Genomic DNA, 72,089 nt, shown 5'->3' on the forward strand with positions numbered 1-72,089 from the left:
CTAGTCTCAGGCTAGATCATGAATTAAAGCACTTAAATAGGCAAGATTAACTCAAGTAATATAGCTAAAGCATAGTATATGTCTAAGTCTACCCAGACGTCTCAAAACCTAGCATATGCACGTACATTCATCACCTCATTCGTGCATAGCTACCATAACACATAGAACATAGCAAATAAAATGCTTACAAGGATGATTTTCCTGTTACAAGACTAGACAATAGGCTTACCTAGCTCGAAAATAGGATAACCGGCTCCAACACTGCTCTAACACCTCAAACAAATACTAAACAATCTGAAACTAGCCCAAAGAACGTGTGAACTAGTCAGAACATACTCAAGAACCCATTATTTATCAATTAGAAGCAAATTCCCAATCCCGCATGAAAAGTCAATAATAGTCAACCCGGGCCCACATGGACAGATTCTCAAATTGGTTATCGAATACATTTATCCATACTTGTATAGTCTATATCCAGAAAATCATCCAATTTCACCCATAAATTGACCTTCAATTCAAGGATTTACTATTTCTAAATTTTGGGGCTCAAAGCCCCAATTTCTACAATCCAAACACGGACAAAAAATAATATAATCATGGGAAAAATCCAAATAAAGGGTAGATACTTACCCCCTTTTGAAAACGAGAAGAACTCCATAAAAATCACCTCAAACCGAGCTCTAAGAGTCAAAATATGCTTAAAATACTAAAAGTGTTCGATCTGTCAATTTAAAATACTACCCATGTGATTTTTATTCATCGCTTATGTGGGACATCTTCGCCTTCGCGAAGAGAATTTTTTTGCATTGAATGGTCAACTCAAAATTACTTCTTCGCGTTAGCAGAACTCTCCTCGTTTTTAGAAAGAATAAAAGTTTGCACCAGAAACTAGCAATCACTTAAATGGGTATAACTCTCCTATACGACCTTATAATTCAATGATTCTTGTTGCTATGATTCTAAAATCAAGGTATGGATCTAATGATTCAATCAAAACATAATTTAGAACTCATTTGGTCAATATGATACCCTTTATTGCCCAAACAATGGCGTCATAGCATCAAATAAGAGCGCAACACAACTCAAACCCAACTGAAACTCATCAGAATCTAACAAGATTAGTGAATAAGTCCAAAAGCATTATACAAATATATTAATTGTTAAATCATGAATCCAAACTCGTTAAGTCCAATATTTAACCATGGTCAACTCAAATTTTTAAACTTAACTAGTATGCAACTCAAATGTCCGAATAATTCTTACACACCTCGGAATGAAACCAAATTTTATACACAAGTCCAATATGACAATATGCACCTATCTGCAGGATCAGATACTAAGCGATCACAAAAGTCCACTCCAAGTCAAACATAGCAAATTCAAAAACCTTCAAATATAGAGTCTCAATAGGTAGTATTGGAGTAAATATTTGACCTTAAAATACTAGTCTTAATTAAATTAATGTACTTAGACTAAAAACATACTCATGCTAATGAGGACCTTTCCACAGAACCGAAGCTAAAAAATCTTATGGATTTAAGATTCTAGTCCTTTAAGTTATTGAGTTTCAAATTAATAATTAAATAATTTTTTTAGGATATATATTGTAATGACCCGATTGATTGTTTTGAGCATCCACACTTTACTTGGTAGTTGGAAGGCATGAGTAGCTTTGTATGATGTCTTATGACTTGTTTGAATCGTCGGTTTTGGTTTTCAAGTTATTCAGAATCAATTTGGAAGAATGAATTTCATGATTTAAGCTTTAAGTTGGAAGAGTTGACCAAGTTTAACTTTCATGAATTTGATCCCGAAATTGAGTTTCGATGGTTCTGTTAGGTCCGGATGGTGATATTGAACTGGGGAGTATGCCCGAATTTGCATTTGGATATTCATAGAAGGTTTCAGCGCTAATTGCAGAAGTTGGAAATTGGGAGGTTTGGAAAGTTCATAAGTTTAACCGAGAGTTTACCTTTATAATATCGAGTTCGGATTGTGGTTCCAGGAATTGGAATAACTTCGTTATGTCATTTGGGACTTTTGTGCAAAATTGAGTCCATTCCAAGTTGATTTGATATGTTTCGTTGCGAGTTTCAAAAGTTGAAAGTTTATTTAAGTTTGATTTGAGGTACGATTCATTGTTTCGATATTGTTATGCATGATTTGAGGCTTCGAGTAGGTCTATGTTATGTTACGAGACTTGTTGGAATGTTTGGACATGGTCCCGAGGGGCTCTGACATGTTTTAGATTGAGTTTGAACCATTTTTCTACATGTTTTCAATGCTGGTGTGTTCTTGTTTCTGGTGCCTCGATTGGTCTTTCCGATCGCGAAGATTTGTGTAAGGTCTTATAGAGGAAATCTATAGCGAGGCATTTTCTTCATCGTGGTCGCAACTGGATAGCCGCGTTCGCGTAGAGTTGGGATGGTCTTCATCGCGTTGGCGTCTGCATCTACGTGTTCGCGTAGTGTTTGGGACTGATCTGGGCTGAATGTTGGTTATGTCTTAGCTTTTGCGAGGTTTCTTCCTCGAACGCCTAATTCTGTTAGTCATCTGTACTGTGATCGCATAGGGAATTTTTAAGGAGCAATGTTTTTTCTTCTTCACGATCGCGAGGGTATTTCCGCGATCGCGATTCATTAATTCACCCAGTGGTTATAAAATAGTCTATTTTGGAGGTTTCAATCATTATAGCATATTTGGAGCTATGGAGCTCGGATTGAAGCGTGTTTTGAGGTGATTTTCACCATGTGGATTGAAGTAAGTGTTCTCTACTCGATTTTGGTTATATTTCATGAATCTATTCTCATTTTTGGCATTTGGTTGGTGATTTCAAAAGAGAAAAAATTGGGGTTTTTTACTATAGTCTCATTGAGCGAATTCTTGAGTTTGGATAACGATTCGAGGTCATATTTGAGTGAAACTAGTATGGTTGGACTCGTAATTGAATGTGTTGTTGCACTTTTATGATTAATATTGAGGTGATGCGCATGCTAGGTGATGGGTGTGTGAGCGTGCACCGTAGTAATTGTGATTTTTTCGATTCCATGAAACTGCGTAACCATCTTATCTGAATATTTTTACTATACTCTATGTGTTAGAGAACTTGAACTGTGATTCATGCTAGAAATCATGTTTAGGCTATTTGCTGGTACTACTAGGACCCACCGTGGTCATTCTTTGCTATTGAGATATTTGCTTAATTGCAGTTATTTGCTTAGTCACATTCAACTTTATGTATCATATCTCATTCTCTGTTATCATATATTGTCACATCTTGTATCACTGATTAGGGCTGCTTAGCATGAGTGTTGTGTGACTGAAAGACTGGAGAGATTGATGCCTGAATGAGGCCGAGGGCCTATTGTGAGAGATATTTATGGGATCAGGCTGCACACTGCAATGACTTTATTAATTCATGCCAGGATTTGGCTTATTATTGCGCTTGGGCAGGATCGACCACTTCGAAGTCTGCACATCCATCGTGGGCACAGGCTATGGATTTTTGGGCTGGATCTACCTTGGATTCATTTGCATTGGGCTGGATTATAAAGCCCCAGAAAATTTTGCTAAGTAATTTAAGATTTCGTGGTGCCAAGGTAGGCTAATTATTTTATTTTGTGTGCAAATGAGTATGTTAATAAGCGTATAAGTCATATTGTAAGTGATTTGGGGTATAAGAAGAGGTCTAAGTCTAAGCCATGTCGGAAAATTTCATAATAGACTAAAGTTGTAAATGAGTACGCATAAGACCTCACTTTGGACAAGCATATATCCATTTATATAAGGTTTTGTGCGATAAAAAACCTATCAAGGTAATGTTTTTGGAGTATTTTGAGTTGATTACTATTCTTAAACACTTATATTAACAAGGATTGATCTTGAAAATCCATAGATTCCCATTCAAATCCCTAAATTGATCAAGAACATTACAAGTGGGGATTCTCATGATTCTTACTACAAGAGGTATGTATATCATCTCTAACTACTATATGGTGATTATTTATGTATGATATATAAGTTAGAACTCATGGGATGGTGCTTGGAAGCCATAGGTGCCTAACCTAGGTTGTGTTGGTGTTGTAGAGAATGTGAGATAGGTTATTAAGGTATGATTCTTGGGTGTAATAGTATTATGTATACATGCATGTACAAATTAGATTTGTGGGAAGATTGTTGAACATAATTAAGTAAAGATTGGGTTGGGGAATGAAGTAAATCTTGTAAAAGAGATTTAAAATCAAGATGCTCAACTAGTATTTGATAAAAAGCTCAAATGAGCTGAAACCATGAATACCTTCCTAATTTGTGTTCAATTTTGTTATGTCTCAAGTAGATTGGGATTGCTAGAATTTTTGGAACGTCGTAGTAACTTAAGGAAATCTTAAACAAGGTATGTATGGCTAAAACCCCCTCCTTTTATAAATTGAGCCTCCATCGTGCCCGCGCAAATGTTGTAAGCCCAGAATTCGATTGATGCGGTACTTGTTATGTCAAATAAATTGATGTTGTGAAAATGTATGTGGAAGATGCTTATCCATATGTTTATTATGTTATTCTTTGTAAATTAAGGATGTGTGGAAAACATGAGGTATGTGCTAAATGTCTAAATGTCAAGTCAAGGTTACATCGTGATTAATATGCCGAACTAGATGAATTTCTCTCTATGTTTATAACTTAAATTACTTTTGTATGTGCCTATGATCCTAAATGGCAAGATAAATGTTGAAAATGGGAATAATACGAAATGTGAGTTATGAAATGTGGTAATTGTTGCCCCAAGTGCCGAGAAACTAATTTATGTGAATCCAAAGATTGAAGTGAGATGATTAACGGAAAAGGGTAACGTCTTGGTAAGATGGCTTAGCCGATCGGGCCGTGATCGGACGCCATGTTATACACACATGGTGGTAATGTATTGATAATTGAAACTGAAAAGTGAGAATGAAATAAGAGTAACGTCTTGGTAAGACGACTTAGCCGGTCGGGCCGTAATCAGACTCCGCTCAAGGAAGCGGTGGTAATGTGGATGATGATGCAACGATAAGGAATGCCCCAACCAAAAATTTCAGAAATTATGTTAAAACTATGTGAACCTCTTATATTGTCGACGTGGTGCATATTTGAAGCTTTGTGTTTCTTATGATTTATTTGTACTCTTGTATGGTTATTCTTTCTAACTGGATGGTGTTTAGTTATACATATTAGTACTATTTCATGGTACTAACGTCCTTTTTGCCGGGGGCACTACATTTTTAAATGAATGTAGGTGGATCCATAGCGGATAGTGCCAATCATGCGTAGCGGAACTTTCTCCTCTCAAAGTCTTGGTGAGCCCCTTTCTCCTTCAAGGGTTATGTTTTACATCCTTTGTTATAGATATCCACTTTTGAGGTATATCCGGGGCCTTGTTGCCGGCGTTGTCATTATTGTCTTTTGCATCCTTAAAGGCCCGGTAGACATTTGTGTGGGTAAGGTAAGGGTGTTGGATGAGTCAATGAACTATGTTGTAACTTTGTACTCTAGTTCTTCTAAACTATAACCGTATAAAATCTTGAAACTTAACCATGGTTTTTTCTTGTGACATGAAAATGGACTAATATTGTGAAAGTTCAATTTTTCTATTGTCTAAATAAAAGAAAGCATGGTTCCCTTAATCGTAGTGAGTTGGGTAGAAATGTATGAATAAGGCTTGCTTAGTTGGGGTTTACTCGATTAAGCGCCGGTCGCGCCTCCTGAGGTTGGGGCGTGACAGACTTGGTATCAGAGCCTAAGGTTTAAAAGTGTCCTAGGATGTCTCAGAGCCGTGTCTAGTAGAGTCATTCTTATTGGTGTGTTGTCGACCACATCTATAAGTTGGAGGCTATATAGACATTTAGGAATGTTACCCTTCTTCAACACTCCAGATCGTGCGATAAAGCTTGACTATAAGATTGTCTTCTAACTCATGCGTTGAGATTCAAGGTAAGTTTAAACACTCTTTCATCTATTTCAAGTAATGTTGTCATATGACATGACCAATTGGGAAAGGCATGAATATTAAGGAGATGGCACATGTATCTTGTTGAACGAATGGTATGGGCATATAGGATAAGTACATTGTACCATGAGCATGATTTATTCGAGAAAAGTGTTAAAAATGATTACCACCTCCAAAGAAACATTGAATTGACAAGTGATATGTAAGCTTGAATAGACATGTGGGTAGTGTGAGAAGTATGTAAATGATCCTAAGGTGTGAAAGAAAATTGGTTATATAAGCACGCGATATATGAGAGATATGACCAGGAGATTAATGATGAGAGTGAAAGTCTCTCCTAGGAGACAAGAAGTTATGAAAGGAGAGTCAATTGGACCTACGATGAGGAGACCCATGTACAACGAACTTTATAAAAATCCAGAAGTGCACGAAGTGATATTACACTCCTAAAGGATATTGACACGAGGAATTGGAATCCCAAGCCCGGGTGGCTGGATAAGAGCAGAGAACTTATGAGGTTAATACCATGGTGACTTAAATCTCCCTAATAGTCGAACATATATATGAGGGATAGAGGCATGGGGCATATGTCCCTGAAGTTGCTAAATTTAAGACTTGTGTCAAAATCCGGGATATTCGCCCCAAGTGGGGGAGGAAGGCCACAGTGAGGCCACTTAAATACAACGAAACAAGAGTAAGACCATGTAGCTATGATGTTTGAATATTTTGTTGAAGACATGCGTAGTCTAGAAAAGTGATAATGGATAACATGATTATCTGAAAGGATATGCTAATGTTAGACCACTAGTAGCCCCAAAAAGGTGGAAGGTTAAGGAAGGTAAATTCTTCGTACATGGCAATGTGAATGATAGGGTCACGATCCTAGAAACTAAGAGTATGTTTGTAAAGGGATTTTATACTTGTTAGAGGGTCAAGAACAATGGAACCTAAGGAAGTACTATAGGTAAAATATGGAAGGTTGTGAGTTTTTAGAATGGGTTAATCATAGATTTGCGATTTAACCAAAGTTTCAAGACGTTAAGAAAGGCAGAACGAGTGGGAGAAATAAATGTGATGCTATAATAACCTAAGAGGGTATTTGGGCGAGATGGAGAGCTTCTAAAAAATCTTACAAGCAAAGAAATGTTAAGTGATATGCAGATGAACATACTTTCCCACGGATATCCTAACAAGAGTTAAGAGGTAAGCAGGATGAAATAACTAAGCGAAAAGACCACGTAACATATGGAAGAGTGCATGGCTATTCACTAGCTAGGAAGGATGAGGTGAGAAGAAATGGGGAGAAAACCTATAAATTGAGATGGTCATGGTTATCATAAAATATCTTGTATCAGAATGGTGTACTCTCTTAGAGCATAAGTGTTAATAAAAGTTATAAAGGACTAACCGTAATGCAACCGAATTGGCTGACACCGAATATCAAATAAAGGATCTAGATATAGATCATGTCTACATACAATGGAAAGTGAGACTACTGGTGGTGAAGTTGTGGTATGATAAACTCATTAAACCAGGCACAATGATATTACAAGTACACGGGAGGTAGACAAGTGTGTGGCACAATAAGTCTATCAATTATGCACTATTAGCAAAATAGAATCTGAATGAATGTTTCAGTTAGAAAGAAAAGATGGTACCAGTATATTGTCCCGGCCAAAGGGCGATCAAAAAGGGAAAGACAACAGAATCTACCCAAAGGGCAAATGAAAGGTTCAAAATAGATTGAAAGAGGATGAACACTTGTCACGGACAAGAAATGTTTAACATGGTAACTTTTAAGCCGCAATATTAGGGAACTCTATTGGTAGCTACAATACGGGGAATGAGGTGAGTTACTCATCGAGGATAGAATCACGTGGACTAAGTCTTACACTTAAGAAAAGAAAAAACTAAAGTCGGTGGACTAAGTCTTACACTTAAGAGAAGAAAAAACAAAAGTCGTTGTTGAAGAATTGAGGAGGATCTCAAGTTTCAGAGAATGCCCTACTCGGGCTAGTGACTCTTCCTAAATTGTATATATATAAAGGGTGTTGATGTGTGGTTTGGGCGGTGTTTAACCATAAAGAGGGATCGTGAGAATATTCACAGGGGAAGTAGTACGGTTTCTTAAATTCTATAAGGCACATAAGGAGAGAAGAGGTTGGCTAAGAAAAGTTGGAGCACAATGTTACCTTACATTTGATGAAATGTCCTGCAATTTGATGCTATCAGGGTATGTGCGCCAGTTAGTAGGTGTTATTCATTTGAGACAGAAGGTCCTATGAAAAAAAAACTCATTCAGTAATGTCTTTTGTTGAGAATTTAGAAGAGTTAGTTGCAAGTATTCATAGGAGATTGTAACCATATCAGAGAAATTATTGTAGAACTCGATTTGTGGGAGATCTTATGTAAGAGAAATGTGATAAAGATGTTCCACTAATGATGCAACATGTTAAGATGATAGTTTATGCCTCTAGGCAACTCAAGAATCATGGAAAAAACTATGAAGCACATGACTTAGAGCTTGCGGCAGTGGTGTTTGCACTTAAGATTTGACGACATTATTTGTATGGGGTCCACATGGATGTATTTACGAACCACAAGAGCTTTCAATATATTTTCAAACAAAAAGAGTTGAATCTAAGACAGAGAAGATGACTCGAGTTACTCATGGACTATGATATCGATATTCTCTATCACCCGGGAAAAGCCAATGTTGTGGCGGATGCTCTTAGCCAAAAATCAATGGGAAGTTTGGCTCACTTGAAGGTATATCAAATGATGTTAGCCAGGGAGGCTCACCAGTTGGCTAGTATGGGAGTTCATCTTGCGGACTTTAGTGAAGGGGGAGTAATTGTGCAGAATAAGGTTGAATCGTCGCTTGTAGTGGAGGTCAAAGAAAAGCATTACAAAGATCCATTGTTAGCGCAACTGAAGGAGGGAATTCATAAACACAAGACCACAACTTTTTCTTTTGTCATTGATGATGGTACCCTACGATGCCAAGTACGCCTATGTGTTCCAGATATTGATAGTCTTCGGGAAAGGATTTTGGCAGAAGCTCACACTTCTAGGTATTCCGTACACCTAGGTTCTAAAAAATGTATCATCATCTCAAAGAAGTTTATTGATGGAATAACATAAAAAGGGATGTGGCGGACTTTGTGGCAAAATGTCCGAGCTATCAGCAAGTGAAGGCTGAACATCAAAGGCCAAGAGGATTGTTACAAAGCATAGAAATTCCAATGTGGAAATGGGAAATGATCAATATGGATTTTGTGGTAGGATTACCGCGCACTACGCGTAAGTTCGACTCAATTTGGGTAATCGTGGATCAACTCACGAAATCATCTCACTTCTTGCCAGTCAAATCTACTAACAAAGCGGAACAATATGCTCAACTGTATATCAAAGAAATATTTAGGTTGCATGTCACTCCACTCTCAATCATTTCAGATCGAGGGGCTCAATTCATGGCAAACTTTTGGAAGAAATTTCAACAAGGTTTGGGTACTCAAGTAAATCTCAGCACAACTTTCCATCCTCAAACCGATGGGCAAGTAGAGCAGACTATTCAGACGCTTGAGGACATGTTGCGTGCTTGTACTCTTGATTTCAAAGATAGTTGGGATGACCATTTTCCACTCATAGAATTTGCTTACAACAACAACTTCCATGCTAGTATCCAAATGGCACCATTCGAGGCACTGTATGGTAGGAGATGTAGGTCTCCCATTGGGTGGTTTGAGGTTGGAGAAGCAAAATTGATAGGGCCGAACCTCGTACATCAGGCCATGGAGATAGTCAAGATTATTAAGTAGAGGTTGAAAACTGCTCAGAGTCACCAAAAGTCTTATTCGGACATTCATCGCAGAGATTTGGAGTTCAAAGAAGATGATTGGGTATTTTTGAAGGTTTCCCCCATGAAGGGTATCATGCGATTTGGGAAGAAAGGAAAATTAAGTCCGAGGTATGTCGGACCGTACAGAATCATTCAAAGGATTGGTCAGGTGGCATACAAGCTCGAGCTGCCACCCGAGATGTTGTTGGTACATCCGGTCTTCCATGTGTCTATGTTGAAGAAGGTAGTGGGAGATCCGTCCGCTATTGTGCCAATTAAAGCTATTGAGGTTAATGAAGAACTATCTTATGAAGAAATTCCAGTTGTCATTCTTGATAGGCAAGTCCGGAAATTGAGAAATAAGAAAATTGCCTCCGTAAAAGTGTTATGGCGAAACCAGTAGGTTGAGGAAGCCACTTGGGAAGCCGAGGAAGAAATGAGAAAGAAGTACCCACATTTGTTTGAATAGTCATGTAACAACTTTTATGCATTTGCTTCTTATGAACTCTTATCTTTTGATTTGATCTATGTTAATATTCCATTTTGGTTATATATGTTGCCTATGCGGCCATGGTTGGTGTTGTACAAGTTATGTTATGTCTATGGAACATGTATATGTTGTTAGGATATGTATTTGGGGCCCTCTGACATGTGGATAGGCCTAGTTACAAAGGAAACTCTGGCAAAATTTTCGGAAATTTAAGGAGTTAGCCAAATTCGGGGCTATTGATATATTTCATGATGTGAAAAAGCTGAAGTTACGTAAGGATGACTAATGAATGAACCTTGATCCTCATTCGAGAACGAATGATCTTAAGCGGGGGAGAATGTAAAGCCCCAGAAAATTTTGCTAAGTAATTTAAGATTTCGTGGTGCCAAGGTAGGCTAATTATTTTATCTTGCATGCAAATGAGGATTCATGATATAATGTATATCAATTAGATATATTAATAAGCGTATAAGTCATATTATAAATGATTTGGGGTCTAAGGAGAGGCCTAAGTCTAAACCAAGTTGGAAAATTTCATAATAGACTAAAGTTGTAAATGAGGACGCACAAGACCTCACTTTGGACAATCATATCTCCATTTATATAGGGTGTTGTGCGATGAACAACCTATCAAATCAAATCCCTTTGATTCTAGTTTCTAACGCATCAAACCGTTTGTCATTTTGAGGTGTATACAAAAAGTTATGACCATTTTACCGGACCTGTGTCAGATGCGCGTCCGCGGGAAAACTGAAAATTTCTGCCTCCGCACGCAGCGCGAGCACGTTTTGACCACGGTCACGTGCCTAGCAGCCCTATAAATACCCGAAGACCGGGTATAGAAAATCTCAAGTCATTTTTTTGAGTTAGGGCTTGCTCTATCAAGGGGAATCCATCCCATCTTCCCTCCTATGATCCAATGTAATATTTTTGGAGTATTTTGAGTTGATTACTACTCCTAAACACTTATATTAATAAGGATTGATCTTGAAAATTCATAGATTCCCATTAAAATCCCTAAATTGATCAATAACACTACAAGTGGAGATTCTCAAGATTCTTACTACAAGAGGTATGTCTATCATCTCTAACTACTCTATGGTGATTATTTATGTATGATATATACGTTAGAACTCATGGGATGGTGATTGGAAGTCATAGGTGCCTAACCTAGGTTGTGTTGGTGTTGTAGAGATTTTGAGATGGGTTATTGAGGTATGATTCTTGGGTGTAATAGTATTGTGTATACATGCATGTACAAATTAGGTTTGTGGGAAGATTGTTGAACATAAATAAGTAAAGATTGGGTTGGGGAATGAAGGAAATCTTGTAAAAGAGATTTGAAATCAAGATGCTCAACTAGTATTTGATAAAATGCTCAAATGATCTGAAACCATGAATGCCTTCCTAATTTGTGTTCAATTTTGTTAAGTCTCAAGTAGATTGAGATTGCTAGAATTTTTGGAATGTCGTAGTAACTTAAGAAAAGCTTAAACAAGGTATGTATGGCTAAAATCCCCTCCTTTTAGAAATTGAGCCTCCATGGTGCCCGCGCAAATGTTGTAAGCCCAGAATTCGATTGATGTGGTACTTGTTATGTCAAATAAATTGATGTTGTGAAAATGTATGTGGAAGATGCTTCTCCATGTGTTTAATGTGTTATTCTTTGTAAATTGAGGATGTGTGGAAAAACATGAGCTTTGTGCTAAATGCCTAAATGTCAAGTCAAGGTTATATTGATATTAATATGCCGAACTAAATGAATTTCTCTCTATGTTTATAACTTAAATTGCTTTTGTATGTGCCTATTATCCTAAATGGCAAGATAAATGTTGAAAATGGGAATGATACGAAATATGAGTTATGGAATGTGGTAATTGTGGCCCCAAGTGCCGAGAAACTAATTCATGTAAATCTAAAGATTGAAGTGAGATGATTAACGGAAAAGGGTAACGTCTTCTTAAGACGACTTAGCCGATCGGGCTGTGATCGGACGCCATGTTATACACACATGGTGGTAATGTATTGATAATTGAAACTGAAAAGTGAGAATAAAATAAGAGTTACGTTTTGTTAAGACGACTTAGCCGATCGGGCCGTGATCGGACTCCGCTCAAGGAAGCGGTGGTAATGTGGATGATGATGCAACGATAAGGAATTCCCCAACCAAAAATTTCAGAAATTATGTTAAAACTATGTGAACCTCTTATATTGTCGACGTGGTGCATATTTGAAGCTTTGTGTTTCTTATGATTTATTTGTACTTCTGTATGGTTATTCTTTCTAACTGGATGGTGTTTAGTTATACATATTAGTACTATTTCGTGGTACTAACGTCCCTCTTGCCGGGGGCGCTACATTTTTAAATGAATGTAGGTGGCTCCATAGGGGATAGTGCCAATCGTGCGTAGCGGAGCTTTCTCCTCTCAAAGTCTTGGTGAGCCCCTTTCTCCTTTAAGGGGTTATGTTTTACATCCTTTGTTATAGATATCCATTTTTGAGGTATAGCCGGAGCCTTGTTGCCGGTGTTGTCATTATTGTCTTTTGTATCCTTATAGGCTCCGTATACGTTTGTATGGGTAAGGTAAGAGTGTTGGATGGGTCAATGAACTATGTTGTAACTTTGTACTCTAGTTCTTCTAAACTATAACCCTATAAAATCTTGAAACTTAACCATGGTTTCTAGTTTGTGACATGAAAATGGACTAATATTGTGAAAGTTCGATTTTGCTATTGTCTAAATAAAAGAAAGCATGGTTCCCTTAACCGTAGTGAGTTGGGTAGAAATGTATGAATAAGGCTTGCTCAGTTGGGGTTTACTCGATTGAGCGCCGGTCGCGCCTCCCGAGGTTGGGGCATGACATGGATCTACCCTGAATTTATTTAGTATTGGGCTGGATCTGCCCTGGATTTATTTATGTTTGGGCTGGATCTGCCCTATACAGTACTGAGTGACTGAGTGTGTTGATTATTGAGAATGATGAGTGAGAATACGAGACAGTGAGATTGAGTACTCTGAAAGTGTGAGTACATGAGTTCATCACTGAGATGCATTGCGTTTGTCATGCGTACTTGAGATACATGCATAGAGATGCATTTTCTCACGCTACCCGATTTTGGTGACATTCATGATTTCACTTGCATATTGACCTGTAGGTATAAATATACATTTTCCTATTTCTTTCTGAAAATGAAAGATCTTAACTATTGTTGAAAGATTTTTTACGAAAACTTACAGTTTTCACACTTACTCATATCTTTGGTGATTTGGTGAAAAGAACTGAGTTTTACTAGCATCTTTGAAAAACATGCCTATTTTCCCCTAACTGTGAATGAGTTGAGCATCATACCTCTGAGCTATTTCTTGTACCATTTTTTATGTCCTTATGAACTATTGTTGGTTATTAGAGTTGGACCCTGACCCTTGTCCCAATTCATCACTAATTTTAACGTTAGGTTATGTTTGTTACTTATTGAGTACATGGGGTTGGTTGTACTCATACTACACTTCTGTACCATGCGTAGAAATTTTGGATGCTGATGTTGCTGAGTACGGCGGGAGCTGAATTTGAAGATGTACCTATGTTCCAGTTATGGCTATCACTTGTCCTTGGTAGCATTATATTCAAATTATGTTCATTTACATTTCAAATAGATATTGTACTTATTTCAAATTCAGTTTTGTAAATATCTAAATCTTAGAAGTTCATAATTTTTACTACGAGTCCTTGGGAAATTCTTTGTATAAAAGCAGTTGTATTATTATTTCTTCTCTTAATAAGTCTCATTAAATTGGATAATTATTAACTGGCTTACCTAGCGGGTTGGGTTAGGTGCCATCACGACTAGTTGAATTTTTTGGTCATGACAAGTTGGCATCAGAGCTTTAGGTTTATAAATTCTACAAGCCATGAGAAAGTGTCTGTTAGAGTCTTGCGGATTGGTATGATGACATCCATAGCTATCTTCGAGAGGCTATAGGGCATTTAGGATAAACTTCCTATCTTTCTTTCCTTATCGTGTGGCATTGATTCAGCTCGAAGCGTAACTCTTTGAATTCCTTCCATGCATTCGCAGCGCATGTGAGCTCTCGGTATCAACTGTACATTGACGGTTTGTGATTCCATGGATGAGGTGTGAGATATGATTTTTGTGTGCTGATGATGGGCCAGTCTAAAGAACTTCAGGTTAGGCTTTTACTGTAGCTTGAGCACGGGGATTTCAGTTGTGTGAGCACATGCTTTTGGACTTATAAGTCCAATAGTGTCCCTATTAGTGGAATTTGTGGCTCGATGAGTGGCCGGATGGCTATATGATGAGTAGGATGTGACTATGGGATGCGTTCAGATGGATTGAATGTGACGAGAAGAGTTTGTTGAGATGTAAAAAGGATAACTGGGTGACTGAATTCTGTCTTGATGTGATGTACAATCTCGATTTATGAGTGTATTGAAGGATCTTTTCATGTTGTTTAATTGTGGAACGAAGTATATTTTCATGTCTTGTTGATTGATTCAGACTTAGGAAGATTAAGTGATGGCGCAGCAGTTGTGGCTGTGAAATGGTATAGATAAATGTCAGTTTGAGGCTAAGTTGGTGGGTTATAACCTGCAGGGTAATTTACGGGTGTGTGATCCTTATAATGTTGGGTGGAGGCTTTCTTTCCTACTAGTGGGTTATATTTGTGCGATTTGAGTTTGGATTGGTTGTAATGGTTGACCTGACCATCACGAGGAGGAATGGGAGTTTAGTAGAGGATTTAAGGTATTATATGGTTTGTGTTACATGAGCTTATGAAGTACTTAGTCAAATCTCATTGCGGTATCATGACAGTAATAGAGTATGGGTATTATGATTTATCGAGTTCTTTGTTCTATGACTTCGAGCCAAGTGGGGGAGTCTGTTATCTACGATTTAATTATGTGGTTATGTGTTGTACTGGTTTCGATTTGAGGCATACTTGTAAATCAGTTATGACTTGCGGAGATTAAGATCGAGGATGACTCGAGTAAAGGAATTTACTGAATACGAGTTATGTTACACTTTATGGGTATATGGGGATCATGGAATAATTGAGTTGTTAATGTGGAAGATGTAGTGCGCATGGAGTAGAACTTTGCTCGGTTATGTTAAGGCGGGGTTACTTCTTTAGGTGTTCTAATGGGACACATGTCGTTTGACCTATTTGATAGGTGCAATTAAGATTTGAGCTGAGTGGATGACTCTCGAGAAGGTTCTAATGGATACAAGATTTATACGTAGCAATTGAGAATTTTCCGTATTTGTATATGGCTAAGATCTGGGATTTGAATCAGATGGTGTCGGGACTCGCAGTGTGTCTATATTACTATAGATTCTACATTTTGGTACCAAAAGGGTGAAGGAAACGTCTTTAGATTCACAGAAGGTCTCTTTAGAGTGGATGTCCCGGTTGTGATTCTTTGGGGTGCTTAAGAGGGAATTCAACAACTCATGGGCCTTAGGTAGGTGTGGTTCTATTCTAGGATCTCGTGGGATGAGTTTTGGTTAAGGATCATGGGTTTCTAGCAAGGAGAAGTGTTAACTTGAGGGTAATTAGTAAGGAACTCGGAGAAATAGGACATCGTGATGGTAGGTTGGATCAACATAGTAATGGATATGATCGGTTCTTTGGGTACTTATGTTGTGGTGAGTTTCTATAGGTGTTTTGTGGCGATAATATTGGGTTAGGTGACCTGTGTGGCTTGGTTGAGTTAGAGATATTCAGTTTTGATGGCTTGGTTATGTGCAAATTGGTTTCGAAGAGTTCTCGATGGTTACTACCACGGTTTGACATAGATATTTCCTACCGGCATAAGGAGCATGTTATGTTTTATGATTTTCTCCTGGATGGGATTGTTGATACCCAATTTTTCCTTGTATATATTTATATGCAAAATACTTTCAAAATAGCATGCATATGCATATGTAAGTATGTCCCAAGGTTTTAATAGTTTTCTCTTAATTTTTAAGGATTTTTAAATCAATTTATTGCCCTATTTTAGGAAGAAAAACCCAATAATTATTCCCAAAATTATCATTTTAGTGATTCATTTATTGGATTCTCATATTTATATTAAAATATAGCTAACATAAATTTTTGCATATTTTTTACAAATTTATTTGTCATTTTTAAATATAAATTGCATATAATTTCAATATTGGCCTCTTTTAAGATTTAATTGTATTTATATTTATAAAATTAACTTGAGCATTTTTAATGTGATAGTTATATATTATTAATCATTTTAGTGCTTTTAATTTATTTCTGGAAATTATTTTACTAGTTTTTATAAAATAAATAAGGGAAAATGACTATTTAAATGATAACCCATTTGTATTTCAATTTTAGCCAGATTTGAACCCCTAATTGAACCCAATCTCAAACCCAATTACCCAGCCCAAATCCTAAATCTACCCGACCCACAACCCATTTGAATAACCCGCTCGGATCCTCATTCAATCCAGGCCGTTGATCAAAATGATCAACGACCACCATTTAACCTTTCCTAAATTAATCCCGACCTACCCCCCAAACCCTAGTCATTTGCACCTGTAGCCGCCTTCAAACTCCCTCCTCTCTCAGTTCTCTCTCAACTCCCCTCTCAAACCTTAGCCGCCTCCCTATGCTTCCACCCTAAAATCGCCGGAATCCATGGCTTCCAAGGCCATTAAAGCCATATACCGGCCTCCTATAACTCCTACACGCCCGGTCACTATAGTTTCAAGGCCTGACCATGAAGAAGCTTGGTCCAGACCTCAGATGCTTTCAGTGCTATGGCTATCTCCGACCATTTTCGACCCTGTTCCGGCCAACTATGGTTATTCGAGCTTGATCTCGACCTCTCCTACTTAGATCGATGATTTTCAAGCCTCTCTCACCCTCTGGGTTTCTTCCGAAACCCTAACTTTCAAGGTTTTTCTGATTCTTTTAGATCTATTGTAGATTTGTGCTTACCCTAAGCTTTCAAACATTTTCTCAAAGTTTCGTTCAAAACTCTGCTTTCAAAACTTTTATCTTTTCCGATCTAAGGTTTTGTTGAGTTGTTTAGAAGTTTCTCTGATCTTTAGCATGTTCTACTATGCTTCTTATGTTGATTCTTCTACCATGTTTCTTATGTTGCTTCCCTACTGTGTTTCTTATGTTCTTCTGTGTTTCTTATACTGTGTTTCTTATGTTGATTCTTCTACCATGTTTCTTATGTTGCTTCCCTACTGTGTTTCTTTATTTTTAACCTAAGGTTAAGTTTGTTACTTATTGAGTACGTAGGATCGGTTGTACTCATACTACACTCCACATGTTAGATGTTGATGTTGCTATGTACGGCGGGAGGTGAATTTAAAGATGTACCTGCGTTCCAGTTATGGCTATCACTTGTCCTTGGTAGCATTATATTCGAATTCTGTTCATTTACATTTCAAACAGATGTTGTACTTATTTCAATTTCAGTTTTGTAAAAATCTGAATCTTAAAAGCTCATGATTTGTAAACTAGTGCTGGGGAAATTCTTTGTTAAAAGTAGTTGTATTATTATTTCTTCTCTTAATAATTCTCATTAAATTGGATAATTATTAATTGGTTTACCTAACGGGTTGGATTATGTGTCATCACGACTAGTTGGATTTTGGGTCGTGACATATATATTATATAAATTAACAAAAACTATTGAGTTTGACCTAAAGTGGTTTCTAAAGAATTTTAAGCGCTTGTACTGCTTTGCCTCGTTGTAGAGAAGTGTCGTAGAGCCGAGGGGGTTCAACGCCATGGTATGACGAGTATAGTGGTGGTGAAAGTGAACAAGGCGACAACTGGAGCGTATTCATGTGGTTCTTGGATTAATTTCCTTTGGAGTGGAAAGTGAACATGTGCAAGCTATTATCACAAGTTTTAGATTTCTCCCTTGTTCTTTTTCACTTTCTTGCTTATAATAGCTGAGTTGTATAGTCAATTTCTTTTATATGATTTGTATTAAAAATATTGTAAATAAATAATCTTACTTTTCTTGATTTAAAAAATCTGATAACTTTTTGATCATTAAAATGGCAAATATTTAAAAATTTGAAGGAAAAATTGTGGTTTTGAAGCCTCCAGTAACAGAAAACTTCATGAGTATCAGATGGGTGATGATCTTCTAGAAAGATTTGATGCACATAACAATGGCCTCAATGAGTGTATGTGAGAAAATAGTAGACGGGGCAGAGAAAAATTATTATTGCAGTGAGGGTGACATAGGTTTGTCTTGGTAGTTAGAGAAATTAAAAGAATGTTTGGTAAGGGGTTGGTGGTTGCATTTGAGAGTTTTCTGGGGATTTTGAAGCAAGAGTTTGAGGAGTCTCTACATAGCCTTTTGTTGAAGGTTGAGGGGAGAGCCGTTAAGTTTGACATATTTTTGTGGAAGAGCCGTTAGTTTTAGGTTTTAGGACCAAAGTTGCTAACATTTTGCAAATATTAAGGACTATTTCTGTCACCCGGTATACAGAGGCGGATCCAGAATTTTAAGCTTATGGGTTCCTATAATAATCTCAAGTTAATTTACATGATAACTGGACCAACGAACTGGGTTCCAAGCTAAATATTCTTATACTTTTAATGAATTTATAGTACAAATACAGGATCTATGCAAAAATTACTGAGTTCACGGAAACCCGTATCCTTTGCTCTAGATCCGCCCTTGCCCGTATATACAAAGGACCAAGATAGTCCAACACCCATACATTAAGGACCATTATGATCATTAATTATCCGGACAATCATCACCTGCTTGTTTTCCACTGTTTTCACTATGTGTTATTCTCTAATTCATTGTTATTGCCCTCTCCTCCTTTCTCTTTTCTTTATTCAAATATTTTCTTTTTTAATTCTTTGAAATTTATCTCCTTTGATTAGGAGGAAGAGTGGTTGATTGTCTCTTAAGAAATTTTCAACAAAAGAACCACACTAATAAAAGAGCCAATTGGAAGATACATAATTTTTTTGAATCCAAATATTGACATAGACTATTATTCTTGCATGTTATTATGAATAAAGACATTATGAGAATAAGTTAAGACACTTCATGTATCACAAACTAAGCGGAAGGCTAAGAAGACTTTACTTTTTTCTCGTTCACACCTAATGTATACGATCAAACACTCACCATTTATTTTCATCAAACTTAAAATGAGAAATGATTTTATTAGTTGTAATGTGTAAGGTAGAAATAATATGCCGCACCCGAAGAATAGTGATTGTGGGTTTTTCTTGTAATTTTTAAAACAAAAATAATAAACCTACCTTTTTCGCAGTCTTCCTTCTAGCATGAGTTGAGATTGATTTGGTTTGGTAGGCCAAGTCGACGCTTTTCACTTGCCAGTTGCCAAGTGGCACTATTAGAAATTCGGAAAAAAGCGATCAAAGTTGGTCGCTTACAAGTCACAAAGCGACCAAAAAGCGTCCAAACTAGCTTGGTCGCTATTTTGCTGGTCCCTTTACTTTAAAGACCAAAGTTGGTCGCTTTAATATTTTAATAATATAAATTTAGCGATAAAAGTTTGTCTCTATATTTAAATAACGTTTTATTATTTATTATTATTCAAAATATAGCGACTAACCTTGGTCTGTAAACCAAATATTATATTTTAAAATATGAAAAATAGCGACCAAAGTTGGTCGCTTTTTTTTTAAATTTTTTTTAATTATTTTTAAACATAAGCGACCAAAATTGGTCGTTAATTTTTAGATTCTTTTAATAGAATAACGGCCAAAGTTGGTCGTTTTTTAGGAAATCTGGGTTAATTAGCGACCAACCTTGGTCGCTATTGCCCAGAAAATATTTTTTTAAATAGACAAGCGACCAAAGTTGGTCGCTTTTCTGGGTATAATTTTGGCAGAAACTGTCTGTTTTGGCAGCTACACCACCTGCCAGCATACCAAATTCCCTAAATAATAATATAATTCAATTTATAAACTACAATTTCAATACCAAAATCTCCATAACAACCCAACAACAACACCACCACCACCACCACAACAACAACAACGCAATTCAAAAAACACATTAAAACCAACAAATTAAAGATCAATAGAACTAACAAATTAAACTAAGTTAATGCTTATTGCACCTAGTTCAGAACCGATTCTATTTGTCTAGTTCAAAGTATATAAAAGCCAAGGAGTATTTTGTACAACATCATTATCATCACCGTCTGATGAACTATCATTAACAAGACGGTATACAAAAGGGTCTACTTGTCGAGGACGGGAAGAACAGTCACGGAGAGGACGGAAGGAACGCTCACATTCAAGTCGAGCCTCTGGCGATGACTCATGAGACCGGGGAATTGGAAAAGCTCCAGAAGCTAGGAGAGATTTGAGCTGCTCTTGCATGCCCTGGTACTGAGCTTGCATGCCAATGTATTGAGCATCTCTAAGCTTTTCTCTTTCCTTAGCCGCTTCTAGCTCGGATGTGAGCTTTGTCACAGTCTCCCGCATAGCGGAGAGGCTCTCCCCATCAAGTTGCTCGCCTTGCAAGGAAGTCCCTATTCCTTGCATTCCACACTTATAGCGATGGAATTTCTTAGTAGGAAGCCCGCATACCTTCCCCCATTTTTGACCGACAGTAGCCTCCGTCCACATTCTTTCAGCATCCTCGTCCGAAGGTTGGATTGACTCGCCCGACTCATTAGGTGGCTGACTGCATATGAATTCCTCCATGTCAGTTGTGAAGCGACCCTATAAGAAAAATTACATTGAATTAGTATTTCAAAATTTATATAAAAGCAAATCAAAATACTAAATGAAAAGTGAAAACTTACATGTACAGTCGAGGCTCGGCCCTTGACCCACCTTTCTTGATCCGTCTCTTTCTTCTTCTTTACAATATGTGTCTCATTGAATAGCTCATCTTGGTTCATTGGACGCGCCAACTTCTTTTCCTAAGAACTCATAAATTTTAGTTAATAAACAAAATAGATATACTTTGAAAATTAAAATAAATTAAGCAATTATGTACCAATATTCTTTTTATTGTCCCTAGGCTGATTCACCTCCAGTGTGCAAGGATCCTCCCTTCTCAGATGCGCGAGCTTTTTTTCCTTTTTCGCACTTCTCTAAGAACTTTGCGGTAAGCCATTTCCTTTGCAAATCCTCCTATAAATTCTGAAGCAACCAGTCAGGCTTCTAGTTCAACTTTCTAGCTTTGGAGAAACTATGCGACAACCGCTTGCGATCTTTGTGATGAAAATTCGCAGCCACTTTCGCGCTATAGCGGTGTTCCCATACACACTTGCTCTGTATTTCAAAAGTTAAATATTATATGAAAATATCATAAATATAAATAATTATACTGCTTAAAAGAACATTTATACCTTAAATTGATTGAAAATTTTCTCCTTCAGCGAAAATGGGAATCCACTCCAAGTCGCATAAATGCCATCATAAAGCTTTCTGGTGGCTTTGGTGATTATCCTCGTAGTAAAATTACTCGGTATGAACCTGCAGTTTAATAAAAAAATACATTAATATCTTAGTACAAACTGTACAAAACAATAAACGTAAAAATAATAAATAACTCTTACCCATCACCCTCAGGGACTATGATAATCCTGCCATATTGATTATAATGCACCTCCTCGTCATCATTAGCATCACCATCCAAAGCATGTATATTAGAGGCATGTGTGGAAGGTGTAGGGGGGTCAGAGTTACTATCTCGCAGGCGAATGCCAGAAATAGATGAAGTCGCTGATGAAAATGGTTGCGATCCCTGTGACTGCGACGTAGCTTGATGGACCGCAAGTGGTTGTGAAACTTATGTCTTTGAACCAAGTGGCTATGACACGGATGGATGTGATCCATGTGGATGTGACATGGATGGATGCGATCCATTCGATGTAGATGGTTGCGATCCACGTGGTCGTAAGGCAGCTGGATTGTATGCCGGACGTATAGTCCTATGGCCCTGTGATGAAAGACCTAGTGTCTGCACGAAGGTGTAGGGATCGTGATACTGTGACAGCTCAGAATAGCCCTGGGGTGGAGGATAAGACCTAGGCATAGGCATAGGCATCTCTGAAGAGGGTGGAAAAGATGCAGTATTATCTTCTACCCTCCTATTTGGCTTCCTAGCCTTTTCTCGACCCCGAGAACCAGTAGAGTCATTGTTACCTTGACCCTTACCTATCATCTGCATAATATAATATATATTTAGATTGAAACATATAAGAAACTAGCTATAAAACGAGAGTTATTAAAGAAACCAACCTTTTAAAGCTCATTGACGTATTGTTCCTCGTCCGAGAATTCTTCTTCCTCACTAGTTTGAGCTTCATCAGTGGATTCTTCTTCCTCATTTTCTATAATTCTTACTTCATTTATATCAATTTCTTCCAATATTTGTTCAGGATGTTCCAAATCATTTTTTAAAAGTTCGTCCACTATTTGGTGAACACTGGAGATATCGTTTTGATATGCAACATCTAACACATTCTCGACTTCCACCCTACCTACAGGCTTAGTTTTTATTACAACCCACCAATCAGACTTATTCCGCCGTAATGGATAAGGATCATAATACACTTGCCTAACATTATGTGCAATTATGAAAGGATCATAGCGATCATACTCCCTCGTATGATTAACCTCAATTATGTTGTATTGATTGTGTACTCTTGTACCTCTTGTTGGATTTGGGTCAAACCACTTGCATCTAAAGAGTATCAATTTCTTAAATGGCCAACCTGTATATTCTAGTTCTATTATTTCTTTGAGCACACCATAATAATCAATATCTCCAACTTGGTTTCCATCACCACCTTGAACCCACACCCGGCTGTTGTTGCTATTTTTATTTTTAGAGCAATCCTCTATATGAAACTTATAACAATTCACAACGTACTTAGACATTGTTATGACCTGAAGCCTAGCTCCCCAAGATATATCTTTCAAAAATTGATTTATACCATTATTTGAATAAGGATAAACTACATATTGTTAAAAAAAATCATAAGTTAGCATAACTTCCAAACATTGTTTACCTACATAGTGTTAGAATATTATAAGGATAAACTTACAAATTGTTTGAACCACGTATCAAATCTCGTATATACAGCATCATAGCCAAATTAACCCACGAAGTGACAGTGACACATCAAATATTTTTAGTAGTTGCATTGAGATGTAGTCACAATAAATTTTATATTTTGATAACTACTAAATCAATACTTACTTGAAAAATGGTACAACTTCGGGACAATTTAGCAACACATGAAGTGTAGCTGACTTGTACTCCATATCACTCAACCTTCTCTTTCTAACATCCTTAGAACATCGGCCTGGTTGATTGAATATGGACATAGGCGGATATAATGGATCATTCACACATTCAACCGTGTGCCTATTGGGCCTATTCTTAGCACATGATATATTACTCTCAAAATAATAAGAACAAAAATGAGCAGTTTCTCTTGCAAGATAAGCTTCGCATATAGATCCTTCAATCCTATTCCTCTGCTTAACAAATTGTTTGCATTTGCCAATTGTCCTACATAATTTCAGGTTAGCCAAGAACATTCAAATAAAACAGAAAATTACATCAAACTTATAATATTACCTCTCAAAGGGATACATCCATCTGCATTGAACATGCCCTCTAAGTCGTGCCTCGTGTACAAGGTGGATTGGAAGGTGTTCCATTACATCAAAAAAATCACATGAAAATATATTTTCCATCTTAGTAGAAGTTACGCGAATGTTCTGATCCATCCGGAGTAGGTTTTCTTCCCTTAATGTGGAAGAACACAAGTCTTTGAAAAAAACTAATCTCTCTGATGGGTTTCCAGATTCTTTCAGGCAAACTACAAAATGCAATAGGCACAAAGGTCTCCATGAAAACATGACATTCATGACTTTTCAAATGGCTCAACTTCTCTACCTCCATATCAACTTTTTTTCCAAGATTCGATGCATAACCCTCAGGCATCTTCAATTTCGTTACCCAATAAAAAATTTGCCATCTTTCCTCCAAAGTGAATGTGTAACTTGATTTGGGCTTGAATATATTACCATTGTTTTCTGTTTGCAAGTATAATTCAGGCCGCCTGCAATATTCTTGTAAGTCCATTTAGCCTTCGGGTTATCCTTTGTCTTACCTTTAACATCCATCATTGTGTTGAACAAATTGTCAAAATAATTTTTCTCAATATGCATGACATCAAGGTTGTGATAGAGAAGATTATCCTTCCAATAAGGCACTCCCAAAATATACTCTGTTTCGTCCAATTATGAGTAACACTGTATCCGGGGAATCTATAAGGTGGAGCTTCAGTAACTTTACTGAAGTTCTGGACCCTCTCCCAAATTTTCTCACCTAAAAGTATCGGAGGTTGAGAATCATATTCCATTTTATTGTTTTTGAATGTGTTTTTCATCCTTCTAAACTCATGATCAGGAGGCAAGAATTGACGATGACAATCAAACCATGATTGCTTTCGGCCATGTTTCAAAGTGAACGTTTTACTATTTTCCATGCAGTAAGGACAAACTAGCTTCCCAGCAGTCATCCTCCCAGACAACTATCCATACGCAGGAAAATCGTTAATAGTCCACATTAAATTAGCACGCAAATTGAAATTCTGCTTGGTTGATATGTCATATGTTTCAACACCATCGTACCACAATTGTTTTAGCTCATCAATCAAAGGTTGAAAATATACATCAATCAAACTTTCCGGATTACATGGACCGGGAAAATACAATTTAAGAAGATATATGGACTAGTCATGCACAACTCGGGTGGTAGATAATAAGGTGTAAGAAAGACAAGCCAACATGAATATGGTGTCATAGATATAGAAAAAGGCGTGAAGCCATCCGCACACAGACCTAACCGAATGTTCCTTGGTTCACTAGCAAAATCTGGATATGTCCTATCAAAGTGCTTCCAAGCTTCTCAATCTGAAGGATGACATATAACACCAGGTGGTCTTCTATTTACAAAGTGCCATCTCATATGAGGAGTAGAACTCATCGACACATATAACTTAGGTATAAGAGGTAAATAATGCATCGTCTTGATAGCGACCATATTCCCGCTGGAAAGCCTCTTGAAATGAGGCTTTTCGCAAAATTTACAACTATTTAAATTTGCATCATCTTTATAATATAACATGCAACCATCTTCACAACAATCAATTCTCATTGACGAAAGTCCTAACTTAGAAACTAATTTCTTTGCCTTATAGAAATCACAAGGTAATTTGATATTAGGGTCAACTAGTTCACTCATAAGGTCAATGAAAGAGTTCATGGCTGATTGAGAAATATTCCAATCAGATTTGATGCTTAGTAATCTAACTGCAACAAACAGTTCAGAGTGCGGACTTCCATTACGTAGTGGACGACTAACTTCTTCTAACTGTTCATAAAAATGTTTTGTGCCATCATTAGGAGTTTGTTCAACATTTTCATTAGGCTCACCCCCTAAGCGCATCCCAAAAGCATCCGCAACCATATCATGAATTCTAGAATAACGATTTGTATTCTCTACCGACCTACTACTTTTACCCACAACCATGTTATGAAATATCCCATGGCTACCATCGATCACTCCATGATTAGTCCATACAAAGTAATTTGCTATAAACCCCTTCCTATAAAGATGATGCTTAACTTCCGCCGGTTTTCCAAATTTCATAAAGTCGCACCTAACACAAGGGCACCTAACTACTCCTTCACTTAGGTATGGTGGAAGTGACATTGTATGTCTAATAAAGTTATCCACCACTTCTACAAAATCCTCCCGCAATCCCTGCCGATTAGGATAATTCCTATTGTACATCCAAGTACGATGTTTTATCTATACAAATAAAACAAGAACAAATTAATTTAGTTAATTCATATCCTAATCTTTTTTTAGTTAATTAATTTCATATCCTAAAATTTCAATTCATATCCTTTTCAATTTACAAACTGAAAGTTCAATTCATAAACTAAAGTTCAATTCATAAACTAAAACTTCCATTCATATCCAAAAGGTTCAATTCATAAACTGAAAGTCCAATTCATATCCTAAATTACTCAAATTATAAACTAAAAGTTCAATTCATATCCTAAAATTTCAATTTATAAACTAAAAGTTCAATTCATATCCAAATAGTTCAATTCATAAATTAAAAGTTCAAATCATATCCTAAAATTACAGTTTATAAACTACAAGTCCAATTCATAAACTAAAATTCCAATACATAAACTAAAAGTCCAATTCATATCCTAAAAGTTCAATTCATATCCTAAAATTTTAATTTGTAAATTAAAAGTCCAATTCATATCCAAAAAGTTCAATTCATAAATTAAAAGTTCAAATCATATCCTAAAGTTACAATTTATAAACTGCAAGTCCAATTCATATCCAAAAAGTTCAATTCATAAATTAAAAGTTCAAATTATATCCTAAAATTACAATTTATAAACTACAAGTCCAATTCATAAACTAAAAGTCCAATTCATATCCTAAAGGTTCAATTCATATCCTAAACCGTAGATTCTAACTAAACTATCAAGACAATACAAAGTATAATTCAAATCTAATGTCACGACCCAATCCCCGAACCCGATCATGCTGGCGCCTCTCATGAAGACAAGGCCAGCCAGACCAAAACGGAATACCTCTTTTAAATAGTTAATCATCATAACAGTAATAACATATAATATAATACTCATAAATTGCGGAATTTAACGATAATAACAGCAGGAACCATCCCGACACAGCCCAAACCGGGGTGTCACAAGTCATGAGCTACTACAGAATCTGCTATAGGCCTACAAAATACGGAATCCGATACAACAGTTTGAAGAAAACATAAATGATAGAGGATAAGAGAGACAAGGGGCTGCGGACGTCAACAGCTACCTCGTAACTCCAAATCACTGCCCAGCCTGGAAGGAATCAGCGCTCAGGTACGGACTCTGCTATACCTAAATCTGCACACATGGTGCAGGGAGTAATGTGAGTACTCCGACTCAATGAGTAATAATTACAAATAATGGCTGAAAGTATGAAAACACATAAAGGCACAAAGCAATTCCATATCAAGCAGTAAAATCACTTAAAGCAGTAAATCAGTGAAGAAATTAAATGATATTCCTTTTTAAAACAAGTAAAACAGGTAATTTAACAGGTAATAAACAAGTAGAACGCCCCTCGGGCACAATATCAATCGCTCAGCATAGTATCAGCCCCTCGGGCCCACTCTTAGTACAGTATCAGCCCCTCGGGCTACCTCACAATCACTCGGCATAATGGTTAGCCATTGTTACCTGACCAACTTTCATCAAACAATGTCATTGTTACCACTGATTCAAATCACATGGGTACCCGCGCTCACTATGGGTGTGCAGACTCCGGAGGGGCCCCTTACAGCCCAAGCGCTATATCAAGCCACCTCGTGGCATCATCACTCAGCATATCCTCACATCACTCAAGTCACTGCATGACATAAATAGTATCTCAGGCCCTCGGCCTCATATCACTTAGCATATCCTCACATATGGCCCTCGGCCTCACTCAGTCCAGAAATCATCATAAGCCCCTTGGGCATTAGTAAAACAGTAGTTCTCAGCCCAAAACATGATGTAGAAATATCATTTTAGTTTCAAAACTGAGTAAAAGTGGCTGAGCTTGTAAAACAGTAGATATCAACAGGACTGAGTTCAAATAATAAATCAAGCAGTAAGGAAACAGTGATAAAAATCCCCGAAGGGTTCAAATAGTTGGCACGAAGCCCAAATATGGCAATCAGCCCAAATCATGATGGTAACAAATGAATTTCAGTCAAATATCTGGTAAAATCATCAATCGGGATGGACCAAGTCACAATCCCCAGTAGTGAAAAACTCCACGCTCATCATCCAGCGCGTATCTTGCCTCAATATAGCACTACGATGTGCAATCCGGGGTTTCAAACTCTCAGGACATCATTTACAACCATTACTCACCTCGAACTGGCTAATTCTCTAGCTCGCGACGCCTTTGACCCTCGAATTGGCCTCCACGCGCGTCAAATCTATCCAAAATCAGAACGAATACGTCACAATATGCTAAGGGAACAAAGCCCAAGCGAAAATATTCGAAAAATATCAAAAATCTCGAAATTAGCAAAACCCGAGCCTCAGGTCCAAGTCTCGAAATCGGGTAAAATTTACATTTTCAGAATCCTCATACCCTCACGAGTCTAACCATACCAAAATTATCCAATTCCGATACCATTTGGTCCTTCAAATCATCATTTTACATTTTTGAAAGGTTCCACAATTTTCTTCCCAAATTCCATCTCAAATCACGAACTAAATGATGAATTCAGTGATAGATTCATGTATTCTAGCCAAATCTGAGTTAAAATCACTTACCCCGACGAATTTCTTGAAAAACCTTCAAAAAAATCGCCAAAATCCGAGCTCTCTAGGTCAAAATATCAAAATAAAACCCAAAACCTCGTATTTATAGAGTACCCCTCGGATTCCGACATCGCTGACCGCACAAAAATGACCGCGGTCCGTGCAAAACCAGCAAGGTCCACGCAAAAACGACCGCGGCCGCGCAGGTATTGCTCTACAGGGACATGCTTTAGTATTTTGGCCATAACGTTTTCTACGTATGTCCAAATTGCGATATCTTTACCTTTATGGAAACTAGACACGAAGGGATATAAATTTTATTTTTGAATCACCTCAAAATTCCTTATGGATCAAAAGATATGGGCTTCCGAAGTAGGACCAGCAACCTGTAGTCTTCACGACCGCGGCCGCAGCCACTTTGACGCGGCCAGCACTAGGCCAGCACACCCAGCGCGAAAAGGAGCGTGGTCCGCGACAAAACTGCTGCTCCCTCCATTTTTCTAAGTTCCGGGGTGTCCGTACTCGCTCAAAACTCACCCGAAACACACCCGAGGCCCCCGGGACCTCAACCAAAAGCACCAACGCATCCTAAACATTATTCAACCTCGTTCCAATCATCAAAACACCTCGACTAACACCAAAATCATCAAATCACATCGAATTCAAGCCTATGAATCTCAAGAACTTCCAAATTCCATTTTTGATTAAATACCCAACCAAATCACGTCCGAATGACCTCAAAATTTGCAGACAAGTCCAAAATGACATAATGAAGCTACAGAAACTCTCAGAATTCCATTCCGACCCTCGAATCAAAATCTCACCTATCAACCGGAATTCGCCAAAATACTAACTTCGCCAATTCAAGCCTAATTCTACACCGTACCTCCAAAACCACTTCCGATCACTCTCCTAAGTCACAAATCACCTCCCGAAGCTAACCGAACCATCGAAACTCACATCCGAACCCTCTAACACATAAGTCAACATCCGGTTGACTTTTCCAACTTAAGCCTTCTTAAAAGAGACTAAGTGTCTCATTTCTTACCAAATCCTCTCCGAACTCGAACTAATCATCTCGATCCTATAAAACACGGATAACGAAGCGTAAAGAAGCTGAAATGGGGGAAATGGAGTGGTAACTCATGAGACGACTGGCCGGGTCGTCACATCCTCCCCAACTTAAACAAACGTTCGTCCTCGAACGAGTCAAGATACATACCTGAAGCCTCAAACAGATGAGGATATCTGTTCCGTATCTCCCGCTCTGTCTCCCAGGTAGCCTCCTCCATGGGCCGACCTCTCCACTGCACCTTCATTGAAGCTATATCCTTTGATCTCAACTTCCGAACCTGGCGACACAAAATAGCTACTGGCTCCACCTCAAAGGTCAAATCATCATCCAACTGAACCGTGCTTAAGTCCAAAACATGAGACGGATCCCCAATATACTTCCGGAGCATAGAAACATGAAATACCGGATGCACACTCGACAGGCTGGGTGGCAAAGCAAGCTCATAAGCCACCTCCCCAATCCTCCGAAGCACCTCAAAAGGACCAATGAACCGAGGACTCAACTTGCCTTTCTTCCCAAATCTCATAACACCCTTCATGGGCGAAACCTTCAGCAAGACCTTCTCACCGACCATGTAGGACACATCTCGAACCTTCCGTTCCGCATAACTCTTCTGACACGTCTGAGCTGTACGAAGCCTCTCCTGAATCACCTTCACCTTATCTAAGGCATGCTGAACCAAATCTGTCCCCAATAGTCTAGCCTCGCCGGGCTCGAACCAACCAACCGGAGATCTACACCGCCTCCCGTACAAAGCCTCATATGGAGCCATCTGAATACTCGACTGGTAGCTGTTGTTGTAAGCAAACTCTGCAAGTGGTAGAAACTTATCCCATGAACCTCCAAAGTCAATAACACAAGCACGCAACATGTCCTCCAATATTTGAATAGTACGCTCGGACTGTCCGTCCGTCTGAGGATGAAACGCTGTGCTCAACTCTACCTGAGTGCCCAACTCTCTCTGCACGGCTCTCCAAAACTGCGAGGTAAACTGAGCCTCTATCTGAGATGATGGAAACAGGAACGCCATGCAACCGAACAATCTCCCGGATATAAATCCTTGCCAACCGCTCTGAAGAATAGGCAGTACACATAAGAATGAAGTGCGCAGACTTGGTCAGCCGATCTACAATCACCCAAATAGCATCGAACTTCTTCAAAGTTCGAGGAAGTCCAACCACAAAGTCCATAGTGATTCTCTCCCACTTCCACTCGGGAATAACCATCTGCTGAAACAAGCCACCCGGTCCCTGATGCTCATACTTCACCTGCTGACAGTTGAGACACCGAGCTACAAATCCCACAATATCTTTCTTCATTCTTCTCCACCAATAGTGCTGCCTTAAATCCTGATACATCTTCGCGGCACCCGGATGAATAGAATATCGCGAGCTATGGGCCTCCTCCAGAATCAGCTCTCTAAGCCCATCCACATTGGGCACACAAATCCGGCCCTGCATCCTCAACACACCATCATCACCGACGGTCACATCTCTGGCATCATCATACTGGACTCTGTCCCTAAGGACAAGCAAATGTGGATCATCATATTGTCGCTCTCTGATGCGATCATATAAGGAAGATCGAGAAACCACACAAGCCAACACCTGACTGGGCTCCGAAATATCCAACCTCATGAACCGATTGGCCAAGGCCTGAACATCAATCACAAGAGGTCTCTCCCCAACTGGAATATATGCCAAACTCCCCATACTCACTGCCTTTCGACTCAAAGCGTCGGCCACCACATTGGCCTTTCCCGAATGGTACAGAATAGTGATATCATAATCCTTAAGCAATTCCAACCATCTCCGCTGCCTCAAATTAAGATCTTTTTGCTTGAACAAATGCTGAAGACTGCGATGATCAGTGAACACCTCACAAGTAAGCAATAACTCTACCCTCCTGCATCAACACACAACCAATCCCAACTCTTGAAGCATCACAATACACAGTATATGAACCTGAAGCTGATGGCAAAACCAACACTGGAGATGTGGTCAAGGCTGTCTTGAGCTTCTGAAAGCTCTCCTCACACTCGTCCGACCATACGAATGGAGCACCCTTCTGAGTCAACTTGGTCAAGGGCGATGTAATGGATGAAAATCCCTGAACAAACCGGCGATAATAGCCTGCTAACCCAAGAAAGCTATGAATCTCTATGGCTGAGGACGGTCTGGGCCAACTCTGAACCACCTCTATCTTCTTCGGATCAACCTGTATACTCTCGCTGGACACCATGTGCCCCAAGAAAGCCACTGAACTAAGCCAAAACTCATACTTGAAGAATTTTGCATAAAGCTTCTCCTCCCTCAGTCTCTGCAACACAACTCTCAAATGCTCCGTGTGCTCCTCCTGACTACGCGAGTACACCAGAATATCATCAATGAATACAATAACAAACGAATCCAGATAAGGCTGAAATACACTGTTCATCAAATGCATGAATGTTGCTGGGGCATTGGTTAGCACGAAGGACATAACAAGAAACTCATAATGACCATATCTGGTCCTGAAAGTAGTTTTAAGAATATCTGAATCCCTGATCTTCAACTGGTGATAACCCGAACGGAGATCAATCTTGGAGAACACCTTCGCTCCCTGAAGCTGATCAAATAAATCATCAATGCGAAGCAAAAGATACTTGTTCTTAATTGTTACTTTGTTCAATTGCCTATAATCAATGCACATTCTCATTGTGCCATCATTTTTCTTCACAAACAAAACCGGTGCACCCCAAGGGGACACACTAGGCCGAATGAACCCCTTATCTAGGAGTTCCTGAAGCTGTTCTTTCAATTCCTTCAACTCTGCTGGTTCCATACGATATGGCGGAATAGAAATGGGTTGAGTGCCTGGCACCAGGTCAATACCAAAATCAATATCCCTGTCCGGTGGCATGCCCGGCAGGTCTGCAAGGAAAACATTGGGAAAATCTCTCACAACTGGGACAAAATCAATACTAGGAGTCTCAGCTCCAACATCTCTCACAAATGCTAGATATGAAAGGCAACCCTTTCCAACCATAAGTTAGGCCTTCAAGAAAGAGATCACTCTATTAGGGATATAATCAGTCATACCACGCCACTCGATCCTTGGAACACCCAGAATAGCCAATGTGAATGTCTTAGCATGACAGTCTAGAATAGCACAACATGGAGATAGCCAATCCATGCCCAGAATAACATCAAAGTCCACCATGCTTAATAGCAATAAATCAACTCGGGTCTCCAGACCCCCAATAATCACAACACATGACCGGTACACACGGTCCACAACAACAGTATCTCCCACCAGGGTAGATACATGAATAGGTAAAGAAAGAAACTCTCGGGGCGTACCCAAATAATGAGCAAAATATGAGGACACATAAGAATAGGTGGAACCAGGATCGAATAATACCGAGGCATCTCTGTGGCAGACTGGAACGATATAGCTCTTAACCGTGCAATCAACTTAATTAATAGCAAACTCCCCAACTTGGATCAAAGCCATATAACAAAACGCACTCAATAAATCATAACGCACATACTCTATTGTTGCTGTAATACCATAGTGAGATTGAACTCACTCCTTCATAAGCTTGTGGAAACACAAATCATCTGGAATTTTAACTCTTCTGCAATTCTTGCATTCACTCACACAATAGTTAAGCCCACTCTCTAGGCAGCACAATTTAGATTTCAACGCATATTCTTCACTTGTAAATGAGATCTTCTAATAGACAACATAAGGATCATACCACCTTAGAACACTCTGCAGGAGATATCCCACCTGTTTCGCCTCCAATTAACATTTTGTATACCTTCCACTGTCATACACATTACACAGTCACTTAATCTTCCTGAGTCTAAACTCATACCGTAACATGAAATTTACTTCACTCCAAATAGAAGACATGAAAAGATTATTCATGCGCTCATAACTTGGGGCTACACATCCAATTACAATAGAAATCAAACACTTAATGGTTCATCTATCATCCAGCAGACCTTCCTCGCCACTTCCGAGTCATATAGATACATCTCGCAGTACTAACATACTAATCACGTAGCTATCCAACCGTCATTCAAACCAATAGGGGCAATACCGAACACATAAGTTCAAAACACTCGCTCACACAATCAACACCTCGGTGCTCAAGCCATAGGCAAAGATCCGACCTCAAGTCCTCCAGACCGGCTCAACATCCATAGAGACCACATCTCGCCCCTCGATCGGGGAATCACAAGCCGTTGATGCACATCTGATATTGAGCGCTCATACGCACATACGAACACATGGAAGGAATTTGAAGAGTTACTTTTCAAACTGAATCAAGGACGCACGATAAGAATTCAAGAATGTGAAGTTTTTCCTAAAGGTTCTGCAGCCTCTCAAGGATAAATACAGACGTCTCCGTACCAATCCGCGAGACTCTACTAAACCTGCTCATAACTCGTGAGACCTAAGTAACCTAGGCTTTGATACCAACTTGTCATGACCCAATCCCCGAACCCGGTTGTGATGACGCCTCTCGTGAAGACAAGGCCAGCCAGACCAAAACGGAATACCTCTTTTAAATAGTTAATCATCATAACAGTAATAACATATAATATAATACTCATAAATTGCGGAATTTAACGATAATAACAGCGGGAACCATCCCGACACAGCCCAAACCGGGGTGTCACAAGTCATGAGCTACTACAGAATCTGCTATAGGTCTACAAAGTACGGAATCCGATACAACAATTTGAAGAAAACATAAATGATAGAGAATAAGAGAGACAAGGGGCTGCAGACGTCAACAACTACCTCGTAACTCCAAATCACTGCCTAGCCTGGAAGGAATCAACGCTCAGGTGCTGACTCTGCTGTACCTGAATCTGCACACATGGTGCAGGGAGTAATGTGAGTACTCCGACTCAGTGAGTAATAATTACAAATAATGGCTGAAAGTATGAAAACACGTAAAGGCACAAAACAATTCCATATCAAGCAGTAAAATCACTTAAAGCAGTAAATCAGTGAAGAAATCAAATGATATTCCTTTTTAAAACAAGTAAAACAGGTAATTTAACAGGTAATAAACAAGTAGAAATTCGCCCCTCGGGCACAGTATCAATCGCTCAACATAGTATTAGCCCCTCGGGCTCACTCTCAGTACAGTATCAGCCCCTCGGGCTACCTCACAATCACTCAGCATAATGGTTAGCCATTGTTACCTGACTAACTTTCATCAAACAGTGTCATTGTTACCACTGTTTCAAATCACATGGGTACCCGCGTTCACTGTGGGTGTACAGACTCCGGAGGGGCCCCTTACGGCCCAAGCGCTATATCAAGCCACCTCGTGGCATCATCACTCAGCATATCCTCACATCACTCAAGCCATCGCATGGCATAAATAGTATCTCAGGCCCTCGGCCTCATATCACTCAGCATATCCTCACATATGGCCCTCGGCCTCACTCAGTCCAGAAATCATCATAAGCGCCTTGGGCATTAGTAAAACAGTAGTTCTCAGCCCAAAACATGATGTAGAAATATCATTTTAGTTTCAAAACTTGGTAAAAGTGGCTGAGTTAGTAAAACAGTAGATATCAACAGGACTGAGTTCAAATAATAAGTCAAGCAGTAAGGAAACAGTGATAAAAATCCCCGAAGGGTTCAAATAGTTGGCACGAAGCCCAAATATGGCAATCAGCCCAAATCATGATGGTAACAAATGAATTTCAGTCAAATATCCGGTAAAATCATCAATCGGGATGGACCAAATCACAATCCCCAGTAGTGAAAAACCCCACGCTCATCATCCAGCGCGTATCTTGCCTCAATATAGCACTATGATGTGCAATCCGGGGTTTCAAACCCTTAGGACATCATTTACAACCATTACTCACCTCGAACTGGATAATTCTCTAGCTCGCGACGCCTTTGCCCCTCGAATTGGCCTCCACACACGTCGAATCTATCCAAAATCAGAACGAATACGTCACAATATGCTAAGGGGACAAAGCCCAAGCGAAAACATTCGAAAAATATCAAAAATCTCGAAATCAGCAAAACCCGAGCCCCGAGCCCACATCTCGGATCAGGTAAAATTTACATTTTCAGAATCCTCATACCCTCACGAGTCTAACCATACCAAAATTATCCAATTCCGATACCATTTGGTCCTTCAAATCATCATTTTATATTTTTGAAAGGTTCCACAATTTTCTTCCCAAATTCCATCTCAAATCACGAATTAAATGATGAATTCAGTGATAGATTCATGTATTCTAGCCAAATCTGAGTTAAAATCACTTACCCCGATGAATTTCTTGAAAAACCTTCAAAATAATCGCCAAAATCTGAGCTTTCTAGGTCAAAATATCAAATAAAACCCAAACCTCGTATTTATAGAGTACCCCTCGGATTCCGACACCGCTGACCGCACAAAAATGACCGCGGTCCGCGCAAAACCAGCGAGGTCCGCGCAAAAACAACTGCGGCCACGCAGGTCTTACTCTGCAGGGATAGGCTTTAGTATTTTGGCCATAACTTTTGCTACTGATGCCCAAATTACGATATCGTTACCTTTCTGGAAACTAGATATGAAGGGCTATAACTTTCATTTTTGAATCACCTCAAAATTCCTTGTGGATCAAAAGATATGAGTTTCTGAAGTAGGACCAGCAACCTGCAATCTTCACGACCGCGGCCGCGGCCAGCACTAGGCCAGCGCGCCCAGCGCGAAAAGGAGCGCGGCCCGCGCTAAAACTGCTGCTCCTCCATTTTTCTAATTTCCGGGGTGTCCGTACTTGCTCAAAACTCACCCGAAACACTCCCGAGCCCCCCGGGACCTCAACCAAAAGCACCAACGCATCCTAAGCATTATTCAACCTCATTCCAATCATCAAAATACCTCGACTAACACCAAAATCATCAAATCACACCGAATTCAAGCCTATGAATCTCAAGAACTTCCAAATTTCATTTTTGATCTAAAACCCAACCAAATCACGTCCGAATGACCTCAAATTTTGCAGACAAGTCCAAAATGACATAACGAAGCTACAGAAACTCTCGAAATTCCATTCCGACCCTCGGATCAAAATCTCACCTATCAACCGGAATTCGCCAAAATATTAACTTCGCCAATTCAAGCCTAATTCTACACCGTACCTCCAAAACCACTTCCGATCACTCTCCTAAGTCACAAATCACCTCACGAAGCTAACCGAACCATCGAAACTCACAGCCGAACCCTCTAACACATAAGTCAACATCCAGTTGACTTTTCCAACTTAAGCCTTCTTAAAAGAGACTAAGTGTCTCATTTCTTACCAAATCCTCTCCGAACTTTAACTAATCATCTCGATCCCATAAAACACGGATAACGAAGCATAAAGAAGCTGAAATGGGGGAAATGGAGAGGTAACTCATGAGACGACTGGCCGGGTCGTCACATCTAACTAAACTAAATTCAACACTAATTAAACTAATTAGTTAATAAAATTAATTAACAAAACTAATTAAAACAAGACCTAAACCTTATCCTCAATAAAATACAATGTTCAAAGAATTGAAACACTAATTGAAATAATAAACTACAATACATCAAATATTGTAACACACACACTAGAAATAACAAAGATTGAAGGTTATAATTCTAACCTTGATTTTTTTAGGTGGAGAAGGAGAGAGAGAGAGGGCGTTAGTGGTGGTGGCCGGCGAGGCGACGGCGAGCAAAGGGGGCAATGGTGGCGCGGGGTGAGGGATGGAATTTGGGTGAGTGAAATAGAGAAGGGGAGGTAAAGATAGAGTTGGGGAAATTTTGGGGAAGGAAATAAGAAAAATGGGGGGAAACCCGTTTTTGTCTCTAGAATTAGGAAAAGCGACCAACTTTGGTCGCTATTTTTGGTCTGTAAATAAGTTTTGACCATTTGACCAAAAATAGCGACCAACGTTGTTCCCTATTTTAAAAAAAATAAATTGAAAATAGTGACCAAAGTTGGTTTTTAAATATTATAAGCTATAAAAAAATTATTTTTAGCTATAAATATTTATTTTATTTAACTACAATTATTATAAATAATTATTAACTATGTAATTACTTTTAATAGATTATAATAGCATCTATGTAAAGTAATTTTTTAAGTTATATTTAAGTATATGAGTAATTTCATACACACGCATAAACTATATTATAATTGATGATCAATCTTATACATTACTACGTACGAATAATTAATGAATTGATAAACCAATATAATATTATTCTATTAATTGATATAATAACATTCATTATTTGTATTATAACAGAGTTAATGAATTACATTCATTCATCACTAGGTTATAAGTTGATGAATCAATTATAACATATTAATTGATATAAGTCGAGACGTTTTGTTTTTAATATTCAATGATGCATCTGAGTAGGTTGTAAGTCGATGAATCAATTTACAAGTGTATAAATCCCTAAAATAACCCGACCATGTGTTACTAGCGCTTCATATTTATATAGATATATATATATATAAGAACATGAAGCGCTAGTAACACATGGTCGGGTTATTTTAGGGATTTATACACTTGTAAATTGATTCATCGACCTATAACCTACTCAAATGCATCATTGAATATTAAAAACAAAACGTCTCGACTTATATCTATCTATCTATCTATCTATCTATCTATCTATCTATCTATCTATCTATCTATCTATCTATCTATCTATCTCTCTCTCTCTCTCTCTCTCCCTCCATATATATACATATATATATATAATGGATTACATGTAGAGTATATTTTAGTGTATTCATCTCTTGTATTACAAAAGTGTTAATGGATTACATTTATATTATTTAGATAGTTAATATAAAAGTGATTTTTAATTTTGCATGTAGAGTATATTTTAGTGTATTCATCTCTTGTATTACAAAAGTGTTAATGGATTACATTTATATTATTTAGATAGTTAATATAAAAGTGATTTTTAATTTTGACCAATGTTGACCTGAAAAGAGACCAACTTTGGTCGCTAATTATCCAGAAATTAAAATTAGCGACCAAAGTTGGTCGCTAAATTTAAATCAGATTTATTTATATTTTATATAATATTTCAAATAATAATATAATTCTTAAACGTTAGAACTGGGTCCAAGATTAGTGACCAATGTTGGTCTCTATCTGCTTCCCCTTTCGTAAGCGACCAACATTGGTCGCTAATTTTAAATTATATTTATTTATATTTTATAATTTTTTAAATAATAATATAATTATTAAAATTTTATAACTGGGTCCCAGATTAGCGACCAAAGTTGGTCTCTATCTGCTTTCCCTTTCGTAAGCGACCAACTTTGGTCGCTAATTTTAAATTATATTTATTTATATTTTATAATTTTTTTAAATAATAATATAATTATTAAAATTTTATAACTGGGTCCCACTTTAGCGACCAGAGTTGGTCGCTAATTTCAATATTTCTTTGACCAAGCAAGTCTGACCAGTCCAGTCAACATTTTGACCATATTATCGACCAAAAAGACCAACCTTGGTCGCTAATGTATTTATAATAATTTTATCCAATTTAGCGACCAACTTTGGTCACTTTTCTTGACAGACCAATTTTGGTCGCAAATTGTTGGTCGCTTTTTTCCGGATTTTTAGCGGTGTGGGGTTTCTGATGTCTGATGATCAAGAGTCAAGATATAAACGCGACTACCACTACTAGAAATTCAGCAAAAATCGACCAAGGTCGACCGATCAATTTTGGCCGGTCAAAAAATTGGCAGAAAAACGACTAAAATTGGTCGGTTTTTCAAAATATTTTATTTTTTAATTCTATTTTACAAAACCGACCAACTTTGGTCGGTTCTTTTGGCGCAAAAATGCGAAAACTATTTTTGAGTCCCGCGAAATTTATTTTTCAAGAAACTGACCAACTTTGGTCGGTCTTTCATTTAAGAAAAATTTAAATTAATATTTAAAAAACCAACTGAAATTGATCGGTTAATTCGGCCGGTCATTTTACAAAATCGACCAACTTTGGTCAATTATTTTATTTTTTAATAAAACGGTTATTTTCGTGCAAAAATACAATTAAAGAGTATAAATAAAATAAAAGACAGTCTTAAAACAAAATGCACAAATAGTCTAGTGGTAGAATAGTATCCTGCCACAGTACAGGCCCCAGTTCGATTCCTAGATAGTGTATTTTTTAATTACATAATTAAAATACCGATCAACTTTGGTGGGAAAAAGCCGACCACTTTTTCGAAAATATTTTTTTTTAAATTTAATTGACCGACCAAAGTTGGTTGGTAATTTTTTACCAGTCGGTATGCCCTTGTGACCTTCAAAATATAGTCCACACGTAAATGGTCGCGTTTTGGATGGTTATTGGCCATTACCGACCAATTTTGGTCGATTTTTTTGAACTGTTTGCCCGGATTTCTAGTAATGTACTGCCTTTTGATGTTTTTGTTTTTTTTTTGAAATTCTTGGTTCAGAATGATCAGCCATTTTGTAGTCAATCTGTGTATAGTAATATAAATTATAATTGGACCTCACCACCATATCTTGTAGTTCTTTCTTGTGCGAAATGATTTTCGATTATATGTGTAATGACCCGACCGGTCATTTTGAGCTCTGGTATGCCGTTCGACAGTTTGAGTGCATGAGTAAATTCACTTCAGGTATACGACTTGTCCGCGTGGTCAGAATTGAAATTTGGAAAGTTCGGAATCGATTAGGAAAGAGAATTCTCATTTCGGAAGCTTGAAGTTGGAAGAATTGACTAAGGTTGGAATTTTAAGTAAAAGACCTCGGAATCGGGATTTGAAGGTTCCAGCAGGTTCGTATGATGATTTTGGACTTGGGCGTATGTCCGGATCGGTTTTTGGATGACCCGGGAGCATTTATTTTTTGAAGAAAACGACCGCGGAACTTAGAATTTTTTGAAGAATTTCATAAATTTGGGTTGAGGTATATTTCAAGTTATCGATGTCCATTTGGGATTTCGAGTCTGGAAATAGCTCCGTATGGTGGTTCTGGTATTGGGAGCACGTCTAGAAGTGGATTTGGAGGTCCATAGGTTATTTCAGGGTCATTTGGCGAAAGTTATAAATTTGAAGGTTTTTGAGAATTGACCGGAAGTGGAATTTTTGATATCGGGGTCGGATTTCAATTCTGAAACTTGGAGTACATCCGTAATGTCGAATAAGACGTGTGTACAAAATTTGATGTCAATCGAACGTGATTTGATAGGTTTTGGCATCAAATGTAGAAATTGGAATTTCTTAGTTTCATTAGACCCAAATTGGGGTGTGATTCATGTTTTAGCGTTGTTTGATGTGATTTGAGGCCTCGACTAAGTCCGTGTTATATTTTGAGACTTGTTGGTATGTTCGGATGGGGTAATTTGGAGCGTTGGGCATTGGTTTAAATTGTTGGAAAGGCTTGGGGGCCGGCTATGGAACTTCAGAGCGAGGTAAGTGTCCTTTCTAACCTTGTAAGAGGGAATTAACCCCGTAGGTGAAATACCTAAATATGTACTCCTATTTGTGGAGGCTACATATGCACGAGGTGAGGAGAGTCCGTGAGTACCTACTATTATGCTTAAGTCCGGGTAGTCTAGGACCCAAAAGCATACTTTACTTGCAATATTTGTTATTGTCAATTTAAATTGCTTAAATCACATCGAGCTTGGTAAATAAATTTCTAAAGGGTTAAACATCACTTTCTTGACTGTTAAAAGAGAAGTTGCCATTTTCTTGGGTAATTATTTCCCTGGTGAATTCTTGATTGACTGTTTGAATGTGTTTATCTATGTGGAAACGCGTCGCATGTATATTTCGCGAGCGAGCTAATTCTTTTATTTATATTTGACCGCGTCGCTTGTATGATTCGTAAGCGGGGCAATAGATGCATCTATGGTTCGTGCCATTTGACCCTCTGGCAGTGCACAATTTAAATATTTGTTGGATCGGGTTGTACGACGTCGGCATGATTTGCGCATGACTTGATTGATTGTTTTGGAATTATTTATAATTTATGTGGCCTCATTGGCCGAAGATGTAAATTGTTAAAAGATGAAAATAAGTTTGAAAATTTCTATTAACCAAAGAACTGTACGTGGTCTATAATTTTTTACTCATGTTTATCCTATTGTCATGACCCGGATTTTCCATCCTCGAGAGCCGTGATGGCGCCTACTGGTGAATCGTAGGCAAGCCAAATTATTCTAATTACTTAACCTTTTCTAGTTTTAAACCATTATTAGTGATGAGTAGATGTCATGCAAATAGCGAAAATAATTAAGCGGAAGAAAAAATCTGATAATTAATCTTAGTACAAACTGCGGAAGTCTAAATACAACTCTACCAAGAATTTGGTATCACAGCTTCACAGATGGTCTAGGAATACTACACACAAAGTCTGAAAGATAAAATACACACTGTTTCTAAAATGAGTAAAGGAAACAAGATAAAGGAAAGATAGGAGGTGACGCCAAGGCCCACGAATGCCAGCAGGACTACCTCGGGTCACCTGTTGGGCTGAAGGCAGCAACCTCGTTGCTGTCCAAAGTCTACAACACTAGGTTCTGCACAAAAGAGTACAGAGTGTAGTATCAGCACAACTGACCCCATGTGCTGGTAAGTACCCAGTCTGACCTTGGCGAAGTAGTGACGAGGCTAGGACCAGACTACCAAATAAACCTGTGTAGTTTAACTATATACAGCGGAAAAGAAGAATAGTAATATACAGTCAAGTATGAGAGGGGAAACATGTTGCAGGGAAACATCGAATAATAACAAAAGAACAACAAATAAATATGAGTATCACCACAGTTCAATTGAAAATAGGAAGGGGAAATCATGTTGCGGGGTACAACAAGTATCAACAGGAAACAAACAATTAAATGTAGAGAAACCGTAACTCAGTTATCAATAAAAATCAGGAAATCAAAGACAAGTGCACGGCATCACCCTCGTGCTTTAACACTCTCTCACCAAAACAATGCACAACATCACCCTTCGTGCTTTAACACTCTCTCACCAAAATAATACACGGCATCACCCTTCGTGTTTTACACTCTTCCTCACCTAAGCAAGAAATCATAAGGCAAATAAGGTAAGGGAATCTATAACATCGAAATAAAATCAAGTAACAACAGAAAATCAGTAAGTAAACGTAAAGGACAACATAACTCAATTATCAGCAAGAATCAGGATAATCAAGGACAAGTGCACGACATCATCCTTCGTGCTTTTACTCTCGTCCTCACCATAAGAATCAACATAAACTGCACGGCATCACCCTTTGTGCTTTTACTCTCATCCTCACTATAAAATCAATATAATAGGCACAAAATGGTACATCGCATGACACGACATCACCCTTCATGCTTTACCCTCTTTCCTCGCAAATTATACATGGGATCACCCTTCGTACTTTAACACTCTTGCTCACCCAAACAACAATCACAATTAAGGGGGCGAGGGAATAAATGAAATTACAATAAGAATCCTGGCAAGGGAACAATAGTTCAACAATCAAGTCCCGGCAAGGGAATAACATCAAAGAAGCATCAACATCCCGGCTAGGGAGATAACATTAAAAACAACAAATTCCCGGCAAGGGAGATAATATAATGTTTCTCTTTTCTTTTTCACTTTTACTTCTCAACTCACTTCACAACTTGAGCCAATGCTCTAAAAGGATCAATTAACACTTATACTTTCACATTTCATTATAGAACTTGAGCAAACGCTACTCAATATTCAAATGTCACAATTATTTCCACAAACTTTGCCCAACAATAGAAATCATCATTAAAGCATGAATAATACCACGAAGTCATAATAATCACAATGTAAGACTCACGGTCATGCTTGACACCAACGTATAGATACTTGTCACCATGCCTATATGTCGTACTCGACAAATACCACATAGCAAATAGGACTCGACTCCTAATCTCTCAAGTTATGGTTAGACCAAACACTTACCTCGATGCCACGAACACAATTCAAGCCTCTACTATTACTTTACCTCATAATTTCACCACCAATTCGCTCGTATCTAGACACAAGTTACTTAATTACATCAATAAACACTAAATGAATCAATGCCAATGCGAGAAATAAGTTTTCCAAAGTTTTACCCAAAAAGTCAAAAATTACCCCCGGGCCCACATTGTCAAAATCTGAGGTTCGAAACAAAACCCGATTACCCATTCCCCCACGAAACCAAATATATAATTTGTTTTGAAATCGAACCTCAAATCGAGGTCCAAATCCCTAATTTTTAAAAAACCTAGGTTCTACCCAAAACACCCAATTTCCCCCATAACAATCATTGATTTTGAGTTGAAATCATGTGAAAAGATGTTAAAGATTGAAGAAAACCAGTTAGAAATCACTTACAATTGATTTGGAGAAGAAATTGCCTTTGAAAAATGGCCCTAGAGAGTTTATGTTTTGAAAAGATGTGAAAAATGGTTGAAAATCCGTCTAAGTTATGAACTTACAAGTATCTGATGTCACAATTGCGACCAGGGTTCGCAATTGCGAACCCTTCAGGATTTTTGAGACTTTCGCATTTGCGAATCAAGATGTCACATTTGTGACTTCGCATTTGCGATACATGAGTCGCATTTGCGGCTTCAGGCATTAAATGAAAACTTCGCATTTGCGAACGGTATCTCGCAAATGCGAGATAAGGACTGGCCTGGGCTGTTCGCATTTGCGTCTCAGCCTTCGCATTTGCGAGCCAATGCGAAGCCTGCAGGCCTGATCACACCAGTAAAAAAACCTGCAATTTTTCAAGTCCAAAATCCACCCCGTGGCCTATCCAAAACTCACCCGAGCCCTTAGGGCTCCAAATCAAATATGCACACCAACCTAAAACATCATACGGACTCGCTCGTACATTCAAATCATTAAAATAACATCAACGACTATGAATTTAACATCAAAATCATGAAATTTCTTAAGAACTTCAATTTTTCCAATTTTTCTCAAAACGATCCGATTCACGTCATTTCAAATTCGTTTCTTACCAAATTTCACAGATTTGACTCAAATCACATATAACACCTGTATCGTGCGCTGGAACCAAAATACGGGCCCGATACCATCGAGTTTTAAAATCATTTCATTTCCAAAACTCAGAAATAATTTCAGAAAATAATTTTCTATAAAAATTCATTTCTCGGGCTTGGGACCTCGGAATTCGATTCCGAGCATACGCCCAAGTCCCATATTTCCATTCGGGACCGTCAAATCATGGGTCCAGGTCTGTTTACCCAAAATATTGACCGAAGTCAAATTAATTCATTTTAAAGTCAAAATTCATTATTTTTCACAGATTTTTACATATTGGCTTTCCGGCTACGCACTTGGACTGCGCATGCAAATAGAGATGAGATAGAAAGAGGTTTTTAAGGCCTCGAAACGCAGAATTTATTTTTAAAATAAGTGATCACACCTATAAAAATCCATGATTTTTTACATTATTGATATTTTATTATTGGACCATTAGTAAGTGTCGAAGTCGACCTCTCATCACTACTTCGAGGTTAGACTGGATACTTACTGGGTACGCGTTGTTTTCGTACTCATACTACACTTTTTTTGCATTTTTTGTTGCACAAGTATGTCTAGTGGCCTTGTTGGGCGCAACGGGATGGTTGATACAGAGACTTAGTTGAGCTGCATCTCTCGAGACGACCTACAACCAGTAGAGTCTCTTTCAGAGTATTGTATTTTCTTTTCTGTCCAATTTATTGTCACGACCCTAACCCGGACCCGGTCATGATGGCGCCTCTCATGAAGACTAGGCCAGCTGACACTTCCCATTTTCCAATTATTAACAGTTAAGCATTTAAGAAACGGTCTAAAAATGATAAAATAAATCCCAAAATAACAACGATAACATAAATACGCGGAAGAACACCCATACACAACCCTAACTGGGGTGTCACTAGTCATGAGCATCTATAAGTCATAATACAATTCTGCTAAATTCGTATCTAATACAACTGTCTGAAAGGAAATAGAAGCGATAAAGGAGTAGAGACACGGGGCTGAGGACGTCAACGACTACCTCATAATCTCCAAAAGCCCGCTTGAAGCTAGAGGAATCAGCACTTGGGAACAGTACCAGCTACGCCTGAATCTGCACACAGGGGTGCAGGGAGTAAAGTAAGTACTCCAACTCAGTGAGTAACAAATGTAAATAACGATTGAAAGTAAGAAAACACGTAAAACGCAAGGCATTTTATAACGAAGCAGTAAAATCACTTAAAATCAGTAAAACCAGTAAAAATCAAGTAAAATCCTCTTTCAACCAGTAAACAGGTAATTATACAGATAATTAAGATAAAGTAAACAAATAAAAGTTCGACCCTCAAGCACAATATCAGCAAATCCTCCCCTCGGACAACATCTCAAATCAGTACTAGCCCCTCGGGCTCAATCTCACATCACAATGGGTACCTACGCTCACAAAGGGTGTGCAGACTCCTGGAGGGGCCCCTTATGGTCCAAGCACAAAACAAGCCATCTCATGGCATCAAATCTAGGCCCTCGGCCTCATATCAATCAAGCCACCTTGTGGCGTATATATCTCAGGCACTCGGCCTCAAATCAGTATTAGTGTTTCCTCACAACTAGGCCTTCGACCTTACTCAGTCAAAAATACTCACAAGCCCCTCGGGCAATAGTAAAACAGTATTTCTCAGCCCAAACATCATTTAAAATATCATTTAAGTCTTAAAACTGAGTAAACATGGTTGAGTAGTAAAACGGTGGCAAAGTAACATGACTGAGTTCAAGTAATAAATCAAAACAGTGAGGAATTTGTAATAAAAATGCCGAAGGGTTCAAATAGTAGGCACGAAGCACAAATATGGCATTCAGCCCAAATCATGATGATAACAAATAAGATTCAGTCAAGTACACAGTAAAATCATCAACCGGGACGGACCAAGTCACAATCCACAATAGTACACGACCCCACGCTCGTCAGCAAGCGTGTGTCTCACCTCAATATAGCACTACGATGTGCAATCCGAGGTTTCAAACCCTCAGGACATCATTTACAATCATTACTCACCTCGAACCGGCTAAATCTCTAGCTTGCGATGCCTTTGCCCCTCGAATTGACCTTCACGCGCGTCGAATCTATCCAAAATCAGAACGAGGACGTCAAAATATACTAAGGGAATGAAGCCCAAGCGAAAACAATCAATAAAGGGCACAAATCCCGAAATTACCAAAACCCGACCCCCGGGCCCACGTCTCTAAATTCAAAATTTTTTACACAATAGGTTCCTCATCTCCCCACGAGTTCATACATATCAAAAGTTCTCAAATCCGACCCCAAATGGTCCTTCAAATCCACAATTAAAGGCCTAAGTTCTCAAGCCCTAGTTTCCGCAATTTTCACCCTCACTTTTCATGATTTCTAGCCCTAATCCATGAAATAATAGCATAGGAATGGGTTTTAAGTCCGAAATCCTTACCTCAATGAAGTCTTCTTGAATTCTCTCTCTCAAATCTCCCAAAAGCTCCCAAGCCGAAGTAGAATGGTGCAAAAAACTCAAAATCGCGAAGAAGACAATTTATATGTTCTGCCCAGGCCTTTCCGCATCTGCTGTACCGCATTTGCTGTTAAATCTTCTGCTTCTTTGGAAATCACTAATCCAGCCTAAATCGCATTTGCAACCATATTTCCGCATCTGCGACATCACAGATGCGGTCTCCTTACCGCTTCTGCAGTCTCAGCTCACCTGGCCACTTTTCGCTTCTGCGATAAATCCTCCACATCTGCGACTCCATAGATGTGGCCATCCCGACCGCTTCTGCGGTCCCCGAAATTCTTCCATGATCCGCTTCTGCGGTCATTCCATTGCATATGTGGCGCCGCACCTGCGGTCCCCAAACCGCAGGTGCGAAAACACCAGAAGCAGCAAAACTTCAGCAGTTGCAATAACATCCAAACTTCTCCGTTAACCATCCGAAATCACCCCGAGGCCCCCGGGACCTCAACCAATAGCACAAACATATCCCAATACCTTATTCAAACTTGTTCCAATCATCAAAACACCTCAAACAACATTAAATCACCCAAAACACATCGGATTCAAGCCAAACTTTCTAAAATCTTCCAAATTACATTTTCGATAAAAAACCCAACCAAACCACGTCAGAATGACCTGAAATTTTGCACACACATCCCAAATGACACAACAGAGCTACTGCAAAATCTCAGTATCAAAATCTCGCCTACCAATTGGAAATTGCCAAAATATCAACTTTGCCAATTCAAGCCTAAATCTACTTCGAACCTTCAAAACCCATTTCGATCACGCTCCTAAGTCATAAATCACCTCCCGAAGCTAACCGAACTATCAGAAGTCACATTCGAGCCCTCTATCACATAAGTCAACATCCAATTGACTTTTTCACTAAAGCTTCCTCAAAAGAGACTAAGTGTCTTAAATCTTACCAAAATCATTCTGGATTCAATCTGACCAACCCGATACTACAAAACACGGATAATGAAGCATAAAGAAGTAGAAAGGGGGAAAATAGAGCGGTAACTCATGAGACGACTGGCCGGGTCGTCACATTTGTATTTCGGACAGTTATTGTATTATATTTTTATTTCCTAGAAATTTGCTCATGTACTTGTGACACCGAATTCTGGGATGACTATGGGATTATTCAGTATTTATATTTGTTAAAGTCATTTTTATTTACTCAGTTACATTCATTATTTATTGTTTAATATAAGAAAATGAAATAATTTCAACAATACTAAAATGAGAAATTAATTAACTTCTTGGTGTTGGCTTTTATGACAGTGGTGTTCGGTGCCATCACGGCCCTTAATGGATTTTGGGTCGTGACAATATGTCATTGTTTCTATTTAAGGAACTTCAACCTCCTAGGTCCATCTCTTTATATTTCCTTTAATTTGTAGCTGTAGTGAGTGAGTTTTTATAAGCAGTATCAACAATAAAAAAAGTAAAGAAATAAATTTCTTTAATATAAGCGATGTCATTATTTATATTTATATCTAATATTTTTTATTTTTTTATTATCTATGTATACATATTTAGTAAAATCAGTTTTAGGATACGCACGTTGCGCGTGTACCTTATCTCAATGAATATAAAATTATCAAGTTAATTTAAATATTATATTAAAATTTATGTTTGAGTTATAAAATTAAATCTAACAAAATATTAAATTACTATTGCAAAAGCTATTATTCAATCTCTACATATTTTATTAATCTATTCTTTTTTGTTTTGGAGTAAGCTTTTTATTTTTCTCTATCCAAGCAAATAACCATGCATATATATTTTTATAGAAGTAAGAGGTTACGATTGTAAAGTTACTTATTATTAATGGATTCTAAAAGGACTCTCTCCTTTGGCACGTGAAAGTGAAGAATAATTGAATAACCAACTTTCAAAAATGACATATTCAGTCGTTATTTGTATAAAGTCGTATACGATTGTTATTTGTCAGAATATAACTCTATATTTTTCCTTGCTTCATCTTAATACAACACATACTTTTTCCTCAAGTATTTCTTCAAATCAAGGTTCCAATTTGTGTTTTTGGTTATTAACTAATATTATTATGAATTTTGAAATTATTTTAACACTAATGTTAGTAACAACTAAAAAGAGATTTAAACGTGGTATATATTTACAAAGCAAAAGACACAAAATTTGAGAACCTAAAATATCATTGAATATAGAAGTTGCACGGACTGATATTATCAATTTTAGTAATAAATAGTTCTTATTCATTCTTTTTGGACTTTGTCATTTTTTGTTTACTTATTTATTATTATATTCAAATTCATTTCTCTCATTTGAATTGACAATATAGTAATTTTAATTGAATTTATCATTCGAAGTAGAAGAAAATATACTTTGATATTTTGATGATACCTTAATTCAAAATAAAATTGTCAAAATCGGTATAACTTTGTTCGTTCATATACATTATTCAGTTGTTATTAGATCTTGATAAATAGGAATCTGAAATTAAAATTTTAAGTTTTCTTCTTTGGACATGAATTAAAATAAGGAGATATAGCTAGTTTACGCAATTCAAGTTAAAAAATGTTAATATAAATTAAAATATTATTTAATTTTGAATTCTAAATATTAAGAGTTCCTATTATAGCAAAACTTTTACTTAATTTTTAAATTTAAGTACAATAATTAATGACAATGTTATTTAATATATAAGATGATGTATGTGTTATCCGTCATTATTAATTAAAGTATGTTAGTTTGTATGAGTCCACCAAACAGTAAAGTACCTGGTCCTCTACAAGATTTTGCTGAAAATGCTAATAAAACGGTACGTAAATAAGGCAGAGGATTTTTACGTAGAAAAATCCCAAACAAGGGGATCAAAAAACCATGACCTACACTTGTAGGCTTTCAACTTTACTAACTTATAAAAAACCTATTACAAGCCACTTTGCAATGACTCCATTACAAAGAATTTACTCAACTAAGTTGTGGTACTCTTACCACAAGCCACTTTGTGACTTCCTAGTTACAAAGACGTTTACTAACTTGTGATGCTCTCAACACATTTGTAACTCTACTACAAAGACTTTTGCTTATAACTAAACCTAGTCACAACATAAACTCAAGGAGTTTACAGATTTACAAGAGGATTCCTAATCCAATGCTTCTAGCTAAGTAGTTTGGGAGATACAATAAGTACAATCACAAAGTTACAACTCAACTAGGACAACAACATGCTATCTTTTAGGAACTTGTCCGTAGTTGCGTTCAACTTTGTTCTTCATGCTTGTGAGGATTGATTTGTTTGTTTTTGGCATGAAGCTTGAATGAGAAACTGAAACCTTCAAGTAATGTTTTGTATAAACTCATTGTAGGTACATCTTGATCACATCACTTGAAATGATGTGAGCACTTTAGTTGGTCAGAGAATGAGTGCGCGTTGTAGACAATGCAGTACAAGTCAATTGGTCACATTTGGAAATGAAGTGACTGACTGCACTATTTCTGCCGCACAAGGGTATCAGATCCTTGTTTGGGTTCTTAGCTCCTAAAACTGTAGCAGTTCACCTTTAGTTGGGATTCAATAAGCTTGCAGTATAGTCCGAGTAGGTCAGGTTCTCTATCTGGTTCTTAATAGTAAGTTTGTTAGATCATCAAAACATAAGGCAAGAACATTTAAAACCTATCAATATTTCCCTTTTTGATGATGACAAACTTAACATTTAGAGTGGATATAGAGCAGTAAGAACCAGATTAAGTAACAGGGGAACACAAGTTCCCCCTGACTCTATGCCTTTGTTCCCCCTGAGTTAACGACCATATTTTTCCCCATTTTGGCATCATTAAAGAGACAGAATAATAGCACAAAGAAGTCTAGCTAAGCTATCTCATGCCACATATGTGCACACAATCATGATAGAGAATAAAAATACAAAAGACTGACGTAATAAAAAAGAATTAATATTAATAAAACTTTAATATGCCTTTGCTTTGAAAAAGTGAAAGGAAACATTGGACTTGTTAAAATGGGAGTAGTAGTGTTTCATCCTAACCACATAAAAAAAAAAGCAAAAAACATCCACCAAAACATTAAAGAAAACTTAACAAACATTTCCAAAAACTGGTCACTGAAGGGGTACTTAGGGGGCACTAGGAGTAAAGGGCTTGGAAGCTGCAACAAGCATTTGGAGAACAAGGTCGATTCGGGCATTTGCCGACTTCTGCTCATTGAGCAATTCTGCTTTCAGGTTCTCTAATTGCGCCCTGAGATCAGCATTCTCCTTTGTCAAATGAGCCACTTCATCATTTGACAATGGAACCCCTTGGGCTTGCTGGCCTTCCTGGATAGCATTCCTGGCCTTCAATCGACGAATATCCTTAGCTGCACTATTCTGAGCATTAATAAGTTGTGAGACGGTTGATGTACTTCCTACCCCCCATTCTTTTCCACGCACTTACACTATTCTAAAGTTGTCTGTGAGAAAAACAGCTTCCTAGTCCCCACCTTTCTTGTCCCCAGTGGGACTTCAAAGAATTTGAACACTTATGTAAGCAGGAACCCATAGGGAAGGCCATGATTACCATCTTTGAAGGTGGCAACCTTTTGCATGTGTTCAATCATAATAGCAGGCAGACTCACAAGAGTAAAACTGTCCAGTTGCTCAATCAAGAATAGGTTAGACTTAGAAGTCACTGACCTCCTCTCAGCTCGAGGCAATAGAACTTTGTTAACCAATTCAAACAACAGCTGATAGACAAGGAGTAGCGCTTTCTTATGGATTTGGTCCCCCTTCTGGTTTGCATTGTCTTTTACCATGGCATTTCTGAAGTTAAACTGACACACATCTATTACACTAGACACACCAGTTGTAGGAACTTTTAGAATCTCTCCAAGCAACTTTACATCGAACACGATGTCCACCCTATTAACCAAAGCACAAATGTGGTTTGACTCAACTGGAAAGAGGCTAGCAAAGAAGCTTTGTACATCATCCTCATATACCTTAGGTGCATCAATTTGAAATAGATGCTTCCAGTGTTGAAACTCGACCATTTCCAGCATTTGGCGCATTCCAGCCATCTCAGAGATAGCTGGGTCAAACGTACGACCCAGCAGAACCTTTTGATGCCTCAAGCATTCAGAGCCAAGGCTGACTTCACTTTTCATTCTCTTCACAGAACCAGGTTCTTCAAAAGTTTTAGACTTGCGTTTGTCGGACTTCTCTCCACTGAATTTTCCTTTTCCCTTGGATTTGACTAACACATCCTCATCAGACATCGAAAACTCAGTCACCACCTCCTTCATCTTGGACCCAGATGTTGAACCCTTCTCTATTGAAGCAGGCTTCATCTTTTTCGAAGACAGTCTAACAAGTGAACCAGGTTCATCTGGGGTTTCCTCTTCCACCTCGACTACAGGGACCGCCTCATCACTTACAGGTACACCGTCTTTTACCAACTTTCTCCTTTTTCTTCTTACTACTCTTCTTGCTCTTTTGAAGGGCAGAATCGTAGGCCGCCTTAACTTGAAACCTGGTAGTAGGACGTTTGGTTTCAGACATAGGGGTGGACACAACACATTGTTTACTTATGAATGCATCAAGAGACACATTATCTAGGTCTTCTTCATCACTGGATCTCATTTCAGGTGCTTGAATTTCCAAGGGCACATCATCGAATGCAGGAACAACACTGTCCTGGGAACGAGAGCCCTGACCTGGGTTCTCCGGAGAGGGATCAGGTTCCTCATGTGATGCCCCAGTGGTATCTACTAGTGCATCCCCTTAAACAGTTACAATGGCCTCTTCTTCCCCCATACTTTGTGCCTCGTTTTTCTGAGAGGTAATCGTATGTAGTACACCATCAGCAGATACCACAAACACGGTTACAAAATTGTTCTCTTCCTCAAATGGTGCTACCACCACCATGGAATCGATAGCAACAATGGCAGAACTCTTTGTGACCTCAGGGTTTTGACCTTGTTCTCCACTTGGTCTTTGACTGGTGGGAGCCTTAGACGATGAGGAGAACAGAGCAGCAGTTTTAAGGGTTTTTGAATTAGGAAGAGACTGGGAAACTGGGTGAAGAGTGACTGTAGCGGCAGTAGTAATAATGGGTGAGGAAGGCTCAGTGGGAGTGGAAGGCTCCATAGATTGATCAATAATAGTTACGATTGAGGCAGGGAGATCAGAAGTTTTCTCAGCCATTGAAAGAAGTGGTGTAACGATGCTTCTGGGAAATTCTAATGTAAGACTTATTGTTAGGAAGAGCAGAAAAAAAGGGTTTTTAAGAGGAGAGGATAATTATGAAGATAGAGGAATAGGCACCAGTTCTGAAACGGCGGTTGGGCGTGGAGAATTGCAATGTTTCAGAGGGAGATGGAACGATTTGAAATGAAGAGACATGACAGCAAGATCTAAAAAGTTGATAACATGGCAGTTGTATTTTGTACCCTTTTTAAGACGTGTATTAAAGGATGCACAGAACTACTAACCTATGGTACAAGAACTAGGTTCTTGAACTTATTATTTAAAAGAATCAATCCTCTTTTATCATTCATGCACTATATCTACAACTTCTATACTCATCATGCATGTTTACCTACAACGACATTTGAGTGAGTTAGACATGGCCAGAAAACACTTTTAGCTAGTTATTTCTTGAAGGTGAAAGCCAGATAAAGAGGAATCAAGTTCTCAATTAGGCTTTAAAATCCCCAGCTTCACTTTGTTTCTTTCAAACTATTCCCTACTTAGTGCTTTGGTGAAAATGTCTGCAATTTGATCTTCTGTGCAGCAGAACTTCATACATATCAGCCTTTCTCCACATTGTCCCTTAGAAAATGATGCCTCACATCAATATGTTTTGTCCTTTTGTGTTGAACTGGATTCTTGGCCATATTGAGGGCAGTGGTGTTGTCACATAGCAGGGGAACACTCTCAGTGGGTACCCCAAAGTCCTCCAATTGCTTCTTGATCCATAAAAGCTAAGCACAACAGGATGCTGCAGTTGCACATTCAGCTTCAGCTATTGAAAGAGCCACTGAATTTTGCTTCCTTGTGCCCCAAGAGATAAGACATGAACCTATGAAGTGAGCCATTCCAGAAGTGCTTTTCCTGTCCACAAGATAACCTGCATAATCCGCATCAGCATACCCAATTAGATTAAAACTGTCACCTGACGGATAATACAACACCATGTCCTGTGTTCCTTTGAGATATCTCAGTATTCTTTTAGCAGGCTTCAAGTGAGATTCCTTGGGATTTGATTGAAACCTTGCACACTGCCCCACACTATAAACAATATCAGGTTTGCTGGCAGTGAGATAGAGGAGAGACCCAATAATGCCTCTATACATGGTTTGATTCATAGGAGATCTAGTTTCATCCATGTCCAGTCGAGTAGCAGTAGCAATGAGAGTGTCTATCACCTTTGATGCTTCCATGTCAAACCTCTTCAAAAGCTCCCTCATGTATTTTTGTTGACAATTGGATATACCCTTTTGGAACTATTTTACTTGAAGACCTAAGAAGAAGTTAAGTTCCCCCTATTATGCTCATTTCAAATCCACTTCCCATGAGTTTTGCAAATTCTTCACACAGAGAATCAGCTGTTGCTCCAAAAATGATATCATCAACATAGACCTGAACAATGAGCGAGTTCCTTCCTCATTTCTTTAAGAAAAGAGTGTTGTCAATTTTCCCTCTTTTAAAGCCATTTTCCAAGAGGAACTTTGACAACCTTTCATACCAAGATCAAGGAGCCTACTTTAGCCCGTACAGAGCTTTGTCCAGTTTAAACACATATTCAAGGTGCTCATGACATTCAAACCCTGGGGGTTGCTTCACATAGACTTCTTCCTTAAGGAGTCCATTCAAAAATACACTCTTGACATCCATTTGGAACAAGGTGAATTCCATATGAGATGCAAAAACGATTAGTATTCTAATAGCTTCCATGCGAGCCACTGGAGCAAACGTTTTATCATAGTCGATCCCTTCCTCCTGATTGTAGCCTTGGACCACTATCCTGGCCTTGTTACTTGTGGTAATTCCATGTTCATCGAGCTTGTTTCTGAATACCCACCTGGTTCCTATAATGGTTTGATCTGGGGGTCTAGGTACCAGATGCTACACATTGTTTCTCTCAAACTGATGTAGCTCGTCTTGTATGGCTGTAATCCAATCTACATCTTTCAAGGCTTCCTTGATATTTTTGGGTTCTATCTGGGAGAGAAAGGCTGAGAAGGCAAGTGAATTTATGGCTCTTGACCTGGTTTGTACTCCGAAATCTAGAGGAGTAATAATGTTTTCTATTGGATAAGAGCTTTGGTGTCTCCAGTTAGACACCCGAGGTTCATTCTGAGAGAAAGAGGGTATGCTTGGCTGATTTTCCTCTATCCTTCTCTCAGGTGCTAGTGGAGTTCCCTGAACAGCATCGACCACTCATTCTTCAGCTTCAGTGGTTGTAATTAAGGTGCTTGGTTCTATTGAAGATGAGGCAGCATTGTCTTTATTTAGCTCCTTTACTTGACTCATCATATCTGCCTTTCCGTTTGTCATGTTAATGACTTCACCAGGGACTAGTAAGAGTTCTCCATCTTGATCTTCCTCAGCACTCTTCTCACATGATGGATAAGATTCATCAAAAATAACATGGACACTTTCCTCAATACATTGAGTCCGCTTATTATATATCTTGTAAGCCTTGCTTTGAGAAGAGTAGCCCAGAAATATTACTTCATCACTCTTAGCATCGAATTTACCAAGTTGATCCTTTCCATTGTTGAGAACATAGCATTTGCACCCAAATGTTCTTAGGTGAGTCACCTTGGGTTTCCTTCCATTCAACAATTCATACGGGGTTTTGTTCAGAAGTGATATGATCATGCACCTGTTCACCAAGTAGCAGGCAGTGTTGATAGCTTCAGCCCAGAAGTTCTTTGTAATTCCACTATTGATCAGCATTGTTCTTGCAATTTCTTCCAGAGTTTTATTCTTCCTTTCTACTACTCCATTTTGCTGGGGAGTTCTGGGAGCTGAGAAGTTGTGAGTGATGCTATTTTCATTGCAGAATTCATCAAATTTGACATTGTCAAATTCTGTCCCATGATTTGATCTAATGCATGCGACTCTAGACTCCATCTTCACCTAGATTTTATTCACAAAGGCCACAAACACCTCAACAATTTCATCTTTGGTTTTGAGAAATAGAGTCCATGTGAATCTGGAGTAGTCATCTACTATCACAAAAATACATCTTTTTCCTCCTCTGCTTTGCACTCTCTTAGGTCCACACAGATCCATATGCAGAAGCTCTAGTGCCTTTGAGGTACTCACATCTTTTTTAGACTTAAAAGAGGACTTCACATGTTTTCCTCTAGCATAGGCATCACAGACTTTTTGCATCTTGAATTGTGACATAGGCAGACCATGGACCAGGTCCTTCTGAATTAGTTTGTTCAGAAGAGAACAACTTGCATGGCCGAATCTTCTATGCAATAGTTTAGCATCATCATCAACAGATTTTAGACAACTCAGATCAACACTCTATAAGGACTCGAAATCAGCGACATAGATGTTCTTGTATCTTTTGGCCACAAGTACTATTTCACTGGTCACAAGATCAGTGACTGTACGTATTTTGGACAAGAATTCCATCTTGTTTCCTTTATCACAGACTTGAGAGACACTCACACATTTTCAATAGAATGAGTGAGTGACTTCCCGACTTTTCTAACTCCAAGAATGTACCCCTTTTTATCATTGCCAAATGATACACTCCCTCATTTGCAGGGCTTTTAGTGAAAGAAAGTCCGTGGTGTTCACAGTCATGTGCTTTGAACACCACTATCCATGAACCATTGTTGAATGCTTCCTTTCACTGCTCCTTATACAATAGATTAAGAGTTAGTTTTAGGAACCCAAGAAAGTTTGGGTCCCTTGTAGTAGGCAAGAGGATGAATAAGAGTTCTCTTAGTCCATGCAGGTAATGTTGCATTTTTTGTGAGTAGAACATGGTCCCTCTTTTGTAGTCACCTTTTCAGCAAATACGTTGTTTTTCTAAACCGATTGATTCTTGGCCTGGATATCTTCCTTGAAGCGCCTAGTGTTCCTTGAACCATTATTGTTTCCCTTATGTCTATAATTTCTGCCAACAGATCATTGTTTTCTTTTCTAAGGATTTAAATGGTTTTCTTATGGTTAGTAACTATAGCCACTAAGTCGTCTTTAGTTTGTTCAGATTCTCCTAATTCCAAGGTCAAGGAATCCCTATCGTCCACAAGATTATGAAAAGTAGTGATTCATATACATCAGCTAAAGACATGAGTTTTTTTGGAGAATAGGATTTTAGATTTCTCTGAACATCCCTGAAATTTACCTCTTTGTTGCCATTGTCTTCATCACCATCTGATTGAGCTATTAAAGCAAAAGTTGAGTCATATTCAGTCTCCTCGCCTTTAACTGCCATCATGAAACTATCACCAGTATCAGGTTCATCTTCAGACTCACTAGAGGAATCCCCCCATGCTGCAAGAGCTTGTCTCATCATATTGTCAGCGGATCTTTATCTCTTGAAGTCCTTGAAAGGAACGGGGTTCGTCTTATCTGTTTTATCATGGTAGTTCTTGGAGAATTCTTGCTTCAAGAGAGGACAATCTTTCATGAAGTGTCCAGGATTTCCACACCTGTAACAAAGATCACAGGTTTTTGGTCTGTTAGATTTGTCCCTTTTTAACATTTCTCCATTTATTCTGACCATCTTCTGAAATCTTTTGGTTAAGTAAGCCATGTCACTGTCTTCCTCACTTGAATCATTATTATTAGCTTTAAGTACCCGATTCTTTTCCCTTTTTGGTTCTCTTCTTTCACTGTCTATCTTTCTCTTCAACTCATAGGTCTTCAAGTTTCCAATCAGCTCTTCTATGGTCAGCTCCTATAAGTCCTTTCAGTAATAGCATTCGCTTTTCTTTCCCAAGAGCTAGGCAGAAAGCTGAGGATTTTCCTTAGTAGCTTGTTTCTGGGAATAGTTTCACCAAGTGAGTGTAACTCATTTATGATGAAAGTGAATCTTGAGTGCATATCTTGAATGGATTCATCGTCCCTCATTTTGAAGAGTTCATACTCGGTAGTGAGCATATCAATCTTAGTCTGTTTTACTTGTGTAGTTCCCTCATGAACTGATTTCAAAGCTTCCCATATCTCCGTGGCAGTATCGCAGGTGGAGATTCTATTGTACTCTTCAGGTCCTATTCCACATACTAGAATTTTCTTGGCACGAAAATTCTTCTGCATAGCTTTCTTGTCTGCATCAGTGTACTCTTTGCTTGTTTTTGCCATTGAAAATGGAAGTTCCTCCAGTACCTTGGTTGGAACATAAGGACCATCGCATATTATATCCCATAACTCGCAATCCTCAGCCATGATAAAATTGTGCATTCTTGTTTTTCACCACCCACAGTATTATCCATTGAACTAGGGTGGTCGGTATGTAGATTGTCCTTCTTCAAAATTTGGTGGAGCAGCCATGAGGATCCTTCCTAGGTGTTAGCCTGATAGGAGGAACCTGCTCTGATACCAATTGTTAGTTTGTATGAGTCCACCAAATAGTAGAGTACCTGGTCCTCTACAAGATTCTGCTAGGAATACTAATAAAACAATACGGTAATAAGGCAGAGGATTTTTACATGGAAAAATTCCATACAAGGGGATCAAAAAACCACGACCTACACCAGTAGGCTTTCAACTTCACTAACTTATAAAAAACCTATTACAAGCCATTTTACAATGACTCCATTACAAAGAATTTACTCAACTAACTTGTGGTACTCTTACCACAAGCCACTTTGTGACTTCCTAGTTACAAAGACTTTTACTAACTTGTGATGCTCTCTGTCACGACCCTAACCCCGAACACGGTCGTGATGGAGCCTCTCGTGAAGACAAGGCCAACCAATTTACACAATTCACCCTCTTAAATAGTTAAATAACATAAAGATACTTCAAACATGATTCAATAGCAATATTTAGCAGAAATAGAGATAACAAAATGGAAACCCAACCCGACACAGCCCTAACCGGGGTGTCATAAGTCACGAGCATCTATTAGAATATAAATGCAACTACAAGGTCTGAAATATACAAAAACAGGACTGATGAGCAAAAAGGGAGAGAAAATGGTGCTGCGAATGCTGGCAGCCACCTTGCTAAACTCTGATAACTATGCCACCGATTAGCCAAAACCCACTACCGGGTGTATAAATACTTGCATTTGCACACAAGGTGCAGGGAGTAAAGTAAGCACTCCAACTCAGTGAGTAATAAAGGTAAATAACCACTGAGCAGTAAGAAATCACGTAAGGCAAACCAACATGCTGTATAAAAGCAGTGTAAAACTTTTGAGAAAAGCAAAGAAGCTGTGAATTCTTTATAAACATCTTAGCTCAGTTTAAAACCCTCTTTAGAAAATGACTTTTTCAACAGTTACGCAAATGATTGCAAAATAGTTAGTGCAGATAAGCATAGAACTCCGCCACTCGGGCACAAATACCACAGTATAACATGTAAAATGCCAAGTAAATATGAAAGATGAACACATAAAGGTTTGCCCCTCGGGCAATCTCTCAGAACAGTACTAGCCCCCCGGGCTCACTCTCAGAATAATATCAGCCCCTCGGGCTCACTCTCAGAACAATATCAGCCCCTCGGGCTCACTCTCAGATCATGATGGGTACCCGCACTCACTGTGGGGGTGCAGACTCTGGATGGGCCCCTTATGGCCCAAGCGCTATATCAAGACACCTCGTTGCGCATAAAAGAATCTTAGGCCCTCGACCTTATATCACTCAGCATATCCTCACATACGGCCCTCGGCCTTACTCAATCCGAAAAATCATCACAAGCCACTCGGGCTTAGTAAAACAGTAGTTCTCAGCCCAAAACATCATTTAGAAATATCATTTATGTTCCAAATCTGAGTAAAAGTGGCTGAGTTTGTAAAACAGTAGATATCAACAGGACTGATTTCAAATAATAAGTCAAGCAGTGAGGAAATAGTGATAAAAATCCCCGAAGGGTCCAAATAGTTGGCACGAAGCCCAAATATGGCAATCAACCCAAATCATGATGATAAAAAATAAGTTTTAGTCAAATATGCGGCAAGTCACAATCCCCAGTAGTAAAAGACCCCACGTTCATCATCTAGCGCGTGCCTTACCTCAATATAGCACTACGATGTGCAATCCGAGGTTTTAAACCCTCAGGATATCATTTACAATCATTACTCACCTCGAACAGGCGAAATCTCTAGCTCGCGATGCCTTTACCCCTCAAATCGGCCTCCACGCGCGTCGAATCTATCCAAAATCAGAACGAATACATCACAATATGCTAAGGGAACAAAGCCCAAGCAAAAACAATCAATAACGGGCACAAATCCCAAAATTACTAAAACCCGAACCCCGGGCCCACTTCTCGAAACTCAGAAATTTTTACATCAACGAGTTCCGTACCTCCTCACGAGTTCATACATATCAAACTTACCAAAATTCGACCTCATATGGTCACTCAAATTCTAAAAATTTTCTCTCCACTTCCAAGCCCTAATTTCCCAACTCTTCCCCTAATTTCCACAAACCTTCATGATTAAATAATGATATAATCACCATAAACACAAAGTATAAAGCCGAAGAAGTTTACCTCGGCGGATACACTTGATCCCCTCTTGAAATCACCACTTGGAGCTCCAAAATCGCACAAAAATGATGAACAATTGACTAAAAAACGCGAAAGGGCATTTTTATACCTTCTGCCCAACTCTTTCGCACCTGCGATCCAATAATCGCACCTGCGCTTCCGCTTCTGTGGAAAAACATCCGCTTCTACAGATTTTACTTATGACCCAGGACCCGCATCTGCGGTCCAAACACGCACCTGCAGTACCGCATATGCGGGTTTTCCCCCGCTTCTGCGGAAATCACTTGCCGGCCAAATCTCGCATTTGCGATCCTTTCCCCGCATCTGCGGCTTTGCAGATGCGGTCCACATAACCGCTTCTGTGGTCTCAGCCCATCTGACCCTTTTTCGCTTCTGCGATGAATCACCCACATCTGCAGCGCCGCATCTGCGGTCCCCAAACCGCAGATGCGAAAATACTAGAAGCAGCAAATCTGAAGCTGCAACCAACATCTAACTTCTCCGATAACCATCCGAAATCATCCCGAGGCCCCCGAGACCTCAACCAAAAGCACAAACATGACTCAATACCTTATTCAAACTTGTTCCAATCATCAAAACACCTCAAACAACATCAAATTACTAAAAACTCATCGAATTCAAGCCTAAGTTTTCCAAAGTCTTCCGAAACATGCTTTCGATCAAAAACCCAACCAAACAACTTCCGAATGACATGAAATTTTGCACACACATCCCAAATGACATAAAAAAGCTACAGAAACTATCGGAATTCCATTCCGATACCCGGATAAAAAATCTAACCTACCAACCGAAAATCGCCATAATCTCAACTTCGCCAATTCAAGTCTAGTTCTACTCCGAACCTCCAAAACCAATTCCGATCACGCTCCTAAGTCATAAATCACCCAACGAAGATAACTAAATCATAAAAATTCCGTTCCGAGCTCAAATACAAATAAGTCAACTTCTTGGTCAAACCTTTCAAATTTAAAGCTTTCAACTAAGACTGTTCTTTCAAATTCATACCGATCTCCACGAAAACCAAAACTAACGATTTACATCAGTCATAATACATCATACGGGGAAATTCATGCCTGAGAACTGGCGATCAAAGTGCAAAAGCTCAAAACGACCGGTCGGGTCGTTATATGCTCCCCGCTTAAACACACGTTCATCCTCGAACGTACCTAGAGTTGTTTCAAAAGACAACCAATCGCTGAATAACCTTACCATGCATGTACCCGAGGGTGATCCCATGTCACCCTACCTCATATAGGTTCGATAACATAATGAAACTGTATTTCCACATTCCAACCTAGCCCATAAGCCTTAGAACCACATTTCCATTTCTGAAATCATTCACAAGATCAGAATCTCACACCTATTTTTCAGAATAAGCCCGAACAAGCTGTAATCACCTATACTTGCAATCTCAGGTGCAATCACTTGATATACCACATAACTCAAACACTTGTAGCGATAACTTCTATTCACAGCAGCTGCCCACAAAACCGAATACTGGTAGAAAACCTCTTATCAACTAAAGTCTCATTCCAACACTTCCATATACTGCCAACGATAAATGAAACGCAACAAACCATAACCATTTCTTAGATCAACTATTCAGGAAGCCACTTCTCCTTTGGCAAATACCATAGCAAATTTCCGAGTCGGACCTCGATATTATCCTTCCAACATGCTAAAATCGAATCTGTTCGTATTCATTAATGATCCCAACGATCTCCTCTAATCCAACACACTACTCTGGCGGCACGACAGATCAATACATGCTTAAGTCACAACTTGTGCAATCCGTGCACCACAATCCGAACTTACTCAAATCATAAAATAACTCAAATGGAAGAGCTATACCTCAAGCTCACCAGTACCACCACAACAAAAGGCTGAGAACCCGTCTCACATCATAGAATAGAACACACAAATATAACCCGCAAGGTCATATCTCCACATAGCTTCGCTGCAACGCGCGATCCTATCAAACACTGCCCCACATAAAACACCCCAAGTCACTATGCTCGAAAGTGACAACCACGCACAATTTGATGTCTGGAACCAAAGCAAATTCATTACACCCACGGTGAAGCAAATAACATATACCACGCAAACCCGATTGGACATAACCGATACGCCGTTCACCGAACAACACCCAATTACTCTTCCTGCTCGACTTCCACTATGAACCCCAATAGAACCGCACCATATATGCCCATAACCAACAAATTATAACGTCTCGAAACACAGAAAGCTAACTCATAGATCTCCTTAGATCACTAATAAGCTCAATAATGGTCGAATCAACCTATCCCTCAACAATACAATTTGGGGCCAACCAAGCCGACTCAAGCTAGAACGCGCATCCACATTGGCCTGCCAATGAACTCCTTACCAGGGCGCATGAAGTTGCTCCTTCCACTACTATAACTCCTGCTGGTGCCATACGATACGGTGCCCAACACCAAATCAATACTGAAATCGACAACCTTGCCCGGCGGCATGCCCGGCCACAAGAAACACGTCCGAAAAGTCTCTCACCACCGGAATTGAATCAACATAAGGAGCCTCAACACTGACACTCGTCACAAGAGTCCAAATAAAAAAGACAATTCCTTCCAAGTCGTTCGCTGAGTCTTCGAAATATAAAACCCCTCCACCAGGACATACTCCGACTCACCTCGCCACTCAACCCGTGGCATTTCAGGCATAGCCCATAGCGCAATAGTCCAGAATGACCCAACACGGAGACCACCAGTCTAAACCCCAATATTACATCCAATATCTAACATACCAAGCAACGAAATATCCACTCAGGCCTCCAATTCCCGATAGTCACTAAATAGTGCCGATACACACGATCTACACCCACAACATAGCCTGAATCTGGGAACTTCCGTCTCCAAATCCACACGACACATGTATCACCATATCCGATCCCAATTTCGCCGTCCGAATCCATGCCACACCTCAAATATCCAATCATTTCATGAGAGATACTTAAAAATGCTTCTGTACCACCAAGAAAACTTGAATATCAGTAGTCGATCTAGCCAGAAAGTGCCGCAATACTACCAAAGTGCCATCAACTTAATCACATTGTGCTTTATCTGAAACATATCCTCTCGTCAAATCACTTCCAATTAGCAGTACCATTTCTTTAATTATCTGAGGCTACCCGCTGCCTAAGAGTTTCATGAACTTCCTTTCAGAACTGAACCGTAACCTTACACACGCAAATCTTGGTCCGCACAACATACCGCATATACCATACCATCCTAGGATAACATGAGAACTTCATCTCCCTTCCGAGCCACAGACATCTACGCACTCAACTAGTCAAGAACTTTCCATCGGTCCCATTTAGAAGAAAAATCACTGTACATCCCCTGCTCTGCATGCCTATAGAAAATATACATCTCCAAACCGCGGTCAAAACCATCAAGAACTCTCCGAGTCCCCTTTGCACAAATCAGACCCGCCAGGACTGAATATTTCTAACTTGACAAAGCTAAGCAAGCCATCAAAACTTAAGAGCATTGCTGCAAAATACCCGCAAGAACCCATTACCTCGAACACGCACACAGAATTAATCATATCCTTACCCTACCGGTCCGGTCTACTATCAAGCTACTCCATCTATCAAAATTTCCTTCTGATTCATCTTCAACTGGATATTCCCACTTGTTGTAGCACCACAATGCCTCAACCCAGGCTTACCACACGAGACCCAAGCATAAAACCACACTGTCTAAGACCCATAAGCTGCTGAATACTCTCTCAAATACTCCCAGAAACACCACATCCTAGAATACTTTACTCTGAAGAGCTTCTTGCGAATCTAACTCCGTTACCTTTACTTTCCTGATACTGATACATAGAATCCCATAAGTAACATAGAAATACCACGAGTCTTGACCTCTTCCAATGAAAACTTAGTTTCTAACCGCATATACAACTCTAAAATACCCGATTGCTCCCTGTAGAATCTTGAACACATTTGAACCATTCTCGAGAGTCATTCACTCTTATTCAAACTGCAACTTACTTGACCCAACGAACAGAACCACCTGTGCCTCATTGGCACTCCGACACCTCAGAATGAAGTCTTCATCCCAATACAACCAAGCAACTTCCTGCTCTATGCACCGAGCATTCTTTATCAACCATAACTTAAGACATCCTGTGGTTTTCTTACCCTATGAAGCATAATATAACCTTTGTCAAAATTTTTCCTTTACTCGAGCCATCCTCGGTCTCATTTTCTGCAAGCTATAACTGATTAACCCGCACACCTCAAACTGGAACCAACATAGCACCTAACCGTGCAATCAACCACTCACAGCAAACTCCCCCACTTGACTCGAAGCTATGGATCAAAATATACTCAATAACTCATAACACTTATACTCTATTGATGCCACTATACCATAGTGAGATTAAACTCAGATCCTTTGCAAGCTTGTGAAAACACAGATCATCTAGTACTTTAAATCTTCGGCAAATCTCGCACTCATTCTCGTAACAGTTAAGCCCCCCCTCTCAAGCAACCCAAAATTCAAATTTCAACACTTACATTCCACTTGCACATGAGATATTCTAACAGTCACATAAGGGTCACACAACCCCAGAATTCTTCGCAGGAGATAATCCACTTGCTTTGCCTTCAATTAACATTTCTGTATACCTTCCACCGTCACAAACCATATGCAGTTACTTAGTCTTCTTGAGTCTGAACTCATACCACAACATGAAATTTACTTCACTCTCAACTAGGAAACATGAAAAGATCCTTCACACACCCATAACTCGGGGCTATACCTCTAATCAAGGTGGAATTCCAGCACCTAATAGTTCTTCTATCCTCCAGCAGACCTTCCTTGTCACTTCCAAGTCATATATATACATCTCGCAGTACTAACATACTCATCACATAGTTATCCAACCGTCACTCCCACTAATAGGGACACTACCAAACATATAAAATCAAAAACACTTGCTCACACAATTAGCACCTCGGTGCTCAAGCCATAGGCAAAGATCCGGCCTCAAGTCCTCCAGACTGGCCCAACATCAACTAACAGAGATCACATCTTGCCCCTCGATCGGAGAATCACAAGCCATCAAGGCACATCTGATATTGAGCGCTCATGCGTGCATGCATACGTGTCGAAGGAATTTCAAGAGTTACTTTTCAAGCTAAATCAAGGACGCATGATAAGAATTCAAGAATGTGAAGTTTTTCCTAAAGGTTCTGCAGCCTATCGAGGATAAATATAGACGTTTCCGTATCGATCCGCGAGGCTCTACTAAACCTGCTCATGACTCGTGAGACCTACGTAACCTAGGCTTTGATACCAACTTGTCACGATCCTAACCTCGAACCCGGTCGTGATGGCGCCTCTATTGAAGACAAGACCAACCAATTTACACAATTCACCCTCTTAAACAGTTAAATAACATAAATATATTTCAAACATGATTCAATAGCCATATTTAGCGAAAATAGAGATAACAAAACGGAAACCCAACCCGACACAACCCTAACCGGGGTGTCACAAGTCACGAGCATATATTAGAGTATAAATGCAACTACAAGGTCTAAAATATACAAAAACAGGACTGATGAGCAAAAAGTGAGAGAAAACGGTGCTGCAAATGCTGGCAGCCACCTTGCTATACTCCGATAACTCTGCCACCGATTAGCCAAAACCCACTACCGGGTGTATAAATACCTGCATCTGCACACAATGTGCAGGGAGTAAAGTGAGTACTCTAACTCAGTGAGTAATAAAGGTAAATAACCACTGAGCAGTAAGAAATCACGTTAGGCAAACTAACATGCTGTATAGAAGCAGTGTAAAATCTTTGAGAAAAGCAATGAAGCTGTGAATTCTTTCGAAACATCTTAGCTCAGTTTAAAACCCTCTTTCGAAAATGACTTTTTCAACAGTTACGCAAATGAATGCAAAACAATTAGTGCCGATAAGCACAGAACATCTGCCCCTCGGGCACAAATACCACAGTATAACAGGTAAAATGCCAAGTAAATATGAAAGATGAACACATAAAGGTTTGCCCCTCGGGCAATCTCTCAGAATAGTACCATCCTCTTGGGCTCACTCTCGGAATAATATCAGCCCCTTGGGCTCACTTTCAGAACAATATCAGCCCCTCGGGCTCACTCTCAGATCATGATGGGTACCGCGCTCACTGTGGGGGTACAGACTCCGGAGGGGCTCCTTACGGCCCAAACGCTATATCAAGCCACCTCGTGGCGCATAATCCTGATTTGATGCTTCATTTTCTTGTATAATAGTATTTCCAAGACCTTTAGCGTCAAGGTGAATTTCAGCATCAAGGACCCATGATAAATAATTCTTCCCGGTAATGTCTAGTGCCACAAATTCAAGCTTTGACAAGTTTGACATATTGAAACTAATCACAAAAGTAAATGGGTTAGAACAAATACAAATAATTTTCAATGAAAATATACTTGTAAAAATAAATCAGACAACTAATTAAGAAGTTGATCACTTCAAATATATAGTATAAAAAGTAACATATAATATATATATATGTCAAATAAACAAGAATTATGGAGTATATGAATAAACACAAAGAGATATATTTAGTATGGTAAAAGAAAAGTAATTTATTATAAACGTGGATTTGAGGAATAACCATATATGGTGATAAGAGTGAATGTATTCAAATATTTCTTTCCACCAATTGTAAAGTAATTTAAACTAGTATGTACAATTATTACTTTGTCACCTTGGTTATCACTATTTTATTTTTGTAAAATGTCCTGAAGATAAGTTTTGCTCTACGCAAGTCCAAACATATTTATTAAATTATTTTTGTTAATTTAACGCACTTAAGATCTATATATTATATTTTCTTTAACCATAAGAAAGGTAAGAGAACTGATCAACTAAAATATATGCTTAACAATATAAGAATTTGTTAATAAATAGCATACTGGTGCATATATATTACTATAATCTAAAAGAATATATAGTGATGCACCTGAAGGAGAATCGAACACAACTAGGATGTGATTGTAAAAACGAAGGTGACAATCGTGCTAATAACATGTTATGAAATAAAGCAATTTAATAAAATAAAATAACAATAAAAAAAGTACGATTAAGAACAGATGTAGTAGAACTCTTTTTTTTTCTCTTTCTTGGTGTGTTCTCTAACAATGTAAATTGCCATGCTTTTATAGTCAAGAAAAGGTAACTTAAAATCTATCTCGAATAGTGCAAAGGTAGATATGTTGTAGGAAAGTCTATCCTCACACTATTTACATCATGGAAATACATCCATTGTGATAACTCAAAAGGTCATCTCGTGTTTTAGAACCCAATTCGGGGTTCCAAGGCCTTCAAAACTTCATCTTACTTGTCCTCGATTTTCATGCGCAGTCCGAGTGTGTTTTCGAAAAGCCTTTATGTGAAAATTTGAGAAAATAATAATTTTGCCTTTAAAAGTGATTTTTAGTTGACTTCGGTCAATATTTTGAGTAAATAAACCTGGACTCGTATTTCGACGGTCCCAGAGGGTCACTCGGAATCGAATTCCAAGGTCCCTAGCCCGAGAAATAATTTTTTGATGAAAAATTGTTAAACTGAAATTATAATGGTTTTGAGAAAATGGTTAATAGTTGATCTCATTGGTAATGGGCCCGTATTTTGGTTCCGAAGTCCGGTATAGGTCCGTTATGATATTTACACCCTATTTGTGAAATTGGTGAGAAACAGAACTGATTTGACGTAATTCGTACCTTAGGTTGAGAAAATAGAAGTTTTGAAACTTTCTTGAGAATTTCATGCAATTTGATGCTAAATTCGTAGTTCTAGGTGCTATTTTGGCGATTTGACCATGCGAGCAAGTTCGTATGATGTTTTAAGGCTTGTGTGCATTTTGGTTTGGAGCCCCGAGGGCTCGGGTGAGTTTCGGATTGGCTACAGGTTGTTTTAATCTTAGAAAATTTGGTATTTTTGCTGCAGCAGTTGTTCTGATATGCCCTTCTTCGCGTTCACGTAGGTAGTCTTGCGAATGCGAAAGGTAAAGAGGGGCAGGGGGAATTTGTTCTTCGTGAACGCAAAGGACAGGTTGCGAACGCGGAGTAGCAGGGGGCTACCCTTTGCAAACGCAACCCGTCTACCACGAATGCGAAGCATGGGACCCGGGGGAGAAAAAAGTTACTCATCGCGAATGCGACACTTTGATCGCGAACGCGGAGGCTAGGGGGAGAATGCCTTCGCAAACGCGATGGGTATCTCGCAAATGCGAAGGCCTTTGGTCGCTGCGTCTCGCGAACGTGAAGAAGGCTTGTCCAGTCTTTTTAAAAACAGAACCAGCACGGGATTTATCAAAAATTTCACAACTCTTTCATTAGAACTAGACCTAGGGGCGATTTTGAAGAGGGATTTCAACACTAATTCATAGGTTTGTGTTCTTCAACTCATTTCCTTTAATTTCCATCAACACGCATTAGATTTTTAGCCTTAAATCTTCTTCTTTCATGGTAGAATTAAGGATTTTGGAAAAAATTGGGGATTTTGCATTTTTGGGAATTTAGACCTCGATTTGGGGTCGGATTCCGAAACTAATTACATACATGGGCTCATGGGTGAATGGGTGAATGAGTTTTGGTCCGAACCTCGAGTTTTGACCGAGTGAGGCCAGGGTCGATTTTTGACTTTTTGGAAAAAATGTTGGGAAACTTGTAATTGTGCATTGGAATTGATTTCTTTAGCAATAATTGATATTATTAAGTTAATTATGACTAGATACGAGTAGTTCGCAGGTGGAAACTAAGGAAAAAGTGGTTTTTGATACTTGAGTTTGTCCGTGGAATAGAGGTAAGTGTTGTGGCTAACCTTAGCTTGAGGGATTAGGTATTGTTGCCTTATTTGCTATATGATTGTTTGTTGAGTATGTCGTATTGGTGAAGTGACGAGTACCTATACGTTGTCATCGAGTCATAACATGCAAGTGAGTTTTATACTTGTGACCGTTGTATTCTTTATTCCTACTGTTCATGCTTAAACTGGTTATTCTTCATGTTAAACAAATCTTATCATGTTTTACTAGAATTAGATATTGTTGAGTATTAACTCAAGTCGAGATTATATTGTGAAATTTAACATTGAAAGAACTTTGGTTATTGGCAATTTCCCTTGCCGGGTTGTTATTATTCTGTTGTTTGGGCAAGGAAGAGCGTAAAACACAAAAGGTGATGTCGTGCAATATTTTGTGAGTAAGTGATAATGCACAAAGGGTGATGCCATGCCATATTCTGTGAGTGTTAATGCACAAAGGGTAATGTCGTGCCATATTCTGTGAGTCTTAATGCACGAAGGGTGATGTGATCACGCCCAACTATGCCTTGTAAAAAGGACTACACGGTCACTACAAATATAGTCTGGTTTAAGTCCGGAATCGAATCTTACTGGGATCTAATCTATTTACTAAAACTTTTAGTACCGCTAATAATATGCTCAGACAATTTCCAGATGGAATATATTAATTGATAATGAGTAGGAATTATTTTTTAACAAAGGAAAAATGACAATAAAAACTATCAATAAACAAGAATGAAGTTGAATTCAACGGTAAAAGGATCCAGGGTTATTGATTTCCCCAATTGTCTGCCTAATTCCTGACACATTAGCTATAATCTCGACGTAATACTCTATAAGGTTGATGTGTTCTTGGTTACCGTAATTATCTCTTGATCAATTACGATAATTTACTAGAAGCATTCTCTCAAACTACTCTAGTTAACAATTTATACAACGCATAATTATCACACCAAACTATTCTTGGTATTAGAGCACTAGGTTGCTAAGTCTCACAATTCACGAACAAGCTAGGTAGAGTCTGAGGGATCGGTACGTAGACATCTGTGATTATCCCCCAGAGGCTACAGAGTTTAGGAACAACTTCACTTCTATTCTTCTCTATCGTATGATTTGATTTCTCAATGCTAATAGAACTTTCTACTCATGTTCTTTCGCAGATGACGAAAACACGTACCGCTTCATCAGTAGATCAGCAGCCCTAGCCCCCCAGTGGCAGCTCCTACGAGGGGCAGAGGGCGAGGCCGAGCCTGTGCTAGAGGCCGGGGCAGGGGAAGGGCTCAGCCTAGAGCTCGAGCAGCAAGACTGGCAGCGGAGTCTCAGGTGGAGTTCGATGTGAGGTTCCGGCTCAGACCGTTCCGGCAGGGCCAGCTTAGGTTCCCGAGGGGTTCATCACCACCCTAGTACTTTAGGATGCTTTGGTACATCTAGTGGTCCTTATGGAGAGCGTAGCTTAGATTGGCACATTTCCTGTAGCACCAACCGTCTCTCATGCTGGGGGAGGAGCCCATACTCCCGCTACCCACACTTCGGAGTAGATGGCTCCTCGGTTTCAGACTCCAGTAGCTCAACCAATTGGAGTAGTTTAGCCAGTTACAGTGGCACAGGCTACTAGTGGATCAGTCATATATTCTGACGCTTTGTTGAGGTTGGGCAAGTTCACCAAGCTTTTTCCAGTTCACTTCAGTGGTACACCTTCTGAGGACCCACAGGATTATCTTGACCGCTACCATGAGGTGTTGTGGAACATGGGTATAGTAGAGACCAATAGGGTCGACTTTGCTGTATTCCAGATGATAGGGTCCGCCAAGAGATGGTGGAATGATTTTGTGTTGACTAGACCAGCTCGGTTGCCTGCCTTGACTTGGGTCTAGTTCTCTCAGCTATTTCTCGAGAAGTTCCTTCTTGTTACTCAGAAAGAGGACTATCACAGACGGTTCGAGCATCTTCCGCAGGCTTCTATGACTGTCACTCAGTAAGAGACTAGGTTTGTTGATTTGGCCCATCATGCTCTTTTTATACTTCCTACCGAGTGAGAGAGAGAGAGAGGCTGAGGAGGTTTACTGAGGGACTCGCTCAACCTATCAGATTGCAAATGGCTAAGGATACAGGGAGCGAGATTTCTTTTCAGGATGCGGCCAATGTGGTCAGATGAGTTGAGGCAGTTTTAGCTCAAGGGAGTGGTCAGGTG

This window comes from Nicotiana tabacum, chromosome 6 (genome assembly GCF_000715075.1).
Source record: "Nicotiana tabacum cultivar K326 chromosome 6, ASM71507v2, whole genome shotgun sequence".
Taxonomy (NCBI): domain Eukaryota; kingdom Viridiplantae; phylum Streptophyta; class Magnoliopsida; order Solanales; family Solanaceae; genus Nicotiana; species Nicotiana tabacum.